At 35.5% G+C, this 72,089-nt stretch overlaps 5 protein-coding genes across 5 annotated transcripts; 4 read left to right on the forward strand and 1 right to left on the reverse strand.

Moving 5' to 3' along the window:
* The first annotated feature begins 10,180 nt into the window (after window positions 1-10,180).
* LOC18012025 (DNA-binding protein SMUBP-2) lies at window positions 10,181-14,606 on the forward strand. The gene is given in 9 exon segments (XM_024151691.1): window positions 10,181-10,319; window positions 10,437-11,184; window positions 11,277-11,486; window positions 11,489-11,584; window positions 11,677-11,960; window positions 12,123-13,154; window positions 13,392-13,560; window positions 13,693-13,850; window positions 14,079-14,606. Coding segments are annotated over 8 exon segments (2,910 nt in total). The 5' UTR covers window positions 10,181-10,319; window positions 10,437-10,469; the 3' UTR covers window positions 14,325-14,606.
* Window positions 14,607-16,652: 2,046 nt separating this feature from the next.
* LOC18012043 (receptor-like cytosolic serine/threonine-protein kinase RBK2) lies at window positions 16,653-21,770 on the forward strand. Its single transcript, XM_006395863.2, has 7 exons — window positions 16,653-17,016; window positions 20,201-20,452; window positions 20,535-20,689; window positions 20,781-20,860; window positions 20,953-21,088; window positions 21,315-21,464; window positions 21,538-21,770. Exons 1-7 carry the CDS (start codon window positions 16,668-16,670, stop codon window positions 21,652-21,654), a joined length of 1,239 nt encoding a protein of 412 aa, XP_006395925.2. The 5' UTR covers window positions 16,653-16,667; the 3' UTR covers window positions 21,655-21,770.
* Window positions 21,771-24,105: 2,335 nt separating this feature from the next.
* On the forward strand, window positions 24,106-24,942 carry LOC112083440. The gene has a single exon (XM_024151466.1). The coding sequence runs from the start codon at window positions 24,154-24,156 to the stop codon at window positions 24,940-24,942; it is 789 nt and encodes a 262-aa protein (XP_024007234.1). The 5' UTR covers window positions 24,106-24,153.
* Window positions 24,943-27,698: 2,756 nt separating this feature from the next.
* Window positions 27,699-35,140, forward strand: LOC18011802 (putative acyl-activating enzyme 19). Its single transcript, XM_024151399.1, has 17 exons — window positions 27,699-28,059; window positions 28,142-28,579; window positions 29,110-29,306; window positions 29,891-30,094; window positions 30,418-31,140; window positions 31,496-32,151; window positions 32,342-32,417; window positions 32,500-32,586; window positions 32,703-32,746; window positions 32,934-33,042; window positions 33,157-33,216; window positions 33,540-33,624; window positions 33,705-33,769; window positions 33,979-34,038; window positions 34,175-34,219; window positions 34,721-34,830; window positions 34,927-35,140. Exons 1-17 carry the CDS (start codon window positions 27,738-27,740, stop codon window positions 35,138-35,140), a joined length of 3,495 nt encoding a protein of 1,164 aa, XP_024007167.1. The 5' UTR covers window positions 27,699-27,737.
* Window positions 35,141-35,932: 792 nt separating this feature from the next.
* On the reverse strand, window positions 35,933-37,892 carry LOC112083441. Its single transcript, XM_024151467.1, has 6 exons — window positions 37,828-37,892; window positions 37,606-37,732; window positions 37,246-37,380; window positions 36,948-37,160; window positions 36,039-36,353; window positions 35,933-35,947 (listed from the first exon to the last, which is right to left on the reverse strand). The coding sequence occupies exons 1-6, from the start codon at window positions 37,890-37,892 to the stop codon at window positions 35,933-35,935; spliced, it is 870 nt and encodes a 289-aa protein (XP_024007235.1).
* Between the last annotated feature and the right edge of the window lie 34,197 nt (window positions 37,893-72,089).

Below are 72,089 nucleotides of genomic sequence, written 5' to 3' on the forward strand. Positions count from 1 at the left end.
CTGTGTATCCACAAATCGTCGTAAATTCGTCGTAATATTACGACGAATTTACGACAAATTATACCAAAACTGATGAAATTCAAAAATTGAAACATCCATAAGCACATACAAGCATGTCTATTCATGATAAATGTGGTCTGTATAACTTTCTAGCATGTTTACATAACTTAATGAAGAATTTAGTAAGATCTAAGATAAATCCTTACATCTTGAGTAAATGTATATAACACCTTAAGATTATTTGATAAACACATATATGTCAAATTTTGAATTTTTTTTTTTTTGTTTAGAAAGTTGTTTTACCTTATGACAAGGTAAGCCATATCATTCTCTTCATCAAAATCCCCCCTGAACCCCAGAAAAGATTGATTATAAGATTTAGGGGTTACATTTCGTCGTAATCTCGATGGTATATTACGACGAATTTACGACGATCTCAGCCATTCGTCGTAAATTCGTCATAATAAAACCACATATCTACAAGTTCCTGAACCTTATACTACATACCCTTATATAATACATCAGTTTACTTAGGAAAATGAACCCAAAAACCATTCTGTAAGTTAGGAAAGCTAAACCCTATAGGGTTTAGGGTTTGCATTTTACGACGAAGTTACGACGATTTCTAAATAATCATCGTAAATTCGTCGTAAAAGTCAACATATGTCCAAGTCAACACTTTAACAAATTTTATCTTCATTAATTGGCTTTAATTTTTCAAAAATTTAAATTTGACAAATGTTACATTGAAACATGCAATTAAATGTCAACATATTTAATTAGTCTTCATCAACATTTTCCTCGGTGTCCTCATCATCATTGTCATCATCACTGCTTGTTTGAAATTCGTCAGCACCTTCTTCAGTTTCGTCCCCATGTAGATCTTCAACTTGTCGATTACGTGGATCAATTAAAAGAACATTTTCTTCAACATCCGGTTCTGTAATGTCGACACAATCATCTTGTTGCATTGGCGGGAGATCTACACCATCAATTATACCCCTTGGAGCAACTTTGACAACCGCCAGCCATGAAATTCCCGTATTCCGAACTCGAGGATATGGAACAAAGGTGACTTGTTCTGCTTGAGATAAGTGTATAAAAGGCTCGAACTTATTGTATCGCCGAGATGCGTTTACATCTACCACTCCGAATTTGTTAATTCGCACTCCACGACCTACCGTAGGATCAAACCAATCACATTTGAATAGAACAGTTTTCATTCTGACTAATCCGGGGTATTCCACTTCAATTACCTCTTTGATGATCCCATAAAAGTCTACTTCACCTCGTACACAAACTCCATAGTTTGTAGTTGCCCGTTGAGTGCCATGACTATAAGTATGAAAAACATAGCCACGTGTGAAATACATAGCTGCAGTAGTTATCTTCGAAATAGGACCTAGGAGCAACTCATGAAACCATACTGCATATGTCATGTCATCATGCTCGACTTGACCTTTTAACCACAATGCATAATGTTGGTCTTTCCGCTTGTTAATTTCATCTTCTGAAACACCGTCAATGCATTCTCGGACTTGACTGACGAAAGTGCTGAAATTTTAAAACATTGTTAAGGACATTTCGTCTGTTCAATCAAATTTTAATCATGCATGGTTATAATTATGTACCTCTCGTAAGGTGCCAATTCCTCGCAATTCAGAAGTATATATGTATGTGCGCTGTGGTAGTCTTGTTCGTTTGACCAAGAAGTTTCTTTTAGTTTCCCACTTAGACGTCCAATTGGTGAGAATATATCAGGCACACCTTCTACTGCGTAACTTTGTCCTACACCCCCATCGTCGTAACGTCTTGGAGCCCGTTTGCGTGTATGAACCTTTGGAGCAAAGTAATAAGACGTGAAATGAGAAGTCTCTTCTGTCAGACTTCCCGCCACGATAGACCCTTCAACTTTTGCTAAGTTTTTGGCCTTACCCTTCAAATGCTTCATAAATCGTTCAAACGGATACATCCACCTAAACTGAACAGGTCCTCCCAACTCTGCTTCATGAGGGAGGTGTATAGGTAAATGTTCCATAACATCGAAGAAAGCAGGTGGGAATATTTTCTCTAAATTGCACAACAATATTGGAATATTTGTAGACAGTTGTGCAACTACATCTTCTGATAATGTCCTTGTACTTAGATCACGGAAGAAAGCTCCAATGCCTCCTAGTGCCTCATGGACATGTCCCGGTAGGAGTTCAGCAAACGCAAAAGGAAGTAACCGTTGCATAAACACATGACAATCATGACTTTTCATCCCTGAAAACTTTTGTCCTTTATCCACAGATTTAGCCAGATTAGATACATATCCATCAGGAAATTTCACGGATGATGATACCCAATTAAACAATGCTGTTTTCTGTTCAGCACCCAACCGAAATACAGGAACAGGTGCTTTCCCATTACTCACCATATGCAACTCAATTCTGTTACATATATCGGGTAAGTCCATCCGTGATTTAACGCTGTCTTTGGTTCTTCCTTGAACGTTCAAAACAGTATGCATGATGTTATCGAAAAAATTCTTCTCAATGTGCATAACATCAAGATTATGTCTGAGCAAATGATCTTTCCAGTAAGGCAGATCCCAAAATATACTTTTCTTGTTGCCAATTATGATGAGCCCCATATCCTTCAGGCTTATTCGCAGGAGTGTGCCAATTTCCTCCTCGGGGGACCGTTTCAAGTCCACCCCAATGATCTATTTGCGCTTCAAGCTCTTCTCCAGTTAGGTACACTGGTGGAGGGAGACGAACCAATTTGTTCTTTATAAACAAACGCCTATTTCTTCTATATTGATGGTTTGGTGGTAAAAACCGACGGTGGCAATCTAACCAACAGGTTTTCCTACCATGTTTAAGCTGAAATGCATCAGTCCTATGAAGACAATAAGGACATGATAACCTCCCATGCGTTGTCCAACCTGATAGCATTCCGTATGCCGGGAAATCGCTTATTGTCCACATAAGCACCGCTTGCATCGTAAAATTTTTACCACTCGAACAGTCATATGTTCGTACTCCAACATGTCACAACTGGTTTAACTCATGTATGAGTGGTTGCAAAAACACATCAAGGGCCCGCTTCGGGTGATTTGGACCAGGGACTAATATACTTAGAAACAAAAACTCTCTTTGCATGCACATGTCTGGAGGAAGGTTATATGGCGTAAGAATCACAGGCCATAATGAATATTGCCTACCAGACATACCAAATGGACTAAACCCGTCAGTGCAAAGACCAAGATAAACATTTCGCTTAGACCTAGCAAAGTCTGGATGTACGATGTTAAAATGTTTTCAAGATTTCCCGTCAGACGGGTGAGTCATTTTGCCATATGTTTGTGAATGTTCTGCATGCCATCTCATCGACGCAGCTGTCCGTTCAGATTGATATAGTCTTTTTAACCTATCAGTGATAGGAAGATACCACATTCGTTGGTAAGGAATCTTCTTACGCCCAGCAATTTGCAGTCTATATCTTGGCTTTTGGCAGAAACGACATTCTTCAAGCTTCTCATCATCTCTCCAAAAAAGCATACAATTATCAACACAAACATCAATCATCTCAGAAGGCAATCCAAGACTAAAAACCAGCTTCTGAATTTCATAATACGTTTCAGCAGCCAAATTATCATCTGGCAAATACTCTTTAATAAGATCTGCCCAATCGTTCATGCAAACTTCAGATAGATTGTGATCAGTTTTTATTTTCATCATCCGAGCTGCCAATGATAATTTTGATAAACCTTCCCTACATCCCTCGTACAGAGGCTGTTTTGCTGCGTTTAACATATCATAAAAGCGTTTCGCATCTGCATTGGGCTCCTCAACAGTATCAGCATGTGTTTCATGAAATGCATCAATAACCATTTCATGCATTCTATCATGATCTTCACCCTGAACTTGACTACTTTGATAATCATTGGACGCTTCAAAATCCACATGTTCTTGATGATTACTACTACTCCGTGCAGCCATCTGACCACTACTTTGACCATATCCCTCTCCATGCTGATACCAAATAAAGTATTGGGGGTATGAACCCTCTATTCAATAAATGCTGCCAGACAGTGTCAATAGGAATATGTTTCCTATTTTTGCATTTCACACAAGGACCATACATTTTGCCGCTTTCAATTACAGTTTGCATAAGGCCGGCTTGGTACATGAATATTTCCAATCCGTTTTTGAAGTCTTCAGTCAACGACCCATCACCATTTTTGGGCGTATACATCCACTTTCGTAGATCGTATATAGACATTTCAAAAACAAATATTTGACTTTTTGTTTCTGAAATTTGATATAAATTTCAACTACCAAAAATTTTACTTAAACATTCAAAAACTCAAAAAATTTGTGTCTTTTTATATGTTTTTTTGGGTTGATGGAATAATGAGAGAAGAAATGGTATATATAGAATTTTTTGTTTTGTTACCAACATATTACCATTGCATATTTACATCAAATTTACGTCGAAATAAAACTTACATCACATTTACATTGATTTTACGTCAATTACGAGATAGAGGACAATTAGTCGTATTATCGACGTAAATATTACGACAATATTACGACGAAATAAAATTCGTTCTTCATTCGTCGTAATATCGTCGTAACGTTACGACGATTTTACGAGGGTCATTTTTTACGTCGAATTTACGACAAAATTTTTGATCGTCGTAAATACGACGTAACGCCGTCGTAAATTTACGACGACTAAAAATCGTCGTAACTAATTCGACGGAAAAACCCCTCATTCTTGTAGTGAAGGCATTTTGTAAACTTATCAGATCAGACTAAAATGCATGTTTAGAACATTTGAATTCAATGGGAGTTAGTTTTCGTAGATCTAAGCAAAGGGATTAATCCCTTGGGAAAAAGGTTAATCTATTTATTAGTTTGAGTTCTAGAACGATTTTTAATGCATTTAAATCATTTTGCTATCATTCATGTTTTTGGCGAATTGATCCTAGATTTAGCGTTTTTTTCATTTGAATTGACATTATTTAATTGTTAGTCTTGCCGTAAATAAAAAAATTGTTATTCTTAGTTTTAGGATTTTCAAAATCATAAAAACAATTGTCATTCGTCTTACCTTTATTTTCAACCTGCATTCTCGTAGAGTATGCTTGGTCCTTGTCGATACGATCCTTTCTTTACTACTTTGTTTGCTGCACTCTTAGAGTTAATTCAAAAGTGTTTCAATCTCAGAAGTTGGTGACTCACGGCTGCAAAATAAGATTGACGATCTAGAGAATATATATATATATATATATATATGCTATAGCCTATAGGAGCCCATGACAAGATGTGGATACATATGTTACATCTTGTGCATAGAGGCAATTTATTGTCATTTGCTCTTAAAAACCAATAGGGCCATAAATGGTGGTGAACTTCAAAGCTTGATCAAGGCAGCTTAGAAAGGATGTATTCGCTTATTTCAATCACATTTTCCCAAAGTTATTTATGGCTGTATACCAATTGGCCCATCAACACTGCAAGGCATATAAGGCAATCCAACATTTCTTCGACTGACTTTTTTTCTAATTATTACCTATTTATCTGCAGATCTATTATGTTATTTCTATTATAAATTTGAGACGTTTACGCTCTATAGCTCTTTTTGAGTTCCTAATTACAGATTTTAGCACTTTCAAATAAGATAACACTTTGTTATAGTTTATAGACATGAAAACTCATTTCAGTCCTCTCCTTCCAATTTAATTATCAGCAACTCGTTTGAATGAAATTAGTTAACCGAATTTGAAGACGGTTTAGTAATTAAAAGGCTAAACACATCTCTCTCATTCTCTCTGTATCTCCTTCTTCGTCTTAAGCTTTCCCTGAGCTTAGTCTTTCTCTCTCTCTCTCTCTCTCTCTCTCTCTCTCTCTCTCTCTCTCTCTCTCTCTCTCTCTCTCTCTCTCTCTCTCTCTCTCTCTCTCTCTCTCTCTCTCTCTCTCTCTCTCTCTTTCTCCCTCTCTTTCTCAGATCTGTCAATCTGGTGACCATATCTCTTGCTCTTAGATATTTGCTCTCTTTCCATATAGTGATTATATCTCTCGCTCTTAGATTTCTGCTCTCTCTCAGTTCTCCTCTTCTCTTCTTCTCTCGCTCTCCCTCAGATCTCCTCTTCTCTATTACTCTCTTATCTCTCACTGGAGATGGATCTCGTGGAAGCTCACTGATCCTCGAAAAAGAGTCTTTTCGCCGTCACGAATCCGTCGACAAAGCTGACCTTGCTCCGAAACTGTCGGCGAAGGAGTTGTGAAGTCAGACGAGTACGAGCTAGGTGAGATCGTGATATTCAAGCTGTGTACATGATATCTATTCCATGGTAACCATATCCATGATATCTTGTCTATCGTAACCATGTCCATGATGTATTACCCATGGTGACCAAGTCCATTATAACTAGAAATCTGACATAGGCAAAATGAAAGACAATTATTGACAATGCAACCATATAGTCACTACCATGTACTTCTAAAAAATCGTATATCCTAAATCTATAGTGTTGTCCACTTAATCATAAAACTGTTTTACATGTGAGAATGCCAATATCACAACAGCTCCATAACCATGACTACACAACCATGAGTATATACCAATATGAATGAAGCTCTTTAACCATAACTATATATACCATATAATCGCTACCATGTAATTAAGCTGTTATAGCGGAATTTGTTGGTTTGTTGACAATTGGAGCCATATTTTATTTGTTGATGTGGCATGAGCTAGCTCAAGTTGTGGATGTGTACGTGACCATTACACTGGCATTAAAATTTAGATGGTTAATTGTGTACATTGACAGTAAGTAAGTCAAAGTAATTGAAGGTGATATTAAGTAACTTGGATAATAGTCGTATGTGGATGAATATAATGGGGCATCTCAAATTACATATATATAGCCCTGCTTACGGTAAAAACCAGTAGGTATGACAAGTTGGTTATGTCCATATAATGTGGCTATATAAGACTAAGTACAATATAGTTGCGTATATGTCCATATGGTTATATCCACGAAGTACAATATATTTGGGTTTATTCCATATGGTTATGTACATAAAGACAGGTTCGATTAATAAAGTGAGAAATCATGTGGATGTGAATAATTTAAAATATAGTAATAATACACTGTTGAAAAATGAAGACCTATGTGTATCGCGTCCATATGTATTGTTCCGATATATTAGTTATGCATGATCATATGGTTATGTCCATAGAGAAATGGAGCTTCATATTATCATGTGTCCATACAAACATGCCATAATAATGTGTCCAAGAAACTTATATATTAGACCATAGAGTCTTGTCCACTTAATCACGACACTAACACTGAATATAAAATAATAAATGCATAACCATGCTACTACAGGTCTATAACAACAAATACTCGATGTGGCTGCTCTGAATACTCTGCCGTATGGTTTATCTCTTCCGCCTCTGAAACAATTTCACAAAGTCTATTAATGGACACGTACACATAAGTTTTGTTAGGCAGGAAAAAATTGAGAGATAAACCTAACGATTCTTGTGTTCAACTTCTAACTAATCATACCTACTTTAATTGCTATGTACGTGGCCACATATTCTCACCAATATCAAGTTCTACATGGACTTATCCATGTGAACTACATTTGTGCATTTGTTTGTTTCACAAAGAATTATTATTTGGGTGAGACTTTCATTCCTTCCCAATCTATTGGATATGTGTTTTGGGAGTTTTCTTTTTAAAGGAAGTGGATGATGATGGAGCAAACTTGTTTTGCCTTCCTTTGGGAGGAAATTTCCCGTTGCCTTTGACTTTCCCTTTTCCCTTGTTCTTGAACTCTGCTACATTTGCATTGTAGGAGTGAAATGGTTCAGGGTTGACAAGCGCTGCAGCTTTTACCTCGTGTTTCAAAGACTCATTTTGCAGCCTAGAAATCAGATTTGACAAGGTCATCGACTTCTGCTTATGATCCAGATAGTTTCTGAAGTCTACCCAGCTAGGAGGTAGCTTGTCGACGAAGCAATTTACTATGAAGGTTTCACAGATCTTCATTCCTTCATCAGCGATTTCTTGACAAATCATCTGAAGTTCATGGACTTGTTCCATGATGGGCCTTGAGTCCACCATCATGTACCTCGTAAATTTGGAGGTTGCATACCTTCCAGAGGATACATTGAAAGTCTTGTACTTCTTATCCAAAGCTTCCCAGAGATCTTTGGATGACTTGATTTCGCAATAGACATTGAACAATTGGTCAACCAAGCGGCTCTGGATGTAGCCTTTGCAAAGGAAGTCCCCATGGACCCATGCTTCAACGCATGCAACAGCACGCACATCAGTATTCCCAGCGGGCAAAGCAGGTTTGTCCTCGGTGAGATACCTATCCAAATGCAGAGTGCACAGGAAAAGTGCATCTTTTGCTGCCACTGTTTAAAGTTGGTACCATCAAACTTATCCGGTGAGATACCTGCAGCAATAGCGCTGGGTAAAGTCGGAATGTTTGTGGGCAGGGATCCGAGTGCTGCATCTCCAACCGCTAAGGGTGTTGATTCAGCGACATCCTCTTGTCTTCCATCAACGGATTTCTCCACATTTTTCGACATCTGTTCCAAAAAAGAGACAGAAAAATTGTCAGATTCGTTGAATAGAATCGATAGAATAGCGATTAAAAATAAGAGTCGCTAATTTATGTGTTCTGCGAAAACGCTATAGAGCGGTCGTAGAATCGCGTTTGAGTTTTGAACTTGAAAAAACCGTTCACGGATTTAACCGAGACGATTTACAGACGCGGAAAGGAAGTTATAAAACTGTCCTTGTGTGGTCCAATAACGTTTCGCGTAACTTGCTAAAGGCCTTCGCGGAAACGGTTTTTTGTTTGTAAAAACAAATCATTTTTTCCTTAAAACGTTTTCTAAAAATCGTTTGTAAAGCAATATAGGATCCGATTCAAGCGATAAGCAGGATCGGATTATTTTGAATTAAGACTATAAGAAGTAAATTTAGAGGAGACAAATATTGCAATATAAGAAAACGATTTGAGACACAGAAAAACGTTTTGTAAAATCGGATTAAGGAAAAACGAGAAGTGGAGGCAAGATGATCTCTTTTCTTAATTCAAAATTTCTCCCGCAGTGTGGCGATTGGATGAGATAATGAATCCCAGTATACAACCACTAGTATTCGTATAATCGCAGCACCCGATTATAGAATATGACGAACTAATATTCTACGATATACTCTCGGACACTTACTCTTGAAAGAAGAAAAGAGACGTGAGAGATTGAGGAAAGTGTGAACGACTTTTTGTCTGTAAAATTTTTGAGACAAGTAAGTAAAAAATGGAAGAGGAGAAGTTGATATATATAGCAAAGGAGATGGGAGCGTCGCACGTAATCAGCATGTTAATAACGTGATTAATTATGTGCTAATGACACGATTTGGGCGTTAATCTTGGCGTGATTTTTGTGATAGACATTTGACTGCAATTTAATGTCGTGATTCTGTTAAGAATTTGAACCGAAAACTTTAGCAATTTGGGCCAAAAATGTTGACCCAAGCCCCGAGCCCGGCTTGGCGGCTGCGGCGGCGCGCGAGGGATCCTTGGTTCTCCTTCACACACTTTGAACTATGTCATGTGTGTGTCTATATTTATATGACTCAAAAAAATTTCAATCCTCCAATGTGGGACAAAATAATATTCCTCACATTTTAAGTTGCCTTGAAAGACTTTATTTTTATTCTGACCAAATTTTAAAGCTTTTGGGCTTTATAATAATTTGGGTCCAACATTTTATTCATCGACTAATCTACTACACATGGCATCATGTGTGCTTTCTCCATGAGAAGTTATTTATCTGAACACTTACCATTCTCCTTTCCCGCTTACCCATTGTGTTACCAATGAAATCATCTGAACCATGCCCACTCAAAGCAAAATGGGACCAATTGTAAAAGCTAAAATTACGGGGTCTCAAAAGAAGAATCTGAAAAGAAAGGGGGTATAAGTCAACAAACAAAAAATAAAGGATAGGACAGTAATTAAACACGTCGCCTGCCCACAAAGAATCAATCCTAGCCAATCACAATTCTCGACTACGATCTCTCATCACGACTCTCCTCTGAGTTTTGAGTCTCAAAATCAAAATTCGTTTACCAATTTTTCAAACTGAAAAAAAAGAATAAAATAAAATAAAATACAAATATTCTCTGAGAGCCTCAAGTTTCATCTTGCGGCTTAGATTCAAAATCATCAGCAATTTGAGAGAGATTCGTCTTCTCAAATATCTGAAACTCTTCTTCACTATATAAACAGGTCCACGAAGAATTTTCGATATTCTGCATTTTCCTTTCTCAGATTCCTTGAAAATGTCTATAGCCTCTACTTTCTAACTACAGATTTTTTTCTCTTTTGCATTTTCTCGGGAAACAGAGAGAAAATTCATTATCTCGGGAGAAAAATCGGATGGACGCAGCTTCAAGTTTTCTTTGCAGAAGCATTAGGATTCCGTCGACGGCGTTCACGTTCACTAGACCGCCGGCGAATTACGTTTGTGTGTTCTCCGTCAAGAGAGATTCCGACGGTGGCGGCGGCGTTCGTGGGAAGGTTTTTTGCAGCGGCATTAATGGCGCTTCAAGTGCTACGAAGAAGAAGCCACGAAGGAAAAGTAATGTTTCCGATAAAATTAGGTCTAGGAAAATCGAGAAGAGGAACGATAGTGAATCTGTGAGTGTTAGTAGTGAAACCTTTGTCGATGAGAAACCGGAGGAGAGTAAGAAGAACGATAAGGAACTGAGTCTTGGTGCTTTGAATCAAAACGGAGATCCATTAGGGAGGAGAGATCTAGGGAGGAACGTAGTGAAGTGGATTAGCCAAGCAATGAAAGCGATGGCTTCCGATTTCGCCACGGCGGAGGTTCAGGGCGAGTTCTCGGAGCTGAGGCAAAACGCTGGTTCCGGTTTGACGTTTGTGATTCAGGCTCAGCCGTATCTCAACGCTATTCCCATGCCGCTAGGGCTTGAAGTCATTTGTTTGAAGGCTTGCACACATTATCCCACCTTGTTCGATCATTTCCAGAGAGAGCTGCGTGATGTTCTTCAAGACCTTGAGCGCAAGAACGTAATCGAGAATTGGAAGGAGACCCAGTCTTGGAAGCTGCTCAAGGAGATCGCAAATTCAGGTTTGAATTCTTTTAATTCTGATTCCAATCTATTTATTGGTTTTATAGTTTGGCTGAACTTGGAAATTTTGGTTTGTCTGGTGTTTTTGCAGCTCAGCATCGGGAGGTTGCTCGCAAAGCTAATCAACCAAAGCCTGTTCAAGGAGTTTTTGGGATGGACTCGGAGAAGGTGAAGGCCATACAGGCAAGGATTGATGAGTTCACCAGCCGTATGTCGCAATTACTTCAGGTGGAACGAGATACAGAACTGGAAGTTACGCAGGAAGAACTAGATGTTATCCCTACTCCAGATGAGAGCTCTGATCCTCAAAACCGATCGAGTTCTTGGTTAGGCACGGTGAAGCTCCACAGGAGCTTTGTGACACAATTTGCAATTTGTATGCAGTTAGTACCTCCACAGGTTAGACACAACCAGATATTTGTCTGTCAATAACTAAACTCTATCTTGTAGTTTTCACTGAAATTTGTTGAATATGTAAAATCAAAATGCAGGACTTGGAGGTATGCACTTGGTGTTGTTTAAAGTTGGAGACAACCACCGTCTTCCTCCTACTACACTTTCCCCTGGTGACATGGTTTGCATACGGATTTGTGACAGTAGGGGAGCTGGAGCAACTTCATGTACGCAGGGGTTTGTTCACAACCTCGGAGATGATGGGTGCAGCATTGGTGTGGCTCTAGAGTCTCGTCATGGAGACCCTACTTTCTCCAAGCTCTTTGGAAAGAGTGTGAGAATTGATCGTATTCATGGGTTGGCCGATGCTCTTACTTACGAGGTATATCTTTGTTCCATATTGGTTGAAGATGCAGAGTTTATTCCCAGTAACATTCATCTTAACGACATAAAAAAATATGCTTATCATGGCCTATTATTGCAAGTGTTTGCTCAAATACATTATTTCTTTCTGCAACTCGCTTATTGTGGTCTTCTGTTACAGCGTAACTGCGAAGCCCTAATGCTTCTGCAGAAGAATGGTCTGCAGAAGAAAAATCCATCAATTGCTGTAGTGGCGACGTTATTTGGGGATGGGGAAGATATCACATGGCTGGAGCAGAATGATTATGTAGACTGGTGTGAAGCGGAGTTGAGTGACGAGCCAGTGGAAAAGTTATATGATGATTCTCAAAGGAGAGCCATAGCTTTGGGGGTAAACAAGAAAAGACCAGTTATGATAGTTCAAGGACCTCCTGGCACGGGAAAGACTGGAATGCTTAAGGAGGTTATTACCCTCGCTGTTCAACAGGGAGAAAGAGTACTTGTTACAGCACCTACTAATGCAGCTGTTGACAATATGGTCGAGAAGCTCTCACATCTTGGACTAAACATTGTCCGAGTAGGAAACCCTGCAAGAATATCATCCGCTGTTGCTTCAAAGTCTCTGGGGGAGATCGTGAACTCTAAGCTTGCAAGCTTTCGAGCAGAACTGGAGAGGAAGAAGTCAGATTTAAGAAAAGATCTTCGGTATTGCCTGAAGGATGATTCTCTTGCAGCTGGCATTCGTCAGCTCTTGAAACAGCTCGGAAAGACGATGAAGAAGAAGGAAAAAGAAACTGTTAAGGAAGTACTATCGAGTGCAGAGGTTGTTTTTGCAACTAATATTGGAGCAGCTGATCCTTTGATTAGGAGGCTAGAAACATTCGATTTGGTTGTTATAGATGAAGCTGGTCAGTCTATCGAGCCTTCCTGCTGGATCCCAATATTGCGAGGCAAACGTTGTATTCTTGCCGGTGATCCATGCCAATTAGCACCGGTTATTCTATCACGTAAAGCTTTAGAAAGTGGGCTTGGTGTATCCTTACTGGAACGAGCTGCGTCTTTGCATGATGGAGTTCTTGCTACAAAGCTAACAACTCAGTATCGTATGAATGATGTAATCGCTGGCTGGGCATCAAAGGAGATGTATGGTGGATGGTTGAAATCTGCTCCGAGTGTTGCCTCTCATCTGCTTATCGATTCTCCATTCGTGAAGGTACTTCTTCTTACTGTTTCTGCTGTTTAATTGGTTCTGTTACATAATGTGATGACAACATGGCATGCGATCACACATCTGTTTACTATTTCTACGCTTTTATTAGCAATACTCAGTTTCTTTAACGAGACTATTGATTTGTGTTTCATGATTCTATCTTTGATTGTGTCTGTTACTGTAAATCGTATGCACTATGGTAACCTCATGACTCTTACATATTTTTTCCACTTGCTGCAGCCAACTTGGATAACGCAATGCCCACTGCTTCTCCTTGACACAAGAATGCCATATGGGAGTTTATCAGTGGGCTGCGAGGAGCGTCTAGATCCAGCTGGTACAGGCTCATTATACAATGAAGGAGAAGCAGATATTGTGGTTAATCACGTCATTTCTCTTATATATGCAGGTGAGTGTTATATTTTCAGTTAAAAGACTGGAATATTCCTATTTGTTGTAACTTGGAAACCAGCTAGAGTTTAAAGAATCAAAAGCTTGATGCATATAACCTAATATGCAACTCGTTGGACATGATTTTTAGGTGTGAGTCCAATGGCTATTGCCGTTCAATCCCCATATGTTGCTCAGGTGCAACTTCTCAGAGAGAGGCTGGATGATTTTCCAGTGGCTGATGGAGTTGAGGTCGCAACCATTGATAGTTTTCAAGGCCGTGAGGCCGATGCAGTGATCATCTCAATGGTACACACCACTCTCGTCCTGTTACCTTCTGTTGCATTCATACATTTACTTCTTCTGCTCATAACTTGACAAGCCGATCTCTAAACCATTTTCGGATCCCAAAAGCATATAAGAATGTGTTTTCTATGTTGCACTTGATTGTGAAAACCAAAACCGATTAACATAATTGCCGATACGCTTTTCATCGAAGAACTCATTGACAATTACTGTGTTGTGAACCACATATAGGTACGGTCAAATAACCTAGGTGCAGTGGGATTCCTAGGGGATAGCAGAAGGATGAACGTAGCCATAACAAGAGCCCGGAAACACGTGGCAGTTGTATGCGATAGCTCAACAATCTGCCACAACACGTTCCTTGCGAGACTGTTGCGTCACATACGCCATTTCGGGAGAGTAAAGCATGCTGATCCAGGTAGCTTGGGAGGAGGGTCAGGACTAGGCTTGGACCCAATGTTGCCTTACCTTGGCTAATAAAACCTCCAAAACACCGAAGTAAGTACTACAAAACAAAAAGAAAAGAAAAAAAACAGAATCTTCTTCTTATTCTCTCTCTCTCTCTCTCCCCTTCTCTCACTGTGTCTCTCTTTGGGTGTAAAATGTTTCCATGGCGAGTTGTTTCGTTGTACAGGAAAGATTTGTTTCAATTGTTACCACAGAAAGTAGTGTCTGTATATGAATGATACAGAATTCATGTAAATTTTATACAATTGGTTTCTGCGGTTGAATGTCCCAAGACGAAAGTCTTTAACTCTACAGAGGTGGAAGTGTGGCTGGGCAATATATCTGTTTAACTCTACAGAGCAAAGCAAATACTAAAGTTTAGTATCCGTTAAGAACAAAACAAATCACGACTACCAAAATTTTAAGAGCCGAATATGTTCTGGTTTGGTAAAGCAAGCACAACAAATTGTAAGCAGTGATCTATATTCTCCAAATCTATTTTGTATCATTTTCGTCAGATTTCAGTATTGTAGAAATAGCCAGTAAATTGTTTTTATTCCATTCGCTAAAACATCAGGATTCCTTGGCTAATTGGCAGTTTAGTGGCCTAGTATATTATCGGAATTATAATTAAGTGGTGGTTATTATTATGCCTTGATTTGGTCGTAAAGTATGTCTTCTGATATTATTTGTACCACGTAACAACCAATGACAATCAAATGTTTGTTTTCTTCTATAGTAATGTATCTTCTTCTGGAAGAAAAAAAAAATCCTTAATTACTCTATAATGATTACAGTTTGGTAGATATGTTATTAGTACTCTATATACCTTTGAAGATTGGTGGATCTACAAGGTATTACTCCTATAGCTCATCATTACAATATAATATAGTCATGTGAAATACTCATATACGCTTGGCGTTCGGTATATACAAAGTTAATATAAAAGTATAAAACAAAGGTGAACTACAAGTTGAATTACAAACCTAAACACGTCCTGTAAAGATCATAGCAAACCGATCTGCAAAGCAGAACAAAGTACAACCTGAAATCTTTGTCGAAATTTTTTGCATATATACCAAAACAGTACTTATGGAAATTTAGAATTGTTACATCATAATCATTTACTTAATTTTCATCAAAGTTATTATCATTTGAAAAAAGGTCCTTTTCTATCATTACCATTTTGCATATGAAAAAAAAAAAACAGCTATTGGATGGTCTTATATATTGTGGTACGAAAACGAAGGTTTATCATACCTTAAGTGATAGTCTCTCCACCATTTTACCCTCTCTCACTTCATCCATCAGAGTATATTGAATTTCAGGAGTACTTGATTTCTCTTCTCTCATGGTATATTGTCTTATGTTCTTATGCTTTTCTTACATTTTAGATTCTAATTTTTTCTAAAAGAAAATTATCTTCTCTCCTTAATTCTGTTCAAGGCTAATGTTTCACTTTCTACATTTGTATAATAATTAAATTGAAGTTAACTTGTCATTTATATAAAAAATTTCGAGAAAGATTTCAGATTGTACTTTGTGCTTTGCAGATCGGTTTGCTATGATCTTTACAGGACGTGTCTGGGTTTGTAATTCAACTTATATATCACCTTAATTTTATACTCTTATACTTTTTCTGTTCTGAAAAAGTGATGTTTTAAGAGTTTTTCTTATAAGTGGTTTTTTTCAGTTTCAATACAAAATTTAATAATTCTTTTATTTTTTAGACTATTTGTATTCTGTAGATTATTTTTTATTGGTTGAATTGTGTTTAAATAAATAACAAATGATGTTTTTAGTATAAAAATAAAAATTAAATGAATTCTTGTATAAAAAACTTTAAACATGAACAGAGAAAGTATTAATTTTGTAGATGAATAATAAATATACAGTGTGCAAAAACTTTCATAATGGAAACTTACAGAGAGAGTAACCTTTTTGTTTTGTGATTTACTCAAATACAATCAATGATTTTGGGTCATTTTCATTGCTCCAAAATATTTTTGCTAAAAATTTCTTTACTGTTTTTGCTAAAATTGCTCCAAAGTATTTTGTCTTTTGATGTTGTCTACCTTCTTTTAAAAATTGGAAAAAATTAAAATTTAACTTGTTTTTCATTATTTCTTCTTCTCTCTCTTTTGATATTTCTTGTTAACTTCGCTTGTAAAATTTCCATGTTCGAGCTTCTCTTAATTTATAATATAAACGAAAAAAGGAAGAAAAAAGAAAAAAAAAAAAAGATTTTTCCTTTTTCGCGGAAAACTAAAAAGTTCGCCGCTTCAAGTTTCAAATTAATTGTCTGAATGTTTGTGTCTGTCTAAATTTTAAAAAACCGTTTTTTGTCATCTTCTTCCTCAGAGCATCGCAATTATGAAAATTCCAGATTCTTCTTCTTCACCAACCGGAGTTCTCGAAGAATTCTTCAGAACCGAAGAATTTGAAACCTCCGTGACGATAACGACGACGAAGAACCCTTCCTCCTCCTCCTCCCGATTCCGCAAAATCGTTCAGCTTCTAAGAAGCACATCGAAGAAATCGCTGGAGAATCTGAAGATTCCGTTTCACAACAACAATGCCATTAAAAGCTCTTTGAGAAGATGCACTAGCTTGAGAGAGAATCTCAGATTCGGCTCCCACGATTCTCACTTTCTTGTTTTCTCTCCTCGAAGAATCTTCACTTTCTCTGATCTTAAATCTGCTACAAACAATTTCGCTGTAGGTAAGTTCTTAAAAATCTCATCTTTGTTATCTCTCTGTCTCCATATGGTTTAAAATCGGTCTAGGATCGGTTAAATTGGTTTAGTAGAATTGTTAATGTACACTTCTTCTTCATCACTAAAATAACAGAATTTTCAGAATCTTATTAGAATTGAAAGATTTTTCAGGAATAAGATATAAATTTCTGATCATTTTTTAATCTACTTACGAAGATGGTGACCATTATTAATCGTTTTTGATAACTTTTGATTGTTTGGAAGTAATCTTGGATGTGAATGTTTTTGTGATTTCAATTTTTCTGAAGAAGAATTATAATTCTGTGATTTCAATTCTTGAATCTAACTATGAAGTGATGACCATTTTAGACTTACAGAATGTTTTCTCGCTCAGTGTCATCGTTCCGGTGATCACCTTCCTTTTGACTGTCCGTTCCCTTCGGGTGAGAAAGCTTGGCTTGGGATTGTGTAGATTATTTGCTACATCAAGTAGACTTACAGAATGTTGGTAAATTTGTTTATCAGTTTAGTAGAGTTTATGTAATCTGGTAGAGTTATTGTACGTATGGTAGACTTCTTATAATAATCATGTGGTAGATTAATTAAGTTTGGTATTTACAAAGATAACCTCGATCTGGTAGACATATAAGGTGCTTATGGTAAACTTGTTTCTATGGTAGAGTTATTTTCCATGCTTGAGGTAGACTTAGTTGTTAATGTTTGGCAGACATTTGACTTTTTGGATTGAAATTACTTTTTTGTCCTAAATATATTCTCCTATCTACGAAAAAACCAGCGGTTTGGTAGACTTGTTTTGGAATATTGTATGTTAAACAGGTTTCGTACATATGGTAGACTTGTTCCATAGTTATATTTGACTTGGTTTTGTTACCATTGACGTTTTCTTTGCATGAGTTTGCTAAGATTATGTCGGTTAACTGTGATTCGATCACAGATGAGTATTGTTCTTTACGATATAGATGCCATAATCAATGATCAAAAATTTCTAACATAAATATTTTTTCTATGATATATCTTTTCTCTAAGATAACTTTGCTTTTTATATTAACTTTGAACATATATGTCATATTTGTAATAACCATCTCTTAACTTATGATCTTTTGATTTTTATTTTTGAATATTTGTTACATTTAACTCTATTTACATAAACTTTTACAACATCACAATGTCAAATGATTTCAGTTATGATATACATCATAATAAAAATAAAGAAATAAATTAAATTGAATAATAACATTACTAGCAAATGTGATAAAAATGTGAAATGTCTGGATCAATGTTTTACGACAAATATAATTTGAAAACAAAAATATTATCATTCAAAATCTAATTATCATTTTTAAAAATTCAAATATAGATATACCATCAATTTAATAATAAATCTACCATCATTTCAAAACAAATCTACCAAATGTAAATCTACAATTCATAGTAAAACATGTCGGATCGGTGATGGATATCCTATCAAAGATTTGTTCATGGCAAAGCCCATAATCTGTCAGAAAAAAATAAACAAATATTGTTACTCATATATAAAATTCAAATATAAACGACTGATAAATCTACCATAAGTAACTAATAAATCTATCAAACACATATCATTTTTCAAATAAGTTACCATTAAATGACTAATAAATCTACCAAACCACATCGTTTTACAAATAAGTCTATCATTAGATGACTAATAAATCTACCAAACGACATCGTTTTTTAAAATAATTTTACCATCAAATAACTAATAAATCTACCAAACCACATTTCGTTTTCTAAATATATCTACCATCAAATAACTAATAATCTACCAAACTACATACCGTTTTTCAAATAAATCTACCATCACACATTATGAACTTTACAACCAAAAAAATACAAAATCGATTTCCAAATATATCTACCAAACGTACCTGAAAAAAAAAATATATGCCGCCGACAACCTCCACAACACCACCATTCCATCGAAACAATGTCTATCCACTGCGGTTGTGCGCGACGCGGCGAGAATGCTGCTTAAGAGTCACCGCCAACCGCCACATCTCCATAGTTTATCGTTGATATTAGATCCAAAAACCCAGATCTAGAAAAAATCAAAGAATTCGAAAAAATGAAAAAAAAAACTCACATAATAACAGAATGAATTGTAGAAACCATAGAAAGATCTAGATCTCCGAGCTTGGAAACGTTGGAGGCTTCTTGATACAAAAAATCGGTAAAACTAGTTGTGTTTTTCTCGATCTGAAACATCGAAACTTTGAAGTTCATAAAGAATACATATTCATACAACAAAATTTAACAAAACAAAAAAAAAGATAAAGAGGAGAGCAAGAGAGGAATGAAAAGGTTAAGAAGAAGAGTAGCTCCATGGGAGAAAAAAAAACGGCGCAGGAGAAAGAGAGAGAAGAAGATGAATTAGGTTTTTTTTTTTTAGTTTTTGGTTTTGTATTTTTTTTTTTGCTTTTTTCGTTTTAAAAAAATGTTTTTTTTTCGTCAAAAAAAATTTCGATTTTCTAAAAAGTTTTTTTCGAAATTAAAGTTTTTTCGAAAAAAAAAAATTTATAAAAAAAAAAATCATAATGGCATTTTCGTAATAATATTCAACATCTCGATAAAATGGACTTAAACCAACTTTATAAGGTTAGTCTAATAAGCCCTTCAATATATTAGGCTAGGTTTGTCATTTCATTAACCTTAAAGACTAGTCTGAGGAATTTTCACTTTTTAATTATGAACTTTGTTCTCTCTCTCCATATGGTTTAGAATCGGTTTGATAAAATTAGAATTGTTGATTTTCTGGTTTAATAATATTGTTAATGCATACTTCTTCTTCTGCATCACTGAAATAACAGTACTTCACAATCCTATCTTTGATTCTGTTAGATCTATTAGAAGTAGCAGATTTTTTTTCTAAAAATTAGATCACTTTTGAATCTAATTATGAAGTAATGACAATTAGCAATCATTTTTGGTAACTTTTTGATTGTTTTGAAGTAATCTTTGGGTCTGAATGTTTTTGTAATTTCAATTGTTATGAAGAAGACGTAGAATTTATGGAATTTAATATTGAACACATTATTTTGGCCAAAATAAATAAATTTATTGAACACATAACTACTAAAACTAGAAGTTTTTTCATGTAATTGTTAGCAATATTTTTGATGGATTTTGTGACAGAGAATATAATTGGGAAAGGAGGTTATGCTGAAGTTTACAAGGGGAAGTTATCAAATGGACAAATGGTAGCGATAAAACGGCTGATGCGAGGCAACAGCGAAGAGAACATCGTAGATTTTCTTTCGGAGATGGGTATAATGGCGCATGTTAACCATCCAAACATAGCCAAGCTTTTAGGCTATGGTGTCGAAGGAGGAATGCACCTTGTTCTTGAGTTATCACCACATGGAAGCTTAGCTTCTATGCTTTATAGTAAGTAAACCTACCTTCTTTCACTCTTGTAAGCCTTTATGGTTTTGGGAAAAGAAACTTAGTTGTTTCGATGGTATGATAGGCTCGAAGGAGAAGATGAAATGGAGCATTAGGTACAAGATAGCATTAGGAGTTGCAGAGGGTCTTGTGTATCTTCACAGAGGATGTCACAGGAGAATCATTCACAGAGATATCAAAGCCGCAAACATTCTTCTCACGCATGATTTTTCGCCTCAGGTACCATAGATATATCATATATATATGATGCTTGCAAAACAGTATTTAATTCTTTACCCGGTGATGAGAATGTCTTGCGTTTTTTTTTTAGATATGCGACTTTGGGCTAGCGAAGTGGCTACCTGAACATTGGACACACCATGTTGTTTCCAAGTTTGAGGGCACATTCGGGTGAGACTAAGCATTAAGCATATTCTTCTTTGGATATATTGGTTCTTGCCAAGAATGGCTCAGAGAATAAACATTTGCGTTCTTTGTTTCAGATATCTTGCTCCTGAGTACTTAACTCACGGGATAGTAGATGAGAAGACTGATGTATTCGCCTTGGGTGTACTTTTACTAGAACTTGTTACTGGACGAAGAGCTCTTGACTACTCCAAGCAGAGTCTTGTTCTATGGGTGAGTTCTTCCTTTTCTTTTGTTTCTTCCAAATCTCATGAGATTCTTTCTTCCGAGGATGAGTAAGCCCTAACAAGGAGTAGCTTGCAAGCCAAGGGACTAAGTAGTAGTCCACGGGAAGTCTTTGGAAAGCTATAGCGAGTTTACGCCTTCGGCCATAGATCCAAGACAAAAGATGTTACCTCTCCACTTTTGTTCTTAGTTTATTTCATTTTTGTGTTCACAGGCTAAACCATTGATGAGGAAGAACAAAATTAGAGAGCTCATCGATCCATCTCTAGAGGGTGACTACGAGTGGAGGCAGATTAAACTTTCGCTTTTGGCTGCTTCTTTATCAATCCAACAATCATCAATAGAGAGGCCTGGGATGAGTCAGGTACATAACCTCAAGTTTCTTGTATAAAAAGTAAAAAAACCACCTTTGTTTTGATGTTTTGACCTTAAATTAGGTGGTTGAGATCCTCAAAGGCAACTTGAACGATCTCAAGTGCATCATGAAATGCAGAGTTCCCTTTTATCGGAAAGCTTTCAGAGATGAAATCGGGCAAGAGAGATTCAGAAAATAGATCTTGGAAATGGATGAAACCACAAGAAATGGGGAAAGAAGTGAAGGAAATAAAAGAGGGTTTAAATCATTTTGGGGATAGAAAAGGATTATGAATCTAAGTGAGCCTAAAAAAGAAAGGTGTTTGGGTACTGTCTAACGCCTAAATCATCTTAGACATAGACATACCTTTCTTTAGATGCTGAATTTTAGTACTTTAAGTTTAGGATTTTACATAAAAAGATATCAAATAATATATATATATATATATAGACATGCAATTTTTGTAGTGTAGAAACAAAATATTATTTCTCTTCTCTTGCTTGTATTAAGAGGATGTTTAAGAGACATGCTAGCAAGTAATACAAGCAAGAGAAGAGAAATAATATTTTGTTTCTACACTGCAATTTTACAGTCTAGATTTATGGACTAGAGGGAAGCGGCTAATTTTTTAAATATACCAATGTGACTTTTACAGAAAGGAAAAAAAGGGTTTGTTCTTCCCGAAATCAAAGAACTAAAGGCATGAAAATATGCAGATACTCTTGGACTCAAATTTTAGAGGAATGCGTTAACAGTTTTTTTGTATCCAATTTTACCAATCATAGTTGAATTAAATCTATTGTCAAAATGGTCTTGTATAAACAGTCTATGCTGAATCGGTTAGGTGGTGATGTGCTCTTCCTGTCTAAGTGAGTCGATCTTTGAGCAGCTATGTCAGCAGCTATGTCAGCAGCTATAAGAAGAGGTGTTATAGTCGATATTTCTTGTTGTTCTTTGTCTTGATGTCGAGCTTATTTGTCCTTTATGCCATCTCTTATATCAAAGAAAGTCATATAAGATCCTATTTCTTCATCAAAAAATTCTCAGAATGTGAAACATAGATTTTTTTTCAAAACTGCGTACCAGCGTTGAACACCTACATGAAAATTTTGTACACAATTGAGATACGTAATCTTTGAAAAATTCAAGTTTATATCAAGATATCTATAAAAATATAATCAAAGATTGGCTGGAAGCCTGAAAATAATTTCACTTTATCGAAAAATACACTCATATGCGCTAGAGTAAGCCAGCCCTGCGTAGAAGCATTCAACAATGCATCTATCTTGATGTTTCTGTTGGTGTGTTATTCGAGATTATGATGAAGTAGAAGAGAAACATTGTTTGAAGATATGGGCTTTGAGTCAATATTATTTACATGGGCCAGAAGTTTTGGCAAGTCGTATGTTACTTAAGGAAGCCGGAAGACGATGCCGAACCCTAACAGAACACAGAGAAAAATTAAAGGAGCGTAGTACAAGCAAGAGAAACGAGAGAGAGAAGTTGAGAGAGAAAAGGCAATCGAGAGAAAAGAAACGGAGTTCGAGTCTTCGTGTTCTTAGAGTTCTTAGAGTGTGTCTTTTGGTGTAGTAATCTCCTTCTAAGTTTCTTGGTTAAGCTTTGTACCTGAACACAAAAGAGAGCACCGGTTAGTGTGCTTGTGTAATCTTTGATTGATAGTGGAAGTTGTGGGAGACGGTTCCCAACCCCAGACGTAGCGGTTCGAGGCCGTGAACTGGGTGACCAAACTTTCTTGTGTTCGTTTAAGTTTCATATATCCTAAGATCAAAGCACTAAACATAAACTAAAAACCCTTACAAGTGGTATCAGAGCAACCAGGTTTGGTTGTGAGTGCTTAAGGATTAGATTAGAAACTCAATGATGACGACACAAAAGATGGGGGTGAACATGTTCGACGGATCAGGATTTTGTGATCTGGAAGAAAAGGATGCTCGCGTACTTAACCGTTCAAGGTTTGAAAGATGTTCTTACGGAACCGACCTTTAAAGACGTGGATGAAAAAGATCCAGAGGCAATAAAGAAAAAGAGCAAAGATGAAGCTTCCAGGCTGGAGCGAGATGAAAAGGCTTTGAATCTTATTTTCATGTGTGTTGGAGATCATGTCTTAAGGAAACTAGACAAGTGCGTAACCGCAGCTCAAGCATGGGCTACTCTTGAGAGGCTTTACATGGCAAAGACTTTGCCTAATCGGGTCCATGCTCAGCTTAAAGTGTATTCTTTTAGAATGCAGGATTCAAGATCAATTGATCAGAATGTAGATGACTTCTTGAAGCTAATTGCAGATTTGAGCAACCTCAACATCGAGATACCAGAATAGGTTCAAGCAATACTGCTACTCAACTCTCTTCCCTCTAGGTATGATTCTTTAAAGGATACTCTAAAGTATAGTAGGGAAGCTATTCAGTTGGAGGAAGTAGCTAGTGCTGCAAAATCTAAGGAGAGAGAGCTGTCTGAAATTGAAAGGCTTCCAAGATCAGATGGAGAAGGGTTATATGTTGAGGCTAGAGGCAGATCAGAAAAGAGGTCAGAGAACGGAAGAGGAAGGTCTAAGAGTAGAGGAAAGAAAAACAACAAAGGTTGTTTTGTCTGTGGTGATGAAGGACATTGGAAACGGGATTGTCCTCATAGAAAGAAACCTGCAGATTCTGCAAATGTTGCAACAGATTCAAAGGAACCAATGGTGTTAAGTGTCAGCACTCAAGATACAAAGAAAGAATGGATTCTGGATTCAGGCTGTTCATACCATAGTACACCAGACAAAGAAGTCTTGTTTGATTTCAAGGAGTTTGATAGTGGTAGAGTTCTGATGGCTAATAACACTCATTGTAACATCAAAGGAATGGGGAAGATTCAGATTCAGAATCCAGACGGTTCTGTAGTGATACTCAAGGATGTGAAATACATACCAGAGGTGAGTAGGAATCTTATTTCTTATGGAATGTTAGAGAAATCTGGTTGCAGGTATAAAGGAGGTAACTTCAAGGTTCAGTTTTACAAAGGAAAGAAAAAGGTAATATCTGGAAAATACCATGGTGGTTTGTATTATCTTCAAGGCACTGTTTCTAAGGTAGAAGTGAAAAAGGAGAAGTCAAAGAAGGTGACATTCAGCGAGAATCTGATTCAAGGACCAACTCCTTTTGGTTTTGAAAAAGAAAGTTTATCAGCTCAAGGTGGAGACTCATCTTCATCAGAAAAATCGGAAATTTTAGATGAAATTGAGTCTAAGAAAGTTTCAAGGGATTGGCAAGAAATCAGAAGCTTTAATGAAAATCTGAGCATGGAGTTTAAAGAGAATGACGTGGGAAAGGTTTCAGAGATATTGGGCACAGGTATTTTTGGAGGTAGAGCTAAAGGGGATCTAGTTCTATCTACGATTCAAACAAGTCAAGGCATAGCAGATGTTGTAACTGAAGCAGTACCTGGACAGAAAGCTCAGGTTTGCTGCGACCTTCTCAACCTAGTTTGAAGGGTGGTGCAGCTCCAGGTAACTCCATTATCGACAGTGTGCTCTCGCAGGAAGAAGAACATAGAAACGGGTCAGTATTCGGAGATGTTTTTATGTCGATAAAATAAAATCAGTTTGATTAATGGGTTAGAGGAGTTACCTGGAGGCAGCTGGAATTACGGTGAGGACACTTTAATTCCAGGTGGAGCTGTAGAGAGATTCAAGGGAAGACAAGTTAGCTGTGTTTTCAATGAATCTGGAAAACAAGTCGAGAGTACAAGGTTCAGGTTAAGGGATTTACCTGAGGTCATCTAAGTAGCTGAAGAACATGGACTGTTCATCTGGAGGAGCTGCAAAGGAGATGAAATTGAGACTGGTTAGTTTCAGGTGGAGTAGCTGGAAGTGATTCATGAAGAGATTGATTCAAAGCTCAGTGCACATGAGATGAATCAACAGGTCGACAAAGATGAATCAAGTTTTCTATAGAAGCTACAAGTATGAAATCAGAAATTGAGATTTCATAGTGTCTCGGAGATATCTTAAGATACAGAGACAAGCAAGGATAGATGGTTCAGGTCAAGAGGGTTACCTGGAATCATCGGAACAACGAACAAGACGACGTGGTTCGTTGGTGAGGTTACAAAGAGTAACAGCAAAGAGGAATCGCAAGTGATGAAATTTTTTTTCTAGTCTGAGAAAAATTTGCATCTAGTTTCACTATCGGAAAGAATCAAAGAGGAACTGAGGCTTCAGGGCTTGAATGGTGACGTGTGAAGGCAGTTGCAGATAGCAGAGAGTGTCGACGGCGACGACATCACTGGAAATGAAAAACCCAGGTTGATCTCTTGAAATCGCGATCGAGAGAGATGATGGGAAATTGGTGACAAGGATCGAAATTGGTTGAGCCCAATGATGTCGTAAGCTTCGGATTTTGTCAGAGGTGGTCGAGGATTGAGAAGTCGCCGGAGTTGAAGTTGCAGATTGGGATTTGCATCTCAGGCGAAGGAGAAACTTCGATCTCGCCATCAGAAAAGGAAAAACTAGAGAGGTTTTGCGAGCGTAGAGGCGGTTTAGAGATGACATAGGAGAATGGTGGAGATCGCTTAACGGTGGTCGGAGATTGAAACCAGTATCGGGAAAGCAAGCTTTGCTTTTGTCGTCAATGAGGAAGAAACGTGAAAAGGAAGATGATGGGAAGGTGGGCCTTAGAAAATCAAAGCCTAAGGTAGAGATTGTGAAGATATGGGCTTTGAGTCAATATTATTTATATGGGCCAGAAGTTTTGGAATAAAGCCACAAAACCCAATATCAGATGTTTCACGTTTTGGCAAGTCGTATGTTACTTAAGGAAGCCGCAAGACGATGCCGAACCCTAACAGAACACAGAGAAAAATTAAAGGAGCATAGTACAAGCAAGAGAAACGAGAGAGAGAAGTTGAGAGAGAAAAGGCAATCGAGAGAAAAGAAACGGAGTTCGAGTCTTCGTGTTCTTAGAGTTCTTAGAGTGTGTCTTTTGGTGTAGTAATCTCCTTCTAAGTTTCTTGGTTAAGCTTTGTACCTGAACACAAAAGAGAGCACCGGTTAGTGTGCTTGTGTAATCTTTGATTGATAGTGGAAGTTGTGGGAGACGGTTCCCATCCCAGACGTAGCGGTTCGAGACCGTGAACTGAGTGACCAAACTTTCTTGTGTTCGTTTAAGTTTCATATATCCTAAGATCAAAGCACTAAACATAAGCTAAAAACCCTTACAATTGTATTTTATTTCACTCAGAGATAAAAATATCTCTAACAACCCAAATGAACGAAAATCCAGAAAGTTTTGGGAAATTATTATAGAGTTTTTGTTTACAATTTTAAGCAGATTCAAGAGATTTGTTCTTGGATTTGAGGAATCGATTCATTTTTGTAGATTGATTTTGTAATTCTTCTTGATAAGTGAAATAAAATCGATTGTTTTTCTTCTCGAGCCATTTCGATGATTTTCAGAAAAAGGGAGAAAAGAATTAGAGCATATATGTGTTATATACCTTAGAAATTGCTTGTCTACCTGAGTGGAGTATAACAGGGCCTCCAAAATGTGTCATCTGTCCCTCAACTTCAAGTACGTAATCCACTATCATCTGTTTTTTGAATGCCAGTTCTTTGGGGATATTTTTATCTCCCTTGCAAGTAGAATCTGGCTACCACCTCCCCTAGAGCCTCTCTTAATCATGGAATGGATTGCACAAATCCAGAGGCCTGCACAAGCAGCTCATGTCTCTATTGCTAAACTCTTCCTTCAAGTCATCTCTTACGTGGTATGGAAGGAACATAATGCTAGGATTTTCTCTTCCATCTCTACCTCAGCGAGTTCTTTAAAAGTAATTATTGATCACACTGTACATAAACATCTCATTATTTTTTTCCGACAAGATTCGATTGCTTGTCCATCTCTCCTTGAATCTTATTCCGGTTATTTCATGCCTCCATGGTAACCATATTTTCTCGTTCCAGTTTTGTAATCTTCCTTCGGGAATTATGGGTTCTTTGGTAATTGTAAGTATCATTCAGTTTTTGAATTTTTGGTTTAATTTCAACAATAAAATAAAAAAAACTAATTCAATAACAATGATCAGATATTGCAAAATATGGGCCAAAGTGGGCCTCAAAATATCTTATTTTCGTTTATGCATCTTCCCTTTTAAAATTCTTTGTATTTTTTAACGAACGACTCCATTGTAGAAGAAAAACGTAATCAGATTCTCTGATCATTTGAAGTAAGAGAGTGGCGTCTCTAAATCAGCCAAAGTTTGTTTTTCTCCCAAATTTCGCGAAAGATGACTGAAAGTAACCGAACCAAGTCGCAGAATCGTCGCAATTGCTGCATTTCTCATGAATTCGTCGATGCAGCCTCCATAAACCCTGACAAAATCGCGGTGATTCATGCCTCGGGCTGGGCGGCGAGGATTGAGCCGGAACCGGAATCACTTGAACCTTTTGATCCTCCGTCGCGCACATCATCGCCTGTTTACGACGGAGACAAATGTTTCACATTCGCCGAGGTTTCTTCTTCCATTGATTCCCTCACCTCTCGTCTCCGTCGTATTCTCAATGTTACCGGTCACAATGATCCTTACCTCATCAGACCACGATTTCAAGGTTACTCTTTAAGGCCATGTGAGTGTAAAAGCAACATTTTCTCTTTACCCATCTCATAAAGTTTCAACTATTGACATTGTAGAGAAACTTGACTTCGAAGCTGATGATTCAGATGTTTATATACCAAAGGTATTGGCTTTATATATGCCACCTTCAGTTGAATACATAATCAGTGTTTTCTCTGCTTTGAGATGTGGAGAAGCGTTTTTACCTTTGGATCCTTCATGGCCAAGAGAAAGGGTATTGTCTATTATTGCCTCTTCCAATGTTGCTCTTGTTATTGCTTGCGGCTCTTCTTTCGATCGATTCGGGTCTAAGCCGCTCGAGAGATCACATTGGCTTGTGGGAAGCGTCGTTTGTCCTATGTTGTTCTTTTCGATGAGTGAAAGATTGAGTGCGGAAACTGGTGGATCAAGTTTTGTTTGGCCTTGCAATATAGAGAGGCAAAGAAATTTTTGTTATCTGATGTATACCTCTGGATCCACTGGGAAGCCAAAAGGAGTATGTGGCACTGAGCAAGGTTTGGATGTTTTTCTTTTCATGATAAAAACTGTTTTAAGCTGTTTCTGCTACTTTTTTAAAATTCAAATACATTTTTAGTTATGGTGACCTTAAGATTCGAAAGTCGTCCTAGTGTTCTCTTAATGAAGGGATCATTATCAGTAGATCACATGTTCTTTCTGGATAAATATATGTAATGTTAGATTGCTGATTGTTCTTTGTAGTTACGATAGCTAAAGCTCTCTGGAATTACATGAAAACTTTGACCCTTTGGGATATCGAAACATCTTGTTGGAATAGATATAAAGCATGTCTGTAGCTGTTTTCATATATTTCAGTCTTCCCACTGATTATTCTATAATTTATTTTCTATTCGTTGTAAGTGACATGGTGTATTTAAGGCTTAACACCAGTAAATAACTAATGGTAGATAGCTGTTTTTTCTTAGCTAATTTAAATGAAAATTCATGTATATTTGTAGTGTGTGCTATTCGTTTTTCATGCAAAGTGATAATAACCTATGGGTTGTCTGTCCATTGCTCTCTGAAGGACTTTTAAATCGCTTCCTGTGGATGCAAAAGCTGTATCCTATTGTTGGAGAGCAGCAATTGGCTTTCAAGACTTCAGTTGGTTTTATTGATCATCTGCAGGAGTTTCTTGGTGCTATTCTTAATTCCAGACCACTAGTCATCCCTCCATTTACTCTTCTAAAAGAGAATATGTTATCCATCATTGATTTTCTTGAGGTAAGAGTTATGTTTTCTATAGTTTGGAAAGAAAATAGCAATCACCTTCTGTAGAAGTCATGCTGTTGAGATTCATGAAAATTGTTTATACTCAAACTATTTTAGTTGCCAATATCTCAGATGTTCAGGAGTCGGTTCTCACTTTTCTGTTCCTATTTTGCTTTCAAATATCCATATTTCAAAATCGGTAAATTAGTTTAAGCATCTTCACTAGGTTGTATATTGGGGATCATATACGTAATTTGAAGCAATAAATAATGTAGACAGTGGTATTGTATATCTTAACTTTGTCATGATAAATCCATTGGATGCCATGTTTCATAATGATAGGTTTCTAGTTTCTTTTATTTAACTTTAATCTACTTATGATGTCTCTTCGAAAACAGCATATGTTGTGACTAGATCTCTTAGTTTAGAGCATGACTGAAGGAAATCATTGTTTCGTGAAGAAGAACAGATATAGCTTCTTTTGTTGGTTGCTTAAATTAAGGTTCCTGTCATTATAGGAACACTGAATTATCTTTCAGTGTATTGCTTTACTTTCTGTTCGGGTAACATCGGCGAGAGTTTATCAATCTTGATAGGCGTATTCTATCAGTAGGCTCGTAGCTGTACCAACGATGATCAGAGCTATTCTACCAAGTTTACAATATCGTGGACACAATAAGCTCCAAAGTTGCCTGAAGCTGGTAGTCTTAAGCGGCGAACCCTTTCCTGTGAGCCTGTGGGATTCACTTCACAACCTACTTCCCGAAACATGTTTTCTGAATCTATATGGGAGCACAGAGGTAAGAAATATGCTTATTGATGATTTGATTTCAGTAGATCTTCTTAAGCTTGTGTACTTCAAAAGTTCGTAGCAGTGCCGGCCAGTTAGTACCGGCTTTCGTTAATAGTTTGAAAGATGTTGATAAGTGCAAAGCACTGTTGGTTTAAAAGATGTTGATAACTTGAAGAGTTCTTAGTTTTGCTTGTTTGATAGTTAGTTTTCGTCTAACTGGTTGTAGCTGGCTGGTCAGGGTTCGGATTATATCATTTCTGCATTCTCTTAACTTATGCAGCAGTTTGTTGACATTAAATGTGTATCGATTAGCCTTTTTGTTTTGTGTAGGTATCAGGGGACTGCACTTATTTTGACTGCAGTGAGTTGCCAACACTTTTGAAGACCGAGATGATTGGTACTGTTCCTATTGGCAAGCCAATATCCAATTGCAAAATTGTACTTTTTGGGGATGAAGATAAACCCTGTGAGGGAGATATATGTGTGGGTGGTATCTGTCTTTCGCAAGGATACCAGCATTCCTCAATAGAGTCCCAAGGCTACGTGAAGCTACATAACAACAACTCATTATGTAATCATATAACCAATGATTGTGGAAGTCAGCTTTATTATAGAACTGGTGATTACGGCCGAAAACTTTCTAGCGGTGATTTAATTTTTACTGGGAGAAGGGATCGAACGGTTAAACTCAATGGACAGCGCATGGCCCTTGAAGAGATTGAAACAACTCTAGAACTAAATCCAGATGTTTCTGAAGCTGTTGTTCTACTTAACAGAGATCAGACAGAGCTTGCTTCACTTGAGGCCTATTTGGTACTGAACATGAAAACCAAGTCCGATGATGGTATCATATATGCTATAAAAAATTGGATGCGCGAAAAACTTCCTCCGGTGATGATTCCTAACCATTTTGTTTTGGTGGAATCACTACCAAGTACTTCAAGTGGAAAAGTTGATTATGAAGCACTATCAAGGTTGAAAGGTCCTAGAACCCATGCTGAAGATATGACACGTACCAATGGAAGTAATAGTTTATTGCAAACTATTAAAAAGGTCAGAGAGTTTCCATGCTGCGCTTACACGTTTTATTTTCTCCTTAGGTCAAAATAAAGATCAAAGGGAAAGAGGTTCGAGTTGTGCAAAGGAATTTGATAATTCATTTGACGGTTTAAGGGGTGTTTAAGGGTATTTTCTGTCAGATTTTTTTATCATAACCGGAGTAACTAAACAGGGAGTAGAGACAATGAGGTGCAAGGGACTATGCTTATCATAAACTTAGAATCTCAAAATTTGTTTGCGTGATTATGCATACGAAATAATGTAGAGAACATTTTTTGATTATTTTTTATCTGCATAATCTAATTGGCCATACAAATGGACTTAGATCATTTCTTGACTTTTGATGTAGGCCATTTGTGATGCATTACTGGTCAAAGAAGTTTCAGAAGATGATGATTTCTTTGCGATTGGTGGAGACTCTTTAGCCGCAGCACATCTTTCTCATAGTCTTGGTATTGATATGAGATTGATTTACCAATTTCGAAGTCCATCTAAGCTTTTGATCCATCTGTCAGAGAAGGAAAGAAAGTTAACAGAAGATATGCAACACATCACCACTCTGAAGCTAGACCACAAGAGAGAAAGCCAGAGTGGTAATGAGTTTGTTAGTAGAACTATTCCACTTCATTCTGCTGTTATATCCGACCCAACACCTTTAAGCGAGAAAAACGTGTCTACAAAGCGGTTGAAAACTGATTCAGAACAGTTTTCGTCCGAAAGAGTGGAAGAAAAAAAAACATGGGATTTAGGATTTTCTCAAATACAGTGTGCATTCAGTCGGTGCAACAAGGTACATTATCCAAACTCATGTAGTAATGAAGAGGGAGACCAAGAAAACTGGTCGGTGGAGTTTCCAAGGAATGATATGGTCTCTATGCAAGAGCTATGGAAAGTTCATATGGAGTCTTGTGTAGATGCCTCGCCCCTAGTTGTGTTGAAGCATTCGGAAACTTATGTATTTATTGGGTCTCACTCACGTAAATTTAACTGCATCGACGCGAAAAGGTATGCATCTTTGTTAATCTTCTGTATCTACGCATTTGAAGTTTTAAGTTCTTCTTGAATTATTGATATTAGATTTGGATCTACAATGAAATGAGAGGATTGGGTTTACATTTTTTAGGAATTAGGCTAGACTTTTTTACATTTTTAACAAATGATACACGACACTGATACACTTTACTGTGCTTATTAGTGGTTCTATCTGTTGGGAGACCGTTTTAGAAGGAAGGATCGAAGGTTCAGCCATGGTAGTTGGTGATTTTTCTCAGGTTAGTCTTCTCATCAATTTGTATAGCTTAATGTATCCTTTGTAATTCATTTGAACAGTTTTAGGGACGTCTCCAATGGTAGGTCGTTGTTGGGTGCTACAAAGGAAAATTATATTTCTTAGATTTCTCAACTGGAAGCTTATGTTGGACTTTCCAAGCAGGTGGCGAGGTATGATCTGCAGAAAAATTGATTGATAATACATTTGTACTCTGTTTATCTACATTCTTAGTGATTTAATTTCTATTCTGAGACGTAAAACAATGTGTTTTCGTTTTCCGGTATAGATAAAGTGCCAACCTGTTGTGGACACATCTTCACAACTGATATGGTAATACTGTGAGGACTCTTTCTGTCACACTTTTAGCTCCCTGGGTGTTTACTTTCACGCTGCTGTAGACTATATTTGTCTACAACACATCTTCACAAATGTTTTTCTTTCCTGCTGTAGACTATATTTTGCCCAATCTTGTAAAATCCATCAACCACCCAAGCTAAATTATGTACCTTTCATGCAGGTGTGGATCACATGACCACATTCTTTATGCCCTTGATTATAGGAGCCAACGCTGTGTTTATAAGCTGCAATGTGGTGGGAGCATATTTGCTTCACCCATAATTGCTGAGGTGAAGGCTTAAATTACTTTATCCACTTGGTTATGCATATTTTCTTGTCCAAAGCTAAAAGCACAGTCATCTGTGGTCGCACGTCACCTGATTCATCTTTGATGCTTCACCCAGGGTCATAGTTCACTTTACGTGGCTTCTACAAGTGGTCGCGTGATAGCTGTATCAATAGAGGTATGGGCCTTTTGATCCACAATCTTAGAGCCCGATTTGTTGTTGCTTGTATATCTTTTGTATTCCATTTAAATTTGAGATGTGTTGGACTTGAATTTCTTTGCCTAATTTTTTAACTCTCAGTTTGCCGGTAAGCTATGAATAGTCCTTGGAGTATTCATATTTAAGCCAAATTGTGTCCTGCATAGTCTGTCGTACTCTATAGAGAAGTCTAGCTCAACTAATTTGCATTAAGTTTAGATGGCTCCATAGGGGGGTTTGTTTCGTACAGATTAATATAGGAGATGGACCCTCCTTTATTCCGGTTAATTTTGCAAATGCAGGATTCACCATTCCACACCTTGTGGGTACTTGAATTAGAGGCACCGATTTTTGGTTCCCTATCCATTAGCCCGACAGGCCAAAGCGGTTTTTTATCCTCTCTTTTTCTATTTTCTTTCTAATTTCTTGATTTCAGCATCATTGTCATTCTCTATTTTCTGTCACAGTTATTTGCTGCTTAGTTAATGGCCAAGTTGTGGCAGTGAGTCCGTTTGGAACTATTATTTGGAAGGTATGTGTTTGATTTGATCTCAGTGCATTTGAATGATATTGTAAAGTGACGAAAGTCTATATAGCGTCCCCTGACTCTATCCTATTTAGGAGATACTGAATGATGATAGTTAACTATGTAGTCAAAAGGGCTTTCAACATCTTTTGTTCCTGTCAGTTTGTTATGCCATCTCATAGTGCTCAAACTACTCAATTGTTACAACGATGCAGTATATGACTGGTGGGCCAATATTTGCTGGGCCTTGCATGTCGCATGTTCTTCCATCTCAGGTATTTTTTGTGGTTCCATTAGAAAAAATTCACGTGCCAATCGTGTGCATCATTTGCATCCCAAGTAAATCTGCAATCCATCCTTTTTTTGTAGAGGTTTCTCGCCAGGCTGATTAAATGTCTATTTTATCGCCAGATGCTCGTGTGCTGTAGAAATGGAAGAGTTTATTCACTAGAACCGGTACTTCTTATCTCCCTTGGACATGGAAGTGTTCACTTATTGCTGTTTACCGTTATTTATTTGTAAGAGGTGCTTTGTTTTTAAGTAATGCGATAGAAGCGAGTACAACTTCATCATGTCTCTATATATTCTAAAATATCCTCTTCTTATGCATCTTCAAGGGAGTCCTTTCTCAAAGACGATTAGTTTAATAAAAGTCTTCTGCGTTCATTGGCTCATCGATTTTCTGAGTTTATATTAGAAGGCATGCACTCTCTTTAGAAGTTAACAGCTTGTGGATGCACTAACGGTATTCTTGAATCTGTAGCAAAATTAGTGGAATCAAATCGGCTCCAAGGGAAGTCATTTTTGTAGTTTTTCACTAAACACCTTTATATTAGGTTTGGTTTTAGGACTACAAAGACATTGATAGGGACCCTACAAGAGTATCAGTTGTTGTGGTCCTCGACTCAAAACTTCAGTATCATGAATCATGAATGTTTTGTGAAAGTTTGCTTTCAGGAATCCGGGTGTCTCGTGTGGGAATACGATATTGGAGACCCGATCACCGCATCTGCATACATCGATGAGAATCTGCATTTTGAATCGCATCAACTGCTTGCATCGGACAGGTAATAACTGCAAGAATAAGTACATTTATAAATCAGTTTAATTATCATGGAGGGTATGATGATGCCTCTTCCTTGTGTTTCCATGTACTTTTCCAGGTTGGTGTCTGTATGCTCTAGCACGGGAAGAGTTCATGTCCTTCGTGTGAGACCCAATATCGGCATAGATTCACATGAACCAAAAGTAGGAGAAATCGCGAGGCTGGATTTGCAGGCAGACATTTTCTCTTCACCAGTGATGATCGGTGGCCGGATTTTTATTGGCTGCCGTGACGACTATGTGCATTGCCTCTCTCTTGAGAGTTGCAGGTAAGACAGGTTATACTCTACATACACTACAAAAAAAAATGATTATTGTTACACTTTTTTATGTAACAATAGATATATATTTCGTCACAATTTTTTTATTGTGATGAAATGATTACAATTTACAAAACGTCACAATAAAATCGTCACAATCTCCTATCCATTACAAAAACGTAATAACAGTTTGTGACGAATAAGAATGATAACAATTCGTAATATTTTGTGATGATCTTGAAACATTTACAAAAACGAAACTAATTGTGAAGAATAAGAATGGTAACAATTTGTAACATTTTGTGACAATTTTAACAGTTACAAAAACAACACAATTCGTGTCGAAAATACTGTTACAACTATGCAACAAATTGTGACAAAAAATTATCACATATTTGTAACAAATTATTACTATATTTAAGTCACAAAATCATCATAAATTATGACCAAAATAGTTTTTCAACACCGATACAATTTGTGACTAAATTAAAGTCACAAAATATCATAATTTAGTGACTAATATTATCACAACTACACCACAGATTGTAACAAAAAAATAATCACATAATTGTCACAAATTGTATTTGTATTATAACGTTTTTTTTTATTATCACAAAATTATAAAATATTTCTAATTTAATTATTGCTATATTTTTATATAATAAATAGTATATAATACAATATTAAAAAACAATATAATAAACAATTGATAATATTAATTAACCATCCACCATCCGAAACAAACTTACACAAATCAACTTAAAGGAAAAAGTAGTTCTTATAAACAAAGTTACACAAACGAAACTTAAAGGAAATAGTCCTAGTAGAATATGAAAAAAACAATCCTAAAGATAAGTAGAAACAACTTGATAAAAAACAGACTAAACAATACTAAAAAAATTAAACATTACGTGACTTGCTTGGTAGTGGAAGTGGTGGAGTGAATTTGCTTGGTAGTGGAAGTGATGAAGTTTGATGTATGCATTCTGATTTGCAAGAGACTGAAGAATTTTTTCAATAGCTTCAAGCCTTTTCTGAAATTGCTGGTTTTCTTCATGGCTCTGTTTGAGTTCAGCTTCCAATTCCTGCATCCGAGTTATCATCCCTGATTCTTCAAAAGTCTGTGGTTGATTTGGAGAAGCTTCAACAGATGATAAAACTCCACTTAGTGCTCCAAGTCCAAAGATGTGATTTTGTTTAGAAGAGCCATGAGCATATGCAGCAGCCTAGAATAGAAAACAAAAAAAATAAATGATGAAAAACTATTTTAGTCATCTGATACAAGCACTAGATATACTCACAACATGGAAACTAAAGAATTATCGAACCAACGACCTAAACCACAACAAAGTCATTAATCTCTTTTTTTTAAGCATTCCTTAATCAAGCCAAATAAACCAAATACACGCCTAACTAAAGACAATCAAATACACACCTAACTAAAGACAATCAAATACACGCCTAACTAAAGAACTTATCAAACCAACGACCTAAAACCACAACAGTCATTAATCTCTTTTTTTTTTAAGCATTCCTTAATCAAGCCAAATAAAACCAAATACACACCTAACTATAAAGACAATCAAATACACGCCTAACTAAAGAACTTATCAAACCAACGACCTAAAACCACAACAGTCATTAATCTTTTTTTTTTAAGCATTCCTTAATCAAGCCAAATAAAACCAAATACACGCCTAACTAAAGACAACCACACTAATCAAGCCAAAAGAATTTGTGATTACACCTGCTTCAATTACGCTGAACACAAACACATTTTCAAAAAAAGTTCCAAAATAGTATAACTTTAAAAATATTACCTTGACATAAATTTCATTTTTTTCAGTTTGGCCAAGACTTTCAGCAGTCACATTCTCTTCACCGGCAGCTACAAGTTGTTCAAGTCGCTCTTGTATATACTTCTCATAAACTTCTTCAACCATTTTTGCTCGCTGATCAACATAAGTCCCATCAGGCTTTTGATGCACTTTCTTCATCACAGCAATAAATGAATAGTCTTCATTGTTTGCTTCCTGTAAACAAAAAGATAAAACAAAGTGAAACAATAAAAAACAATAGTCAAAACTCAAAATTAGTAATAAAAAAAAATTTCATTACCAAAAGATCTTGAAGTTTGGCGCAAGATCTTGAACCACCAAGGTGAGAATGTGGGCCTAGACCATTTCGATCAGACATTCTAGAAGCTCGCACCTTCTCACTGTTTGCTTTTTGCTTTTGGTGTTGCCCAATGAACTAGCATAACAGTCCAATACTCAAGCGGAATCCAATCTGGTTTTCACCAAGATTCTTTGCATGGCTTATCATTCCTCTGAGCTGATAAGCAGCAAGCTTATTAAACTCAGTTTCAACTTGATCATTGATGTTATTATACTAGTTAAATTTTCTCTACAAAAAAATGAGTTAGTTTGAAAATGATTTCTTCGAACAAAAAACAAGTGAAAAAGAAACAAAAGATACCTTAAACATTTCAAACCATGTTTGTTTGTAGAAGGGTGGCACTCTTTTCCAAGAGTACCATGGTCCTCTAAAACAACTTTGAATGATCTTCCTCACAGCTGTTGATACTTGAGTGTGGTGTCCAAACCTGGTCAATTGAAATAGATTAACTAGTTGCTACTTTATGAAACTGTATTCTATATTAGATATCTCATATCTGTAAGAGAATTCCTGAATACATACCATTTAGCGCCATTTTGGCGACCAGGATGGAGTAAAGGCAAAGTTATCCGATCCACTTCTTCCATACCTACACAATAAAAACATGAGAAAAAAACAGATTCAAGAGAAGATATGCAAATTCAACTCTAGATTAACTTCTAAAAATCCAGAATTAGTAGATTTGTAGAATTACCTTCAAATGAAATCTCAGAACTGAAACACAACAAGTCGCTTCAATGAAAAAGAAGAGTCGTCGTGGAAACTGAAAAAAAAGAACGAAGTGCTTCAATTTAAAAGGAAGTGAGCGGTTTTCATCGAGAGTGGAGGAGATGGATAGAAATTTTTTAGCGCTTCTCTATTAGTGGGAAATTTTCGGCAACGCGGCTAAAGAAAGTTGAGGACGTGTAATAAAAATTAGGGTAAAATTAATAACATTTCATTATTTATAAATAGCTAGAGTTAACCTAATCCAAATCACCAGACTATATTATAAAGTAACTATCTAAGGAAATATAGTAACTATATATGATCAGGTGTATAAATTGAAAACTTATCTTCTTATATTCTTCGGATAGTTTTGAACGAGTAGAAAACCTGTAAATGAGCAAGTTTGGATGTATGATCATACTAAAAGAGTTATAAATAGGTTCGGATCTATATATGAAAAAATGCAGAAGTGAAGGTTTGAAGATAAAGCGAGCAGAGTATTTTAGTGAAGGATCTATTGGATCAATTCAGTTTAAGGATGCTGAAGCTTAAATAGTGTTTGTATACTTACCATTCAAGAGGATTTCTCTTCCACGAGCTAAATCAATCTTGACGTTGGTAACAACGTTATCTTCTTCTTTCAATGTTAAGCTAGTATGCTTCTGTTAAATGAAAACTGATCAGTATAGCAATGGGATTGCAACATATTTTTCCTCTTATTTAGCTAAGTGAGTAACCATTTAGAGATGATCATTTCGATAGTATAACGTAAATTGCTGACTAATTGTTAACCGGAAAACGAAAATTGCGAAGAACACAAGGGATTGTCATTTACCATATCACCAGGTAAGTTACCGAATCCAGCCACACATAAAACTGTGAAACATAAAGTCAAAGTTAAAAATGCATGTATGAACTCAAAGCTCTATTTAAGAAAGAAACAAAAACGAGAAGACAAAAGAGAACAGGGATGGAAAAGAGAATCATACGTCTCCCTTTAGGGTTCCAGCGAAGAGTGTTATAAAGACCTTCGCCAAGTTCCATCAAAGGTTTGCACTTCTTGTCAAAGATTGTCACACAAGCAGGCATAACTAAACTAAACACTTAAGGAAAAACAAAATTTAAAGAAACAATTACCAGAAGCAACATATAGATGCGAATAAACTCATACAGATAAGTCGTTATAACAGAGTTGAAAAAGGATACAGCCATATACAACGGCAAACTCTGAACCCGAGAAGGACCACTGAACATCATGAACTGGTCCTTCTTTACCTGTCAAAGCAGCAAAGAGTAAATACTTTCAAAAATTACAGGAGCGAATACCTAAAAGCTTAGGACGTACACAAATGACGGTGTGCAGTTTATAAAATGAAAGGAAAAAAAACCTTTTGAGCTAGAAGGCAGTAACAAAACTAAACAGATCACGGAAAAGTTTTTTTTACTATTAATTAAAACAGACTATGATAGCCCAAGTGATGAAAATGCACCTTTACTTCTGGAACAAACACAACAACATGGGAAGCTGGGGTTTTGGAAAGCTCAAATGCCGCTACGCCAGGAACTCTGATCCGAGATGTTATTCCTTTTGAGAAATCTTTTGGGTCAAAGATTACGAACCTGACAACTTTAGCTTCTGCAAGTTGTTCATCTAGAGATAGTTCAATGGTTTTGAGGATTGTATCAACCATTAGCAACAATATCAAAAAAATTTTCAAAAGAGGAAGGACTGTGAATGATAATCCACCTCATATTTGAATGAAATATATGGTTTACCAAAAACAGTTGAATGTGGAGGAAAACATGGAAAAATACAAGGATACGGTAGCAGTCATAATTGGCATAAAAAAAACATTTTTTGGGAGCTGTCTTATTGGAAGGATCAGAAACTTCGACATAATCTTAATATGATGCACATCGAGAAATTTTTTTTGACAATATCATCAATACTTTACTGAATGTAAAGGATAGAATGAAAGATAACATCAAATCACGACTTGATTTGCAAGAGCATTGTAATCGCAAGAAGTTGCATTTAGCTGCTGACGGGAAGGCACCAATCCCAATTTTCAGACTACAAACTGATGCCAAAATAGTTTTCCTACGATGGCTTGAAAAAGATGTTAAATTTTCATATGGATATTCATCAAGTTTATCTAATTGTGTTGATTTAGTGGGAGGAAAATTAACCGGAATGAAAAGTTCTGTATACGATTCATTATCTAGTAAGTATTCAACATTGTAATATTAATTTGAAGAAGTGTTAATAGGCATGTGTGATGTTATTATATTATACACTATGATTAAAACTTCTAATTCATATAACAATCTTTTTTTGGTAGGTGTTAGCTTATTTTTCCGAGACATATGCGCAAGAATTATACACAAAGATGGTGTTGCGATGTTGCAAAAGAATATCTGTATGGTTCTCTGTAACCTAGAGAAGATATTTCCTCCTTCTTTTTTTTGATGTTATGGAGCATTTGCCAATTCACTTGCCACACGAAGCTAGCCTTGGAGGATCTGTGCAATTTAGATGGATGTATCCTTTTGAACGATACATGGGTCATCTAAAGAAAAAAGTAAAAAATAAAGCAAAGGTAGAAGGCTCAATTGTTGAACAATACATCAATGAAGAAATTTCTACTTTTTGTAGTTATTACTTTGAGCCACACATCAAGACAAAAAAGCGAAGAGGAGATCGACACTATGATGGAGGTAATCAAAAAGATACACATGAGTTTGAAGAAATTCCAGATATATTTTCTCAACCAGGGAAAGGCAGTGGTAAAGAAAAAGAGATGTGGCTCCAAGATAAAGATCATCATATCATACATACATATATTTTGCGGAACTGTGATCAATTAAGACCATTTGAAAGGTATTAAAAATATTAATTTGCACAAATTTACGTTAATTCATATTTTGATATGGTAAGTGTATAAAACATTAAATTTACCCGTGAATTTTAATATATAGGTTATTCGATGAGAGCATGATTGCAGCTAATCCAGGGATAAACGAAAACAATCTGATTGAGCTTAGAGAAAAGAAATATTCAAACTGGTTACAAAAACATGTAAGGTTTAGTTTTTTTGTCCAAAAATATATTTTTGATAAATCTTTGATAAGCTAAGATTATAATATGTTTTGTATACATAAAAAAATAGGTGGAAGACACTTGGACGGCGAATTCATATCCAACATGGTTGTTGTCTCTCGTTCATGGTCTAATGGTTAAAATTACTTGTTGGTCAATGTATTTTTGTCGTGGATATGTATTTCATACATATGATCATAGAAAAGATAAAAAAAAATTCAATTATGGCGTTTGTGTCAAAGGTACAACATCTTCTGGCTCTAGTGAAGAACCTGCTTTCTATGGAATATTGAGAGAGATTTTTGAGATTCATTATCCAGGACCAGTTGATCTTAAAGTTGTGGTCTTCAAATGTGATTGGTATGAATCAACCATTGGGAAAGGCATACGAAGAAACAAGTCAGGGATTGTTGATATTTATGCTAACAAGAGTTATAAAAAATATAATCCTTTTGTACTTGCTTCACAAGCAGATCAGGTATGTTATATTCCATATACACGGATGACTCAACCAAAAAAAGATCAACACTGGAAAACAGCAATTATGATACAACCCAGAAGAAAAGTATTGATCAACCAAAATTTAGATTTCACTGCAATGCAACAAGAAAATGATGGTAATATTGTTCAAGCTGATTCATTGCATATCGAGACACTAACACTACATGGCCAAACAAAAGATCTTGATGATCCAGAAGAAGTAGCAGAAAGTGGATCAGATGCTGAAGATGGAAATTTTGATATCGAATTATCTAGCGATGAATCAGATTCTTAAGGTTTTATCTGATATCTATTCTTATGCCGCTCATATCTTCAACATTCACAAAAATTTGGATCCAAATTCTCCTCCTTGTAAGCTGTCTATATTTTTACTATTTTTATTGGTTGCTAAATTTTGTTTTCATAAAACGTTTTGTGGTTTTTGAACTGATGTTTTTTTTTTTTATTTTTTTTCTATACCTGGAGCTTCAATTTTTTTAAAGGTTTTTGTCTATATATTATGCATATAGATTATTAATTTTTTATTTGATTTATTTTTAGTATTGGTAACTTCTGACTAATTCATTTCTTTTGTTAACTTTATGCAGGTCATATGCATATCAAGATCACAAATACTGATAATAATTTTTTCTTTTACATTTTACTATGTTATTTTTTAAAGTTATTATGTATCTTGGAATTTTTTTCTTGAATTAAAACTATTTTTTTCTTTATTTTAAATTCATTAAATTTTTTTTGTAACAAAACGATAATAAAAACATCACTATTTATGACCAAAACACAAAAGTCACTAACACAGTGACTATTTGTAATGTCGTACTTACAAAATATGTGTAACTATGAGTGACTTATGTTTAGTCACAAATTCGTATTAGTTTGTTACTTTATGACGTCACAAATTCGTAACAATATTTGCTTTTTTTGTAGTGATACTTATGGAAGAAACGATTCAGACGAAAATTTGGAATGTTATATATATATATATATATATATATATATATATAAATCATTGAAATTTTTGCAGCCGAGCTTGGAAACTTTCTATACAAACTACCAAGTACACATTCATGTAGTTTAGAGTTAACAATATACATTTTGATTAGCGCATAGAATCTTGTGGTGACTATGGCTTCTGGAAACTGTTGTAAGTCAGATAACAATATATTTTGAGGAAGTGGTGCAAGAAATCACCCTAATTATTACCAAGCATCAAGAAATTCGTTTAGTTGAGCTTATCCTTGGTTCTACCTCTACGAGTGACTAGAGTGTACCGTGGTAAAAGTTGGCAAATAGGGTTCTCCTCAAAATATGACTCAAAAAATTTCTGAATTTTCCTTATAGAGATCGTCCCTCAAAAGCTCACAGGATATCAATTGTTAATAGAAAAGATTTTGGGCAATTGACTGGCTCTTCTTCCTCCACAGACAAACAAAAAAACTTTCCCATAGTTTTAACAAGCCTTGCAAACGAACTACTCTTTGTAGTCGGTTAATAAAACTAAACCTTTGGTTGTCTTATTGAAACAAGAGTTCAAGAGGCAACTTTCTCTCATTGCTTGAGATGAATATGGTTTTGTTGGTATGTGGATAGAAATGTAACTACTATGTTCAAGAGCGCTCACATGTTTTCTGTTTTTCATTTTTTTAGTGATTTGGATTTCCGATAGTTAAGATTTTGAACAAAATTTTATTTAAATAGGCATACTTGCATTAAATTTTTAGGCCGAAATATATATATATTAACCTGTTAATCAACCTTGTTAAATTGTTAACAGAGAATTGAGTTGGCACTGCAAATCCAAGTTTGCACCACAAATCAAACTAAGTATGTCAAAGAGAAGGTCTTCACAGACAAGAGAGCTTCAACATTTCTAATAACGGTCGTGAGGTCGAGAATCCGGGTTACGTTCCAACAACTATGTTCCTTGACTGTTTCTCTGTTTCCTTCAAACACATGGTTCTTAGTAAACGAGGATTGTTTTTTTGGCCTAGAGGAGTGAACAAGATGAGATATTTTCGAGATAGATATTTTGTCTTTTGGCCATGTGGTGTTAGAAAGACAAATCGCATGTCCCCATTCTTTTGAACGGAGGAAAGGCCTGAATGCTTTTGCTCCAACGATGAATAAGCATTCATCAGCTATCATAATTCAAATAACAAAGGGTTTGAGTATGAATTTACATAAAAATTGTACAACCTAATCGATACCATTCAAGTGTGCATAGGTAAAAATTGGTTGTTTTTTCTCTTTCATAATTTGGCTAACATTGTAGCGCCATTTTGTGTTTGTGTCTATTAATGGTTTGTTTGATGCACGTTTAGTCAATGTAGATATTTGGTACTAGGTGACTGCCCGCGCCAAGCGCGGGCTTTATACATTTAAGAAGTTGTATAATATAATTTATATCTGAGATTATGCATAATTTATGTACTTATATATACACATTGGGCTTTATACAATTCATAATATATATTTGAAAATTTCTCGATATATATTAAACCTTAATAGAAGTTTAACATAAATATAGACTCTTGATGGTGATGTTTTATTTATGACTGTATTGAATTTTTATAGGCTTTCTATTATTGATTTTCATAATTATTATATTATAACAAAACATGACATATATATTCAACTAAGTTAACGGTGGAAAACATAACCATTATTTTTCAAAACATTGCAAAAACTACTATTGGTTGTCGTAGCAGTGGTTTTCACTTTAAAGTAGTAACCATTTGTTACTCATAATCTAACTTCATTTATTTCTATTCATTGTTGAGAATAACTGCATCTATTTTTGAAAAAAATGTCTCCTTGCACGATGATTTCTGATTTAGGTATAGCATCTGATCGATGTTCTATCTGTGTTCAAATTATCAAGAGTGTCTAGGTGTTCACGGTATTCAGCGATCGTTTATATTCGCAGACGAGCATGTAAGTATAACTTCAAAAATAACATAATGTCTGAATCTTAATATATTATCAATACCATCATTATTTTTTAACTGAAAATCTATGGTGATCGAATACGTGCATCGATTCCGAATCGTTTAGTAGACAGTTATGAAGGCATGATGTTTGATAAAGATTGATACTGCATTGGTAACTTCAAAATTACTTCACACACGGGAACTTTGAGGATTACAGTCAATGGTCTCCATATCTGTAGCGATGAGGATACTCATGTTGAGAAGACATCTCCTAAATCAGATGACCAGTTGTATTCATTAATTTGCTATATTTAAAAGAGTCTTTGACGAATCTCTGATGGAAAACATAGATGTTGGTATGTTTTCTTAGTATTTTATTATACTCAATTAGATTAATTAATACTCTATTTAACTATATGAATATATTGCTTTATGCTAGTTGATTTGATCGGAGGTATTATCAAAGTTTGTTAATTGGAACGTCAAGACCAAATTTGGATCGGAAATCAGAGAATCAACTCAAGTGTTCTAAAATTTACAATTAGAGATTTCGAGTAAGAATCCATTGATACAAAGACTAATGCATATATAAATATTTACTATCATATTCTCGATATTAAGGAAAATGAAATATTAATTCTGGTTTTTAGGGGTGTCGACATCAATTGCATAGCATGGGGAAGAGATGCTGAACATTTTGAATCCTTATGGAAAAACACTCCTCGTCGCATCTGTGTATTGAGATTTTGGGAGATGTGTCGATATGGAGGTTATTTCTCATTCTATCGACCAACCATATATCAATTTATATCAATTGTAGCTAATATAATTTTCCATATTGTACAGATGAAATATGTGTTTGTTCTGGTCGAGAATTCTCTGAAATATTGTTCCATCCTCCAATTCCTGAAGTCGAAAATTCTCATTTTATGTAAGCATTGTTCACCGTTATCATTTTGTAAATTTCCTAAACAAAATTGTTGAATATTCGACTCATTATTTATCTTGTTCTTGCAGGCTTGACTACACAGATGATTTTAACAACATTGAAGATGGCTACTTTTTTGATCACTCCCTTATTTTTCCTAGCCATTGAATCTATCAATTTCATTATATGTTTTCCTTTATTTTGTTTGACACTTCTGTTTGACTTTTTTCTCATTATTCTGAATTTTAAAACCCTTTAATTAGATGAAAGAATTATTATACGTAATAAAATTAGAAAATATTAAGATAACACATTAATAGTATGAGTGATATTGAAAACATTATTAATTACTAATCAATTTAGTAGATTAGGGCAATAAGATATCAGCTGCATCCAAATAATTCAACCTGTTCCAAATCCTGAATTGATCTTGTTCCAAATCCTGAAATATTGATTTTAAAGGTATATCAATCAACCTACTTATTTATTATCCTGAAATATTGTTGTTCCTTTAATTCAAATATAAATATTATCAATAAAACTACTTACTTGGATTTTAAAATGGATACTTGATTGATTTCTGGAACAACATCAAAACGGGATAAACCATGTTCTTCATGATCTTGGATAATCACGTTCTCTAAAAACATACATAATTTGATTCGTTTTAGTTTATAAAACATTAATTATAAAACAAAAAAATCGTAGCATCAGAACACATACCCCCATTAATTATGACGCATCAATCCGTTAAAACACAAATAGCAAAAGGTCCTTTAGACTTCACACACTTTTCATTTATCTCAGATGCTAACGCACCATGCGCAATACACTCAAGCATTACATCCCTATGTTTTGACAAACAAATTTATTAAGAACTAATAGAAAATATAGGTAAATTGACTTACTCATCGTCTATGATACAAAACCGAATTGATACCCTCGTCGTACCATCTGGATACGTCATAGTAAAGTACCTAGCATCTTCGACCAATCCTATCAAATCTGAGTTTACAATTAAACTAAATCAAAACGATGAATTAAAACAATTAATTTTCTTTTATATTTTGAAATTAAAACCAAACTCACCAATCAAATAATAATGCTCACTTGGGTACTCATAAATTGATAAGAAAGAGATAAAATTATGGAATGAATTGTTTGTTACGGTAGAACCGGTAAAAGGATAGTATTTTTTGTTAAAGTAATAACATAATCATGTTTCGTAATATTTACGACAGTTCTCCAATTATAAGGATTCAAAAGAAATCCAGATAACATGATCCATTGTTCTTCTATACAATTCCGATCGAAATAGTCCATCATTTGGTTATTTGCCCGAATATGTATTCTAGAACCCTACATCAATATACAAACAAATCAAAATATCGTAATCAGAATAATAATAATACATGTATATATATATATATAAATATCACGAAACATAATTAAAATACCTGTTCGTCGACAACGATCAAATTTAAGCTTCTTTTGCTACACGAACAATCCACCTTCCATTTTTTCAATATTTTTACCACAATTTTCCAATCAGATCTCCGTGAGCTCTATGTTCGAACAAAATCATAATTTGCCATCACTCAATGTTAATTTTTTTTGAAGACCGTGAACAAAGTACACATATATATATATATGCATAAATGAACATAAAAAGTATATTCGCAAAATGTAAATATTTCGAATATTACTCATTAAATATTTGTAAATATCTTCAAAAACACATCACAATCCAAACTAAATGTAAATTTTACATTACGTCATAAATTAAATTCCAAAACTTGCTTAACTAATTTGTCTTAAGATTTAACCCCAAAAGGAAAAGGAATAAAATCAATTGAAATGAAAACTTCTACGGGATAATTATCCTAAACCACTAATTTATGTACATAATAAGGATTTTATTTTGATATTTCTCATAAAATAATATAAATTGTTATTTTTGTAAGTATCAATATCTTCTTGGAAAATGTAATAATAAGTAGAAGTCTATCATACTTTATGAGAATAGTGAATAACTTTTACTTTATGAACATGGTCTGTAACTTATACAAAAATACTAAAGTGAGATTATCTATGATAGAATAAAGTTTTATTTAGAAAGCAAATTACAATATATATATATATATATATATTTATCTATTGTTTTTGTAATTCAGATTTTCTGTGTTATAATATATATCACGATAAAGTATTGTTTGTAGTTTATATTGCATTAAATTATATAATGAGATATCAATTAAAGTCAAAGACTCAAAGTCAATGTGTAAACACTAAATAGTATTTCCCCCAAAAACATTGAAACTTGAGAAAATTGAATATATTACAAACCCAAAGGTCTTCAAAACGTCTCTGCTTTTACCATTCTTTATTAGCAAACCAAACAAACAAAAAAAAATGGAGAACAAAGAACAAAAGAAATACGATGAAAATGGACTTCTCATAATCACACCAGCACCATTGAGAATGCGTTTCGGTGAGGATGAACCTAAGTCACCACCTATGCCATCTGATTGGGAGATCGAACTAAATATGATTTGGGAAGAAATGGAATCGCAAAGCAAACCAACTGAAAAAGTCACACCGACTATCAAAGAAGTAAGTTATACTTTCATTCATATTTGATTAATAATATATTTTTGATTAGAGATCCATGATTTTAGACTGTATAACCATTAGTTTTGTTTGTAATATCTCTCTATAGACTGATAATGAGATATCAATTGATGAATCTCCAAAATCGCGCTGTAAAAAAGGAAACATGAACTGTGGCTAGATCTCGAAATAGGTTTAAAATGCATAAATTGTGGATTCGTTGAGAGAGAGATCAGACATATGGATACAGCATAATGGGTAATCAGTTAAATATTTCATTAAATTATAGAGAATTTTTAGGAAATTACTTGATATAACCGTTATTTGTATATGTTTCGTCTTGTAGTCAGAGAAGAAGGTGAAGAATGGGAAGAGGAAGAGAAAGTTGAGAATATAGTTGATGATGAACTATATTTTCTTTGAAATTTTCTTGCTACTATATTTTATTTTATGGTTAGCACTTAAAAAAACTTTGAATGGCCACATTTATGTAATATTTTTGACTTCTCTCCTTTATGATATTTGATGATATATTATTTGATGATATTATTATATGAGTATTATGATATATATAAAATCAATAAATGCATTAAATAAAAAGTGAATCAGTAAATAAATAGTGAATTATTTTTGTATCTAAATCTAATCCAACCTTAAAATATAACTTATAGATGATAAATTTTTCTTTTTGTTAAGCAAGAATCAAATAAATACTGATCGAGTTTTAAAATAACAATAGAACAGAGAAAAACAATGCCACAAAAACAACAAAGCGACTAAATATTATCAAAGACATCCTTGTATACAACATTTAATGTCTTCGTTTGAGGCTTTTTGTCTTTGTCCGTGATTAAGATTTTTAGTCCTGATTTGGATGTTACCCGCAAAACAGCAACATACAGTTGACCATGTGTAAAGACTGGTTTAGGCAGATACAATCCAACTTTAGCAAGTGTCTGACCCTGACTCTTGTTTATCGTCATCGCAAAAGCAAGGGTAATTGGAAACTGTTTGCGCCTCATTCTGAAAGGAAATTTAGTCTCTGTCGGAGATAAAAATATCCTAGGAATAAAAACTTTCTCTCCTATTTTGTCACCAGTTATTATTATAGCCTCTAGAACATAATTGGCCATCTGAGTAATAAGTAACCTAGTTCCATTACACAAACCATTCCTAGGATCAATATTCCTCAGCAACATAACAGGAGTACCGGCTCTTAAACGCAAACAATGGTTGGGTAAACCAGAAACTTTGACACTGTTTAGAAACTCTTCTGTATATATCATATTACCAGGATCGTTCTTGCTGTTTGAGCGAACACTCTGAGAGGGAAATTCAGATGCATCATCCGTATCAATTTCTCTATCAGAGGGATCAATACTATCACAACTTAGATAGGTTCGTTCCTCACCTGTTATATGCAAAACGATAATCAGCATTACAAATAAAAAATATCTAAAACATTAATAAAGACGAAAATAATAAAACATTTCAAAAATTAACTATTTAAGTATACCTTTTAATTGTGATAACATGTAATCATTTATAAGCCCAACATCATCATTCCTTGGACTTAAAATAGCCCTATCCTGAAAGAACTTAGGATCAGTCTTGGTGTGAAAATCATGTGCATAAACTTCATCAACAATAGCTTTAATCGGATTCTCACAATCATTAATCAATAGTTCACTCGTAATATCGATTTCGCTTTCCCCGCTATCACTCGGATTTATTTTTCCTTCTCCAATATCAAGAATCCACCTTGTAAAAGATGCTAGCTCACACATCTCACGACTGTTGTCTCGAGGGATTAGTCGCATGTTACGTGTAAGACTCAACACTTTACATCCACACCAAAGGGGAGATGAATTTAAAGTAGCCATAAGAATCTCTGTTTTGCCTGCGTTTGGAATAACAGGCAAAATTTGCCTGAAATCTCCACCAAAAACAATAACTTTACCACCAAAAGGCTTGTCACATTTTAATATATCTCTCAAGGTTCTATCCAATGTCTCGTAACAATCCCTACTCATCATTAATGCTTCATCCCATATTATCAGTTTAGATGCATCGATCAGTTCTGCAAGGTTTGATATGATTGAGATTTGATTGCACACGTCGTAAAACGATTAACAACAATTGGAATTCCAAATCTCGAATGGGCCGTTCGACCTCCTTGCAATAACAATATTCAGAACAATATCACCTTTTGAACGTAATGCGGCTCCTAATAAGCTCCACAGATACGTTTTTCCGGTACCACCAGAACCATAAACAAAAAACCTTCCGCCAGAGCCTGAATAAACAGCTTCTAGAATCTCATCATAGATAAGTCGTTGTTCATCAGTTATCGTGGCAAACAACTCATCATGTCTAACTCGCAAATAATCTCGATCATAACTTCTTTCATCACGAATAAGAGGATTACCGCGTATAGTCATATCCAAATCATCTGGATACGGCATACATGAAAAATCTGTAAGAGAACTTCTAGCAGTACGCAGAAGCATCTCTATCTCAGCTAAGCAAAAGTTTTTAACTTGGTCAGTAGACAGCCTAAGATCTGCAAATCAGTAACCCAAACATAAATATGAATATATAGCATATCATGTGAAATAGTTAAACAAATACTTATTTTAGTATTGATTAAAAAAACTGACCTGGTTTTTTTTTGAATTTTTCTTTGAGTATATAACACGTCTTCGGATAAAATATCCCAAGTAGCATCCCAAACTCTCGAAGGCATCGAAACACTTCTTGTAGTCAGCATAATTACAAACAACCTATGCATAGTTATTGCACTAACCCATAAACTTGCATCTTTTATAGCTTCAATGTATTATTTGTCGTCATCGAGTAACCCAAGGACAAAGCAAACTTCTTTGAATGTATCATAATGATGCCCTTTAACTTTATATCTTCGAAACACATTGGACCTATAACTATATTGAGCAAGAGCCTCAAATAATAAGCCTCTCCTACAGACATAGGAACATAGGTGATCCTACCAATAGTTTTCCCTTTCTTCCTTGGTTTCCATTTCCTTAACTTTGTATCAAAAACAAATTTATGTGGAAACTCTACGTAAGTTAAAGACCTACCTTTTTCATACTCTTTATTACATTCCATCCAAGCCATGAATTTGGACATACCAACGGTAACACGTTCAACCACTTCTTCAGCAGGATCATCTTCATTGTATATAATTAATTGCTGATTCGGCAGATGAAACGGGAGTTTTGTCACAGAAACTGTACGACTATGTGTATCGTAACCCTCGATCCTCCATATAGACTCGCCATGTGATATATACCTAAACATAACATACAGTAAATATCAATGATGGTCTTGAAGAATTCATTGATAAGATAAATAATGAAAATTGCAAGAAACATATCTACAGTTGAAATGCTTCTTAACTTCATCATCTTCGTCATCTTTGCCTACTACTGCGCGAACATAATCAGCTCCTTTATGAATATATTTAAAAAGATACTTGACAGAACGCGATTGTATACACCATTCCACATTAATATGAGCTCGATATCAAATAGAAAGTTCTCTGTTATACGGAACCACATAACCATTGTCACAATTGAATCCTTTCCTCATTACAAATCTCTTGTCTTCACGTCTCCTGTATATCGGGTATCCAACATCATCAACTTTAGTAACAGGACTAAATGCCTTTGGAAAAAATTTGGTACATCTACCATCAGCCATACAAACACTATCCCTATCCAAAGCACCACATGGTCCGTGCATCATCACATCACCAATAATTTCATATAGATGAGGATCAGTTTCCTTATCAGGAATCTCAGCACATATAAACTTGTCGATATCATCACCAGTTGGTAGTTTGTCTTCGGGCCTCAAAAAAAGAACGATATGAGCATGAGGAAGTCCTCTCTTCTGGAACTCTATTGTATATATTGCTGTCATAAAACACGTAAAAACATAAAAATAAATTAGTTATCAAAAATGGTATGCAAATATCATCAATATAGAATTACATTTAAATAGAGCGTACCAGCATTTACAACTCCCAAGATATTTTTTTTAGTTAGCTCGTACATGAGATCATCAAGTTTCATTTTGAATACTCGAGCGCATATGTCTGGTCTATCTCCTGCTTTCAAATTATGTCTTTGTAAATGCCTAGTAATTTCAGGCTATTTTGGATTACACGTGAACATGATGAACAGATCTGGAAATCCAAAATGTTTGCACGTGGCCATAGCGTCCAGATAATGTTGGAGCATATATCTTGTACCACCAGTAAAAGAAGCAGGAATGAAAATTCTTCTACCTTTCTCAGAAAGATCAGAATTTCCTTTATCAGCGGCATCCTTTATATTATCGAAAGTCTCGGATCGAAGTTTCTGTTGATTCATTGATATGAAGCGAAGTCTATTCGTCTCGATCATCGTGAACGCGTCAACCAAAAACTGCTGGTACAATCTTCCGGACATTACAATTGTTGGAGATTCTCTAAACCTCTCTTGAACCCGAAAAGCAAAGAACTCTCTCATAGTAATCTTCAAACGTTTCCTCCCCTTCTTATCTACATATCCAATATCTATACCGAGTCTAAATCCATCTTCACCATATGGAAACAACAATGGATATTGTAAAGGCAAATAAGCAGGATGCAATTCACTGATTCTCTTCAATCTTCCAGACCTACTTTCAATAACTATATCTCGTGTTTCGATTCCAACATCGAAATCATTAGGTACCAACGCAGCAACTTCTTTTGCAGTTGGCAAATTAGTAGTACGTCCATCTGATGTTCTATCATATTCCAGTTTTAACCGTAAACCACTGATATCCCCAAGACTTCCAAGCTTATCTCGTACCGTCCTGAAAGCTTTGACGTGACGATTATGTCTATCCAACATTTTTTTAAGTGTTTGAACAACCGATTCTCTTAATGCTGAAGTGGAACCAACCGTCCTTTATCATCAAAAACAAACGAATCAAAATAACAATTCGTTAGAAATTTTTATATCTTAAAAACCAAAAACAGCAGTAAAAAAACAAACATAATTTTTCTTACCCATATGCAGATATTCTGTTGGATGTTTCATTTGCGGTGTCATGTATGTAAAGCTGCAGGAATGCTGGATTCGCACCAGGAGCCGGTATCATATCACCTATTGAGTGATAATTCTCACCACATAGATGGAAAACATATGGCCCTTTTCCATCGTTGATTGAGTTGTTAACTTTTCCTCCAAGCGAAGTAAAAGAAAACATCATGTTATATGCACGGATATGGTCACGAAAATGAGACCTTTCATCACCAACATTGTATAAATACGATAATAGAGATTGTGGTGGAGCCCTAATCAAGGGAAGAACAACTTTGCCTTGCATGCAGCATGTTGAAAACTTGGGTTTAGCTCGTGTAACCCATTTTGCCAATCTTTCTCCATACCACATATAAGCTTTGCAAAACTCACATATATAAATAGGATCACCGTCATCATAATAACCTAAAAAAATATTTTATTATGTAATAATAAAAATTTAAGAATTAAATTACAAAAACCAATATAAAACGTTAATTAATAAATCTTAAATAATACCCTTAACATCTAATCCCGGTTTTACAATTGAGACTTGTCGGTCCGAACAACTGTTTCATCTGCGGTAGCAACATCATTATTGGTTGCCCTTTTTCCTTTCCTCGACGTAGAACTTTTTTTATTAACAGGAGAAACATTGGTATTCTCTCCTTGTGGCACGACAATATCGGCCAATTGTTCTTCTGACTCGCTATCTTCATCGTTTTCTCTTTCAGAATCAGAATCAGTAGCTATAAAGCAAGCAAACTCGGCACTATTGTAAGAATCAAGCAAGGAATCTACACAGAAGATCATAGATAATAAAAGTTTAATACAACTATTAATTTGTTGATAATTAATTTGATAAAACAAAATATATAATTCAGAACAAATTATAAATCAAACCAATATCTTGTTTTAAGGCTTTCTTATCTCTCATAATAATCTTTCTTCTCTTCCTCGCAGCACGACAACCTTCCAAGGATAAATCTCTCTCATCAACGTAAAATTGACCAAATCCTCGACCAGTTTGGTAACTATCACCAGCTTTGGTTGGGGCATATCTTTCGTTTCTTGCACTCCAATCTACGTTAATTAAATAATTACAATTTTATATATTTTTCCATACCAATAAACACTTGACATCGACCATAACTCACTTTTTGGATACAGATGAAGAAACCAGGAAGTCAGCATCATCAGACCTAGCTTTGCGCTTCATTCTGATTTTTGATAGCAGAACTACACAAAAATTGTTTGTATATATATATATATATATAAATATATACATATATATCATTATATTATATAATATATATTTATGTTAACTAACTAAGATTTTTTTTTTATATTTTCCGTATAACCAAAAATATTTATAGACTAATGATTTAGAATCTGTGCTAATCCTAAATATTTTCTAAAATAAGAATTTTTTTCCATTTGCCGAACAATGTACATTTTTGATACATCCTATAAAACTCCATAGTTTCCAGTTCTCAATATTTTCTATTAAGATCGATCGTAAGGTGATGCATTATATTTTTTCTTTTCTCGATTATAATACTAAAAAAAACGTTTGGTAATGTGTAAAAGTATTAAATATGAGTATATATATTTGTAAAGCATCAAAGAGTTGTCAACGGTTTAACATATTCTTTAGTTTATTTTATCATATTAAACAATTTATATATACATTGTTTCCTTTTCTAAACATAACTTATTAGCTTATATTGTTCATATGATAAATAAAACTCGTTAGCTTAGTCATATAATAAATATGATTCATATTAATAATTCCAGAAAGTTACAACTAAAAAAAAAAACAATAAACTATTCCACGATATAAATGGATCAGTGCTTAAAACACAAACTTCATATGAAAAAAAAGCTTGACGAAATTCATCAAATCAAAGACAATTCTTTGCATGCATCTTTGAATGTAGGATAAACAACACCTTCAACAGTCCTGATATCTTCATAAGAACGTGGTCCTCTCACGACACCCAACAAAAGACGCAGGTAGTAAAGCACACCATCATCAACGCTACAACGATCAACCATAAACCTACTTAACGTAGAACGAATATGTGGTTTCCAATGTTTTCGTATACGATCCCAAACGAAGTCTTTTGGTATTTCAGAGTATAAGAGCTCTCAGGCATTAGGAGAGTCTTGGTTACACACCATCTAAGCTGAAAACTTATTTTTTGTTTCTTAAACTGGTAAATCTACGTCAGATGAGACAAAGTCCTTTGAGGGAGGTAAATGAAAAGGTAGAATCTCCACTTTGCCTCTTCCATGAAAATCATTGTCTATTAGAAATCCACAAAAATAAGAAAGAAACTCTCATATACTAAGAAAAAGTCGTCATCTCAGTTTCTCAATGTGAAGAATAACAAATAAAGATTTGAGAGAATTGTGTGATGACTAAAAATAGGCTACAAATTAAAGGAAATAAGAATAAAAAACCTGGAAACTCCATTAGAAGAGACGCAACGAAACAATAGACCTAGGACGATGAATTAACCTAATGGACATGAATACATATACACATATATATATATATATATATATATAATGTTACAAATTTAGGGTTTTAGTACTTTAAACATTTTTAATTATATAAATACTCAATTTTAATATTTTTGATTATATAGATAATATTAATGCCTAAATCGCATGTAAACGATAAACGATTCCCATAAGACATATATTCTGTAAAGAGATAATCATTACCGAAAATATAATAATAATAAATAGTTTACAATACTCGATTAACAGATATTAATATACTAAATTATTAATAAATTATTAATATTAATATTTTGTATTATCAGACTATACATATACAACGAAAGACTGACCGAAAATATTCTATCTAGGCTGTCATAATACCAACAAAACCATAAACGCTTTTTAGAAAAGGTTCTCTAAAAAAAAAAAATATTTTGGGGAAGCTCTTCTATGTTAAAATTTTTACAATTTATTGAATATATACACACCAGAATAAACAATATACCAGAAAAATAAAGGACTAAATTGAGGAAATACAGTATATGAAAACCAAATATTTGTTTTTTCGAAATTAGAATAACTGTCACGGTCAGTGCACCAGTCATTAAATAACAAATTTTAGTTTATCATATATAACATATAAATATATATATATATATATATTACACAAAATCATAATATTAGTTAGTATTTTAAATTTATGTTTTCGATAAGTTTATTGTATATTGGAGATATACATCTACCAAATATTATAGATATACATATATCAAAAACTATAGATATCCATCAATTCAAATCTATCAGAAGTTGTCAGATATTTTTTCAAAAACGCAATGAATACTTAGCCCTTTGAGTAGACTATAGTTCACAAATCAACTTTTCAAATCACCATACATCACAAAAAAAAGACGAAAACACTACAAAACCATTGATATACAGATCTATTCTAAACACTAAAGACAATGTAACGATATCATTCATAACATTCATAATATAAATAAGACATAATCATTCATAACATTCAAAATATAAATAAGACATAATGCAGTATGCATAGAGTCAAACAGAAATAGTAGATTAAACAACAACCGATATCACTTAATAAGTATCATAATATCATATTTTTACAAACATTAAAAAGAAAGATAAGGAATTGACATTCCATAGATCGTGCATTAGTTAAGGCGGTATCGCCTACAAAAAAAAAAAAAATCGATATGTTAGATCAATATATATAAAATCAACTAACAAAATATGTCAATAAAGAAAAAAAAAATTTAATACTTACGTAGCCCTGAAATCGTCAATCTCGTCATCAACAGGATTACACAGGAAATCAGAGCAAGGAGGGTAAGAGCAGAGGACAACCGAATCCTTATCAACACCTATCATTAATTTTACGAATCAGAATTAGAAGAATGCAAGATTAGCTATTCTAAAATCTTTAAAAAATGAATAAAAACCTACCTTGACCATTAGTCATCTTCCAAAACCTCAGCACAAACACCACTGATTCACTTTGATTACGCTGATAAACACTATGAAGATTCTTAGCTAAATTCCCACGTGCGATACATGGAAATACACAATCTCTCCTAATTGGTTAAAATAGAACAAAAAAGGCTCTTCCAGTTTAGATGTCATAAAACCAAAACGATACATTGTTTTTTTTTGCATAAACAAACGACATATGAATATAAACTCATAGATCCAACTTCCAACATCAACACGTGACTCAACACCAATCAAGTCGTTCCCTCGAGCAGTCGCTTGGATTTTAACACCCTTGAAAACAAAAAAGATCATTATATAAGAACAAACGAATGTTTTTATAAATATGTTAAAAACACAAATATTTCTTTACATAAACCAACCACCTGTTCATCTGACAATATAACCTCAAAAGAAGAACGCTTTGAAATTAGCTCATGTGTCCACGTCTGTAAGACCTTAACAAAGATTGTATATTGAACTTTCGAAGGTCTTAAACGCGAGACACATCCTCCAAAACACATCGACCTAAGCGGAACAGTATATGTCCAAGTGGGACCTCGGCAATCGGAGACACTAACATCTCTCGTGATAAGTATTTCAGACGAATCGACGTTAGGATGATCATCTACGCCATCACCATTTTTAGACTCATCATCCAATCTAATACCATCATCATCATCACTATCACCATCAGACGAATCACCATTATTTTCATCGTCTCCACTATCATCCCATGAATGATTACTCGAGTCATCAGAGCCATCAAAACATTCATGATCGTTGATAAAATCATCATCAGAATCATAATCATCTGTTTGATCTTTGTCAACAATATCATCATGCGATCCATAATCAGAATCCATATAATCCTCGAAACCTAATGATATATTCATAAATTGCATCATTTAATGTACATATTCTAGTCCAAATTATGTCTCATTTGCATACATTTTAGGTCTTTAGGCATTGTTTTAGGACTTAGAAGATTGCATTAGGTCCAAAAGAGTTTTGCATGGTTTGGAGTGTTAAACAGGTGCTTTTGGAGCTTATTTGGAGTGGAGGATGTGATTCAGATGAAGAAATGGAGTTGAAATGATCAAAAATGGTGAAAAGGAGCAATTTTGGGTTTCTAGGCAAAATGATGTACTGATGGCCGAAGATTCTCGGCCAAAATCCTTCCCGCGGGTAGCTTTCTCGGCCAAAAACACGTACCGCGGTCAAGTCTCTCGGCCAAAAGTCCCGGGTGCAGATACATTTCCGAAATCGCGTTACCGGAAGCTCTTGCCGGCCGATTCAGCTTACAGGGTCTTCATAATTGAGTCAAGAATCCAGGACAGGTTGAATCAGGGCATTTGGAGCACTGAGCTCAAAGATACGGTCACCGGAAGACAGACCTCTCTCGCATCCATTCCGGAGCAATCCGATACTCCTGAATGATCGCCTGTCCGGGGAACCTTCCGGTCCGATTCAGTTGTCAGGGGCTTCATCAAAGTTGGAGTAGATTAGATCACGGTTCCAGAAAAAGTGGAATCATGGAATTCGGACGCGTGAGCAGAAAGTTAAGCTCGTCGGAAGAAACTCCTGTCTCGCTGCCGTTTTGGACCAAGCCAATGAGCTCCAAAGAATGCGTAGGCCGGTGCACTTCCAGACCGATTCGGTTTCCGAGGCCTTCATGAGAATAAGAGATATTTGAGTCCTATTTCCAGAAAGTCCAAGATCATTCAATTCTGATCTATGATCAGGAAGATACGGTCTCCGGAATGGACACATGTCTAGACGCCTCTCTCTGATCGTGTAAATGCACTGCGAAGATGAGCCCTCCAGGAAGCCTTCCACTTCCCAAGCACCAAAGCTTCCTTCCCCAAAGTTGTAGATATATGAGTCCTCTGGCCTCTGCAACCGGAATCACTCAATTCAGACAAGTATCTTATGAGTTAAACTCTCCGGAATGCGAAGTGGTCTAGACAGCCCTGAATGATGCGAGCTAAGTGAAACATGACACGGTTTGAATGCCACGGTCTGGGACTTGACCGTGGCAACTTTTACACACCTTCGGCGATTGACACGATCTTCATGCCATGGTCTACACTTGACCGTGGCAAACAAACACTTGGCTGGGAGGAACTTTACAAGCATTCGGGTTTTGACACGGTTTGAATGCCACGGTCTAGAACTTGACCATGGCAACTTTTACACACCTTCGACTTTTGACACGAACACTTGCCACGGGGCTTGACCAAGAGCTACTAGACCGTGGCAATCCAAGAAGTTCATCACCCAAACCCAGAAAAGAAGAGACACGGCCACTAGACATGGTGTAAATCAAGCCATGGCAACCTTGATCATGAAGAATCTGTCCAAGAACTTTGACACTATCAGTTTGCCACGGTCAGTTTGCCACGGTCTGTCCAAGCATCATCTGACCGTGGCAAACCACACCACTATCCATCAAAGCCGGGTCAGGACCCAGTTTGTCCTGGGCTGACCCGGTCCGCAAGAGACACTATATATGCTTTTTAGGGTTTTTTCCAAGACTTAAGCTTGGTTTTCTCTCTAGTTTTCTTTCCTTTTTAGTGTAAAAACGAGTTTGTTAAGAGATATCTCAAGGATTTAATCAATCTAAGTCTGTTTCTTATCATCTCATCATCTCATTTCTGCTTCTAATCATGATTAACATCATCTCTTGCAAAAGATTAGATGTGTTCTTCATGATTAGTGAGTAGTCATCTTTTAAGCTTCTAGGTGTGTAGATTAGGGTGCTTATATGTTTGATTTGTGATGTTTAGGGTCTAGATTCTCATTTCATTTCCTTATTTAGCTGCTCTTAATGCTAGATCTCTCATTATAAGCTTGATCTAGAACTTAGGCATTTCTCCACCCACAAGGTGTTTGATGAAATGCCTGAATGAGCTAACTTAAGGGTTTATGCCTTTTTCATCATGGGAATGATTTGTTAAATGCATGAATGACATCTTAGAACTGTTTTTTAATGCTCATTGATTCATATTTCACAAATGATGATTTGGTTTGAAAGTGAATTAGTGTAGAGATTAATGCCTTCATGAGAAGATTAGTCTAGATTAGAGTTCTAAGTTCAAATGTTTGAGATCATGTGATTGCTTGCTATGTCTTTCTGTGTAAGATTCAGTCTTCTTGGTTGAGAGATTGTTTGGTCACTTATTAGGCTTGATGCATTATGCTTGCTGATTGCTTGATTATATCTAATGGTTGTTAGACTTGATTCAGTGATTAGCAAAGGGATTATTGTCATGGGAATGAATTAATCTGATTAAGAAGCCTAGACTAAAGAGTAACAAGTGTTGCATTATGTTCTTAGCATCATGATTCAATATCTAAAGCACCCTAATCAATGATCACATCTAGAGGTTTAGCTTTTATCATTTGCTTAATCACCATCATCTTATTGAGCTTGCTTTAATTACTTCCTTATCATTGCTTGTTTGTTTCTTGTTTATGATTTCATTTGTTACTTGTTATCAAAAACCTGTCTTTGATCACTTGACTTAAGAACTTATCACATAAACTAGTGCCTAACTACCACACATATGGATTGACACCCCTTATACTACTTTGACAAGGGGATTGATAACCCTTCTTAAGGCCTGAAAACCTTATCACCTAAATCTTCATCAGTTCCACGACCAGACAATACCTCAGTATCTTCAGAATGGGTATCATCAGAATCACCAACCACTGCACAAATAAAACTAAAGTTTATCAATACATGATAGCGTAACATCAATCATGGATAAATAAAAAAAGATATACTATGGTTTAGTATTTATATATACAATTAACATCGCCGGATCCATTGTTTAGAAACCAAGCATTTCTCTGAAAATCCCAATCAAAGGTGTAAGGAGAGTGTTTGTTCGAACGTCCATGTCCACAAACTAAGATAATAACATGCATGCATATTAAAAAAATAATAATTAGTCCAAAAATTAATAATACAACGACAAAAATTAAAGCATCAGGGTATTCAGAATTACCTTTTCTACTTAAGATCTTTTCATCAGAAACAGATATACAAATCGCAGAACCACGATCTACGTAAAGCAATAAAATATCAAACTTTATTATAAAAATATTATCTCCAAAAGTACTAATTGTGAAAAATAAAAGTTAGCTCATCAAACCTTCAATTATCGGATTGTACGACCGCAGAACCCAAGATTTAATACCAGAATCCATGAGCAGCTGACATGGTAACCTAGAACAAAACACAAATTTCAAAACGTAGGAGAAGAAATTAAATACGATGGAGACAAACAATAACCTTTCTTTTTAGATATGTCGGTGAAAACGTAAGGAGTTACGTAACGATAACCCGATATTCCGTTTTCATCCATAATCGGACTCAAGATATCGCAAGTTTCATAAAATGAAGACGAATAACCGTCAGCAAGATCCGGGTTCACGGAACCTGATCATCGTATTAAAAAACATTTAGTATAATAAAGAGTATACACATCATTACTGAGCATGTGGATTTAAAACATATATACCTGTTGATGCAGACGAAGCTTCCCAAGAAATCATAACTTTAGATGGATGAGCAAAGCTGTAGTCAGAAGAACACATTGTTAGGATTGAATGCAAGTGAACAAACATCATGAAGAGCTTCAAAACCCTAGAAAATTTGATGACAAAACGTACAAAGCTCACAAACCAATTTATACGTAGGAATAACGTAGAGTTTAGACGAATATGTATATTATTGAGTGATACGGATAAATACAACCCTCCATGAGAATATTTATATAAGATCAAAATTAACATTTTTTATTCATAAAATAAACCGATAAAGGTAGAAAGGATCTTATATTGATATAAACAAACAATGTTGCCATTTTACAATAAATACAACCCTCCATGCGAATATTTCTATAAAATAAAAATTAACATTTTTTATTAATAAAATCAACCGATAAAAGTAGAAAGGATCTCATATTGACATAAACAAAAAAATTGTCATTTTACGATAAAGAAAACATCTTTTTCAGATTACAACGGACCAAATATTAAAAATATATTGAATAAATAAGGAATATTCCCAATTTTAATTATTAAAAGTTGAATCCGATAAAATTATCTAAAAATAAAAATATTATATAAATAAATGACATAAACAAACAATTTGTCATTTTACGATAAAGAAAACATCTTTTTCAGATTACAACGGACCAAATATAAAAAAATATATTGAATAAATAAGGAATATTCCCAATTTTAATTATTAAAAATTGAATCCGATAAAATTATCTAAAAATAAAAAGATTATATAAATAAAAATTTACATTTTCAAAATTCACACAACAAAGAGTTCAAACCCGCGATATACGTATAACAGGAAAGATCTCCTAACCAATTGTGCCAGAATATTTTGTTCGTTGATTACGAAGCTCTTTTGTTTATATTGGTTTGTACGCGGATTTTCAAATAAAACTTTGGGCCGCCTATATTCGGATTCAATGCAAATCCATTAACGATTTCAATAAAAAATTTTGTAAAAATTAAAATTACCAAAAATCGTTAAAATCAATCAATTTAAACCAATCAAATTATAACAAACACCGACCAATCAGAAAGCTCAAAATTCATTAATCAAAATCGTTAAAATCAATCAATTTAAACCAATCAAATTATAACAAACACCGACCAATCAGAAAGCTCAAAATTCATTAATCAAAACAAAATTCATTAATCCAGAGTTTGAAACTATTTTGAACTCCCCTTTCAGCTATTTATTTGAACTCACAGCTATTAGGTGCCCTATATCGTGTAAGCTCATCCAAGCTCTTTTAACCAGAAAAGTAGTTAGCAAGAAGAAATATGAAATCTGGATAGTATTTGGTGGTCAACCTTTTCAGTTTGGATTGAGGGAGTTTGGTCAAGTTACCGGCTTGTCATGTGGCGAGTTCCCTGAAGATTACGACCTCGACTTTAAAAAAAACGATGATGTGGTTCCGGATGACCACTGGCGAGAACTAATAGGTAACGAACCTAAGACTACTCTGGCTGATATTGGTCACATGATTAAAACTGACAAGGATATGCCTAGCAGCAGAAGACTTCGTCTAGCCTTGCTTATGATTGTGGACGGTGTACTAGTTGCTAACACACAGGTACACAAGCCCACTCCTAGATATGTTCGCATGTTGGAGGACCTTGATGGATTCCTCACATTTCCTTGGGGGACAAAATCATTCCTTAAAACCATAGCATGTATCCGTCATTCGAAGAAAGTTCCAGGCAAAGTCGATGACCCCGTAGGAGCTTTTAGGCAATATCTTCGCCAATCCACTTTTCAGATGCAAGGTTTTCCTCTTGTCTTACAACTTGTTGCATTCGAAGCCATACCGGCCCTCCCCTTAAAGTTACCCAATGACTCCGCACATCCCATACTACTCGAGTGGAATGCTGTAAAACTTCACAAAACGACTCTCTCTCCATCCGTGACGTGCTTGACGTTGAGTTTGGGGACAATGTAACTCCTCTTCCTTCATTCTCTTCCCCATTACTTCTATATGTATTTATTGACTCACCTTTTGTTTTTGGGATGTGATGGTAGCTGATTGTTCATCCACTTATAGAAGTCCAGACTCCTGATGTGATTGGATGGGGTGATTGGGATGATGAAATATGGGACAGGAAATTTGATTACTTGGTGGAGCTGGTAAGAAAAAGTCATTCATTTATCAAGACCGCCTGGCCTAGTGGAGACGCTTCCGAGCCGTTATCGGTTCATGTCCCAACACCTGTTCAAAGCGTACACCAAAGACACATTGTAGATCGTAAGAAAAAACAGTCGTAACCTCATACCCTATCAAAGCTACGCCCAAGGAAGAATTTGACTAAGCATATGAGTCGGCAAAAACAGAAAACCATCGACAAGCTTTGCATTCCACGCGATGTGCAAGGCGAAAACCAGAACGAGTGGCTGCTGTCGCAGGTTAAGCAGTTGGTTTTACGTGTACAAAAAATGAAAGATAAAGTCAAAGCCCGGAAGTCTGTCCGATTTGGTAAACTTTCTTCCCAACGTCTCAATTCTACCAGACAGAAAACCAAACGACAGCAAAAGCGACACTTCCCAATACGATCATTTTATCCTGTACAGTCTTCATCTCGAATTATCCGCCTCACTGAAGATAACTACACACCCGGGAATTCTGAATCCAGCCATCACGCCCAATCAGGGAACCACGATGGAAACGACGATGATTTCACTGACTCTGTAAGTATCTTATTAGTCACTAATCTTTGATTGTCGTGGACAAGGCAAGACTTTAACTATACCACAAAAAAGCTTGTTTACACTTATAGGAACATAACAATTTAACGAATCCCTTATAGGAACCACCCATGGATGACTGTCAAAGACAAAAGGAAGATTGTAAAAAAGATCAATCCCCTGCTAGTGACTGCATTATGGATGACTTCCTAGATCAACAACCTGGAGAGGAAGCTGTCGTTCCACCCGCCTCGAACGTTGCACAATGCGGTACAGAACCTCCAATATCACTTTCCTCATCATCATCACTTTCTGAGAAAACCGTTGAATCAGCCTCCACATGCAAACCGTCCTCTCTTTTACCGTTAGCATTATTGAAAATTTCTTCAAACATCTCCGCGTGTTTAACCAGTGCTTCGTCCAAATTGTTAGGCAACACATTTCGCTGACCTTCGACTGTCACGGTAACTGATTTCCTAGCTTTGAAGCTACATTCATCAGTAACAAACTCCATCTTTCTAGACGTTACTGGATAGCAGCCATCTTGGCTTTTAGCTGCCTTGCCTTTCGAATTTGGCGAAGAAAACACACAACCAGTACTATCCTCAGACATTGTGGACGTTAGTGGAGTGTTCAGCATTCCGGGATCTTCATCTTCAGTACGACTTCCCCGAAATGATGGAATAGAGGTTTTAAACCCACTACCAGTACGACTTCCCCGAAACGATGGAACAGAGGTTTAAAACCCACTATTAACACTATCCTCGGCTTCGTTGGACTGTACAAACCCTAGCTTCTTTCCAAAACTGGGAACTTCATCAACTTTTATGCACCCTCACCGGAACTGGGTTTTTAAACGAACCATCGCTGCTGGTTGTCACCGGAGTTTTAAATACAAAACCTTCACTCTCGAAATTACTCGGTCCATGTCTTGTAGGATATATAAGGTGTTTTGTACCCAGAAAGATCATCCGAAAAATCACCACCATTGCTTCTTCTTCTCACCGCACTCCTATTAGCACTACAACCTCCCTCAAATCCACTTTTCCCAACCTTGTTCTCGTCTCCATCAAACTTTGCGAATAGGTTTACACTACTCTGGACCCTGAAGTGTTTTAAGAAATAATCTATCGAACTATCTTTTGTAACCATAACAGGCGGCGTAGAAAGGCCGGTAGCTAGTTCAGTGCTATTAGGAGGCCAATAGCTTAATGTTACCGCAACACCTTCTCTGCCATCGTCAAAAAATTCACTCAAGACACCTAAGTGGGACTACTCTAGACATCTTAAGCTTGTCCACAAGGAAATCCTAAAGCCCTTCTCTCGAACGAATCCACTCGCCACATATTACCAAACAATGCTCATTCATAGCAAACAATGGACCACTAAACCAACCAAAAAAAAAAAAATTAGCTTTCATGTCCACGATATAAACATCCACCATTACAATGAAAACTAGTTCTACAGAAAACCTGTTAGAGCTTTGTCCGCCAGCGCCGAACGTGTCTGCTCAAATGAAACAGGTTAACCTAATATTACGAGATTTTCAAAGGTATAAGATTGGGACGTTTACCTACCAAACTAAAACAAGCAGTAGGATCAACTTCATTAAATGCAAATCGGACGGCTTACAATATTAAACAAAATTTAATTTTGTGGGCCCTATTAGAGAACAGCAAACTAACATAGCTCCCGTTATCCATCTATATTGGCCATTTCTATGTATCCAAGAACTGGTATCACTTCTATCCACACAATGTAATTTATGTAGCATATAAATTTGCTATAGTTCGACCCAATCTCGCGGCCCAAGTATCGAATGTATGAAACTATCCACACCCTTTAATCCATATTTTCTCGTACAAACAATGATATCCACATACAACTGTTCTCGACAAAAAACCAAACTGTTGCCGTATACCTCCTTCACGATAAACTACCATTAAATTCATTGTCGAAGGTTTCAGTCATTTGCAAAGACTACCATTACAGTCAATCGAATACCAGAATCCAAGAGTGCCATTGGTCAAGAATCAATTTTCAAATGCAAGAGACAAGAGGTGGAAATGTTTCTGTCATAGATGCGATCCTGACCTAGAAATACAAGAACCCAGAAATGTTTCTGCCATAGATGTGGAAATGTTTCAAACACTAATGTTTACTCAATTTCGAATTCTGTGTCGGTCTAGTCTAACGAAACCGAGAAATTCAGAGGACCATAGATTCGAAATCATCTCTTCCACAAGCGAATTATAATTCGTTACAAATTTCTGCAGATCGGAAAAACTAACATTTCAGCCACCGGTTAGCTGGAGCTAGCACAGTCAAAAAATTGATACAAAGTGAAAAATCAGCTATCTTCGTTTATTGAGGGACTTTTTAGGACTTTCACACAGTGCCACATGGGATAAAGTAGCCTAATAACAATAAGTACCTTTTTAAGCAAAGAAAGTGGTGAAAGTGTCCTTTTATGTAATTCACTATTTTGAATTTGTTATGGAGTAACCCGATGACTATCATGTATTTGAAAAAAAAGGATGGAAAGCTGAGGAAATTGGTCGTACTAAAGTCGTACTTAACAACTCGAATCCAAAGTGATCTGAGAAGATTACAATCTTTTTTCAGTTTGCAACTGTTCAAACATTAGTGATGTTTGTTTGGTCAATGAAAGTATTTACCATAATTTAGTATTTAACTAGGTGGCTGGCCCGCGTCTTGTGTGGGCTGTTGCTCTTCAAAAGTTTTTTTAGTTTTGAATATATAATACCCAAACCACATTTTGAACAGTTTTTTGTGTTTTAAATTTAATTTTGGAACCATATTTCGAAAGTTTTTTGAGTTTAAAATGTAATATTCAAACCATAATTGGAAGCTTATAAATTGATTTGTATAATGCTTAATATATATACTTAAAAAAGCATATTATAACAACTGATCATTTACTAATTTTTTAATTCAAACAAACAGAGCTATTCAAAACATTATCATAGTCAACACTAATTCATAATATAAGAAGATCCAAAAGATAAATCAGTTAAATATAACAAAATTTAAAAGATAAAACAGTTTAAAAATACCAATGACCACCAAAATATTATAACTAATATCCAATGTAATCTAAACATGTTTTTAGTAGCAAACAAAACAACCTATTCAAACCAACCGCGAATTTCTATAAATGTTTTCAAACACGTCTTTGTAAACAACATTCATTGTCTTCTTTTGTCCTTTGCCATTCTTATCTGTAATAAGAATCTTCAACCCTTGGCGTGATGTAACTCTAGACACAGCAACATAAAGTTGACCATGCGAGAACACTGGCTTTGGCAAATATAATCCCACCTTTTGTAGAGTCTGACCCTGACTTTTGTTTATAGTCATAGCAAAAGCTATGGTAATAGGAAACTGCCTCCGGCGCATTCTAAAAGGAAACCTTGCTTCTGGTGGTGACACAAACATTCTAGGTATGATAACCTTTTTTTCTATTTTCTTCCCGGTTATATGGCTTGCCTCTATTACATGCCTAGCTAACCGAGTAATAAGCAACCTCGTACCATTACACAAACCACCCTTAGGATCAATATTTCTAAGAAACATTATTGGAGCTCCTATCTTTAACTTGAGAGAATGATTTGGCAGCCCTGATACCTTTATACTATTAAGATACTCCTGTGTATAGACGACTTCGTCTATTTTGCTTGTGTCTGAAGTATCAATGCTATCGGCACTAAGGTATTCATGTTCCTCACCTAATAAAACAATTCAAACTATGTTAGTACTGATATATTTTAATTATAATATAAATACGTATTAAAAGGAATTGTGATATATCATATAACGAAGACCTTTGAGTTCTGATAGCATGAATTCATTGATAACGTCGACATCCTGATTCCGTGGACTGAGTATTGCCCTTTCCTGAAAAAAACTGGTTCACGAGTGGTTGTGTAAGATTGACCATAAATCTCCGAGACTATTCTCTTAACAGGATCACCTTCTCCGCTTATCAGCAAATCCTCTGGAATTTCTAATTCATCTTCTATGGTATCATGAATATTTAGTTTTCCATCACCAATATCCAAGATCCACTTGGCGAATTCTTCAATTTCTTGATTATTGAAATCATTATCGCCACGAAGCAGTCTCATATTTGTCTTTAGCTGCAGAACTTTGCAATCAGACCAAATATGAGAAGAATTCACAGTTGCCAATATAGTCTCTGAGCTATTGCCTCCGACAATAACAGGGAGTATTTGTCGAAAGTCACCACCCAAAACAACGACCTTTCCACCAAAGACCTTATCACACTTTAGTATATCACGCATAGTCCGATCCAATATCTCAAAACAATGCTTGCTCATCATCGGAACCTCATCCCATATAATAAGATCGGCTGCTTCAATCAGCTCTGCTTGGTGTGATCCAGAACTCACATTACAGAATGTATACTCGTTCACAACTATGGGTATTCCAAACCGAGAATGCGCTGTTCTTCCTCCCTCTAATAACAATGCTGCAATGCCACTTGATGCAACATTGAGAACTATTTTTCCTTGAGAACGAAGAGCAGCGCCTAAAAGCCTCCATAGGTACGTTTTACCTGTCCCACCATATCCATAAACAAAAAACATTCCACCGATACCTCTTGTAACTGCATCCATTATCTCATTGTAGATATCCTTTTGTTCATGGGTTATTGTTGAAAACAACTTGACATGATCGTTTGCAAGTTTTGCACGATCGTATGATTTCTCATCCCGGATTAGATGATTTGATTTCTTATACTTTCCAATATCATCAGGGACTGGCATCTCTCCTTTATAGTCGGATAATGAATGACCGTTTCTGCGCATATACTTCTCTATATCTGACAAACCAAGATTCTTATATTGGGCTTCAGTCAACACCAAACCTAGATATACAAATAAGTCTGTTAGCAACTAAGATAATGTGAATCTTGTAAAATAGTTTAAAATTTCAAATCCATCTTACCTGGGTCATTCTCTTCACGCCTTTTCTGATATAAGAAATCCTCAGTTAATATTTTCCAAGTAGCATTCCAGATGTTGATCGGAACTGCTACACTACTCGAAAGAAGCATTATAGCAAAAAGTTTACGAAGAAACTTTCCAGTTCCCCAAAAACTGGCCTCTTTAATTCCTTCGATGTATTCTTTATCATCGTCTAACAAACCAAGCGCAAAGCATGCTTCTCGGAAAGAAGAGTATATAACACCATTAACCTTTTTTAAGTCTTCAAAACTCTCAGGGCCCTTGACTATATTGAGAAGAATCCTCAAATGATATGCGTCTTCAGCGGAAGGTGAGACATACACCAGTCTGCCTATGGCAAAACCTTGTTTTCGTATTCTCCATTGCCACTGCTTTGAGATCCAGACGAATTTTGTTGGGAAATCAGCATATGTTAGCTCCTTTGCCAAGGCATGTTCCTTGTTTGCCTCCATCCACGCTAGAAATTGTGACTGACCTACCGATGCCTTGTTTAAGACTTGGTCAACGCTCTCTCCTTCCTGATATATACACATTTGTTTACCAGGCAAATGAAACGAAAGTTGCATTACTGCCGTGGTTCGGTACTGTGTAAGAATCTTTAGAAGCCTCCATGATGATTCATACGGTGAAATGTATCTAAGAATGAGCAAATCAAACAGAAATAAATAATCTTGTTTTTTTTTAAATCATACTTAAGTAATTATTCAAGCGATCTAATCTTAAATATTAGTTTCACAAAGTTACCTGCAATTGTAATGTTGCTCAACCTCATCTTGGGATATAACGGGGTTACCGTCTTCATCCTCGATTGCTGCTCTAATGTAATCTAGACCCTTGTTTATATATTTGAATAGGTACTTTATAGACCTGGTTTGGTTGCACCACTCAACGTTAACATGTGCCTGAAAACGCTTTAAGAGATCTGGATTATATGGGACAACATATCGGTTATCACACAAAACACCCCTCTTCAGAATGGTTCTTTGATCCATACGACGTCTATAGATGGGGAAGCCAGCATCATCGATTTTAGTAACTGATCCATTAGGCTTAGGAAATAATTTTGTACACCTTTTCTCATGCATACAAACATTTTTTGGATTGTCATCACCGCATGGTCCATGTATCATCAAGTCTCCAACAATTTCGTACAAAATTGGATCCAAGTCCTTGTCCGGTATCTCTGCTGATATAAATCTATCTATGTCCTCGCCTGTTGGTAGTTTGGATTCGGGTTTCAAGAAAACAACCATGTGGGCATGTGGCAATCCTCTTTTTTTGGAATTCAATGGTATACATCGCTGAAATAAAAGTAAAACAATTAGAAAAAGTTAGAAATACATGTAATAAATCGAATTAGTACCTATACGTTAAGTATAAGTTGGCACGATTTATATATTATGACTCTTTACTTATATTTAATCTTTTTGACATACCTGAGTTAACGTGGCCCATAACGTGGTCTTTCGTTAGATAATTCACTAAATTATCGAGCTTCATTTTAAAAATCCTGCAACAAATATCTGGTCGATCCTCGATCTTTAGATCATGTTTTTCCAAAAACCTCGTTATCTCAGGCCATTTTGGATTGCAAGTAATTGTTATGAAAAAATCCGGGTATCCGTAGTACTTGCATGTTGCCATCGCGTCTAGATAATGTTTCCTCATGAATCTCTTACTTCCCGTGAATGAAGCAGGTATAAGCACCTTTTTTCCTTGTTCAGAAAAATCATTATTGCCACGTTCACCAGATTGTTCAATCTTATCAAAGCTGTCACACCGTAGCTTCTTTTGATTATGCCATATATAACGAAGCCTATTTGATTCTACCATCGTATATGCGTCAACCAGAAACTGCTGATACAATCTCCCAGACATCATAATGATTGGGGATTCTCCATGCCTGTCTTGAATGCGAAATGCGAAAAACTCACGCATTGTCACGGTTGTGCGTTTCCTTCCAGATGTATCAACATAGCCAATATCAATACCTAATCTAAAACCATCTTCACCATACGGAAACAATAACGGATACTGCAAAGGTAAATAAGCCGGATGCAACTCACTTATACGGTATAAACCTCCAGACTTGCTTTGAATAACGATGTCTCTTTTTTCTGTTAACATATTGAAATCACCAGGTATCAAAGCCGCCACATCGTTCTCAGTAGGTAAGTTATGCGTTCGACCATCAGTAGTTCGGCCACTTGCAAGAACCAACTTAAAACCTTTAGAATTTTGATTCCCAAAAAATCGTTCGCGTGCAGTTCTTAAGGCTTTAACATGAGGATTATGATCATCTAACATCTTCTTCAGAAGCTCCACGATATCTGCTCTCAGCTTCCTTGAATTACCAACATCCCTGAACAGTGGTTTTGAAACTATTAATATTTATAAAATTGAAACACTATATTGATATAGATAAATAATAATATTATATTATAATAAAAATCGAAGATTACCCATAAGCATTCATCCTATTTTTAACTTCGTTGATGGTATCATGGATATATAATTGTAGGAAGTTTGGTTGTTTGCCAGGTGCTGGTAACATATCTCCGATCAAATGATAATTTTCACCACACATTTGGAATAGATACGGACTATTACCGTTGTTTATAGTATTATCAACCTTTCCACCAAGTGACGTAAACGAAAAC

Source organism: Eutrema salsugineum, unplaced genomic scaffold (assembly GCF_000478725.1).
Source record: "Eutrema salsugineum unplaced genomic scaffold, Eutsalg1_0 scaffold_6, whole genome shotgun sequence".
NCBI classification, from domain to species: Eukaryota; Viridiplantae; Streptophyta; class Magnoliopsida; order Brassicales; family Brassicaceae; genus Eutrema; species Eutrema salsugineum.

Coding starts and splice junctions, on each gene's coding strand:
- LOC18012043 (XM_006395863.2), top strand. CDS start 16,668: ATGAAAATTCCAGATTCTTCTTCTTCACCAACCGGAGTTCTCGAAGAA. Junction 20,453..20,534: donor CTTAGCTTCTATGCTTTATA/GTAAGTAAACCT, acceptor ATGGTATGATAG/GCTCGAAGGAGAAGATGAAA. Junction 20,861..20,952: donor AAGTTTGAGGGCACATTCGG/GTGAGACTAAGC, acceptor TCTTTGTTTCAG/ATATCTTGCTCCTGAGTACT.
- LOC112083440 (XM_024151466.1), top strand. CDS start 24,154: ATGGTGTTAAGTGTCAGCACTCAAGATACAAAGAAAGAATGGATTCTG.
- LOC112083441 (XM_024151467.1), bottom strand. CDS start 37,892: ATGGAAGAAGTGGATCGGATAACTTTGCCTTTACTCCATCCTGGTCGC. Junction 37,381..37,605: donor CATGGTTTGAAATGTTTAAG/GTATCTTTTGTT, acceptor CTGTTATGCTAG/TTCATTGGGCAACACCAAAA. Junction 36,354..36,947: donor AAAATGAAATTTATGTCAAG/GTAATATTTTTA, acceptor TTTCTATTCTAG/GCTGCTGCATATGCTCATGG.
- LOC18011802 (XM_024151399.1), top strand. CDS start 27,738: ATGACTGAAAGTAACCGAACCAAGTCGCAGAATCGTCGCAATTGCTGC. Junction 30,095..30,417: donor ATCTATATGGGAGCACAGAG/GTAAGAAATATG, acceptor TGTTTTGTGTAG/GTATCAGGGGACTGCACTTA. Junction 33,770..33,978: donor TTGGAACTATTATTTGGAAG/GTATGTGTTTGA, acceptor ACAACGATGCAG/TATATGACTGGTGGGCCAAT.